Raw genomic sequence first — 72,089 nt, forward strand, 5'->3', positions numbered from 1 at the left:
ATCTGACATCAGACTCGTCGACATACTCTGAATGCCAGGGAAATCTGATGGGGTTTGGCCACCTTTTGACATTCCTCTGTGTCCTGAGGCTGGAATCAGGCCTTGTCTCTTCCCTGGTAACACCCCTTACAGCAACAGGCACAAGCTGACCTGCATATTTCTGCAGCTAAACTGCCCTTTATGTGGAAAGCTTTGTCCCATTGTGTAGGGAGATCTTTTGGCAGTTATTATTATTATTACTACTATTGATTTTTGAGAAACAGAGAAACTCTCCACACGTTTTCTGCAAGGCTGCACTTTCACCGTGTCCAATTAAGTCCTCACATTTTTTTATCATCTGATGGACTGAATCAAAACATCCTCCTGCTGATGGTTGTGTGGTTTATACTCACATGTGAGCACACATGAACACGCAGAAACATGTGATCATATTCATATTAAAGGTGAATCATGAGACACGTAAGTAGAAATTAATCCCCTTCCCAGTGGTTTTAACCAGGGGTGAAAAGGAAAGAAAATCATTGTCTCCTTGACTACATCACAGTAGTGGTAAATGTAGATGTATATTAATAAATGCTTTGTGTTAAGCTACTACATCTCCAATGATATCGTGCATCTGACTGAAGGGAATAATTAAAAGAATACCTATTTCTCCTCTTTGGAAAAGCCAGCAGTCAGTTGTTGTTGCTGAACTCTGAGTTCCCTTACAGCTCCCACGTGAGACTGTGATTAGGTGGAAAATAATTCCCCATCACTGATTTCTAATTTCCACTAAACAAAGAGAGGCAGAATGAGGGGGCATACCATCTTCCACAGTGTAGAATGCTGCCTTTCCAGGTCAGTGTAGCAGTATATTTCAGTGTAGCTTTCATGCAAAATCCCAACTTTAACTTAAAATTAATGTAACTTTTTGAGTTAAGACTCAGCTTTTCAGGCTGGTACCTGCACAAGTAGCCCCAAGGCCAGAAACACTAAGAGACAGGGATGTTGGAGTCAGTAAGAGTTACGTGCATTGAACTTCTCTGGAAATCAAATAGCTTGTGCCTCTCTATCCTACAAAAGCACACACACATGCCTGATGCATGAGCAGTTCTTGTGGATGTCAGTGGGGCAGCTTCCATGTGTACAGTGAAATCTTTGCAGGATTGAGTCAGCTATTTTGTGATGTGCTTGTCTTGATCTTAACTTGAAACCAGTGAGGCTTGAGAATATTGTCTTGTTTCATGTAAGAGAAGAGGTGAAGAAATATTGAAGTTAGTGTCTGTACTGAAGAAAGGCCTGAGTAATCTCGGGACAAGGTAAAATAGTTAAAGCACACGTCACCTTAAAGCAACCAAATATCACAGCCTAACCATGAGCCATAATTGTCTAGTTCTGCATCTTAGAACTTAGAAGTGGCTGCAATTTCATGAGAAAACCAGCTGAAACTGGAGATGGTGGCACCTTAGGGAATGCTTCCGTGACAAGGAGGTGATATTTTCTAGACTGAAGCACCATTTCACTTGCTTGTTATTCTCAGATGCCCACAGATGAGCAGTCTGAGTCAGTAAGACACAGCAGTACTCCAGGAAAGTTTGTCTCTTCAAAGGAACTGAGAAGTGATTGCAAATCATTGTGATTGTGCGAGTATCTCTGAACTTGTTCTCACAACTTCATCAGTGCAAAGTGGAAGATTACATGAAGGCTGCAATGAAAATGAATTGTGATGTCACTTGACACACACACTAAGAGAAAATGACACTATGGCATCAGCTCAAACTCAGCTCAGTTTACCAGGGATCTCTGATAGCATCAGGCTCTCCTTCCCAGATGAAAGAGGTATGCTTGTCCAAACTTGGAATTGCAATTCCACAGAAAAGTCAGGAATTACAAACGCTTCATTCCAAAATTTCCTACAAAACAACATTTTGTAAAATGTTGTTTGGTCTGGCTTTTAAATGTTCAATGGTCATTTTTAAATCTCTTTTGACCTGTAAAACGTTCCTAAACAGCCAAGATCAAAAATTAGAAATGATGTATCGATAAAAATATAATATATAACCATGTTTCTGAATAAATACACTCTGAAAATACATTTTACAGTTATGACAAGAAAGAACATATCATATGAAAATGTGTCATTTTGTGTATTCTTTCAAAGTGAAATAATTATGAAATGTTCTATTTTGATTTTTTTTTTTTTAATAGGAAAAAGTATCTGTTGAAGCTCCACAGTAAAACAGATCAAAACTCCAAAGCAACAGACAGTATAAAATGTGTTAGTAATTTCCATCACACCTGTTACTCATTCACAAACCCCTTCTAGACCAGAGACTTTGAATGGCCTCAATGGAGCATCTGCCTTATTGAGTGCAGCAGTGGACTCACGTCACTGCTAAAATGACATGGCAAGGACGGGACTGGGGCAGTTTTATGGGGGAAGTTCTTATGTCTCAGTCTGATTTTTAACTCCAAACAAACAGGAAATTCAGCAACCTCTGTATCTTAGTGTATATATATATATATACATGCACTGAAGTTTGTTTTGATGGCTGTAGTACCACATGCTGGAGAATCTCAGCTATCAGCATCAGGAGTTTCCTGCATGGAGGACTTGTGCAAAGCGAATTTTCATGAGCTTTTAGTTTGAACGCAGTGTTCCTTAAATTCCAGCTATGAAGGCAGAGAGCAAGAAAGAATACACCCTATGGAAAAATTACTTTTCCTCACAAAGTGAAAGCTTGGCTTTGGTGACCACAGGAATGGTTTGTTCAAAGGCAACCTAGTGAAAAATGGATGAAATTCTGAGTTCCCTGTAGCCAAGTCTCTTTGGCTCAAGGACATCCTTAAGCCTTAAGTAGTAATTACAGAAAAGAGCTTGCAGTGATTGTTTCGATATCACTGCAACAGAAAGTATATATCACAACATGTTTTATGAAATGCTCCCTGGGTAACGCTTGGAAGTTAACTTTGCAATATAAAGGTAAAAGTTCCCCTCCTGTTTGAAGGGTTTTATGAAAAGAAAAAAAAAATGGATCGCCCACTGACAATTTCAAAGACCAATTTTAACAATATCGCGCTTTTGTTTGTTTGTAGTAAGGTTCTTGTCTAAACTTGAAGATTCAGGGTTGTTTTGCCCTGGAGTAGTTTTGTTGGCACTGTTCATAATCTTTTAAATTCCAAGCTAGATTTTGGAGGACAGTCAACGTATTACTTCATACGAAAGCTATTATTTCATATGAATAATTAGCACTCCATTCTGCAGGATGGTGAACGTGAGGCTTAGTGCTGAGCTGCTGCTCCTAGGAATGCTGACTGTGGTTTTCATAATTTGCAATCCAAAGCGGAATAAACTGTGGAATAAACTTGGGCTGCCTGCGACGTTGTGCCCAGGTGTATGGGCTGCTCATTGAATAAGCCCTCTGAGGAAGAAAGCCAATGGAAGCCTTTTTGTGCTCATGGATGTCCTTCCTCCCCAGCACCAGCTACATCTGCAGAAAGAGGAGCTTGCAACAGTGAAAATGGCTGCTGTGTAATTCCTTGCCATGTGGAGCATCGCTGCTTGTGAAGTGGCCAGTCTGCAGACACTTGCCCAACATCCTCCTGTCCATAGCAGTGTCACTGCAATTTTCATCCAATCCCAAAGAAATCAGATCCTAAAATGTTAAAAGGCTGATGAGGAAGATCAGGAAATAGCAGATATTTTTTTACTTTGCCATGCTTTTCAGGTTGTCAATCCGCAGATCTCTGTTCTGGTCACACTTACAGGAGCTTCTTGTAATCCTGACTAAAAATTTTTCACCTGTTTTCTGAATCAATCTGTCATAAGGATGTAGGGATATCAGTGCTGTAAGGTTGCTATTATCTATATGATACAACCTAGATATCCTTATAGATGATTAATTCTGGTGTAAACCATTTACCGCAACACCCACATAGCTTGTATGTGAGATACTGATAGTGTTGGACTCTCCTAGAGCACAGGAGGATATTGCATAAAGAATCCAGTACACAAACCTAAAATGTTGAAAAAGATAGTGCACTGTTGGTTATGGAGTTGTTAGCAGTCATAGCAACCTGGAGAAAAATTAAGCCATATTTGGCACTGCGTCTCTGACATTAAGAAAATGTGATTATTTCTAATGGCAGGCTATGAAAACAGTTTTAATTCCAGGACTTTTCAGCACGTTCACAGGAGTTTGAAATATCTCAGAAATGACATTTTCCCCACGAATTGTGGAGTTCACTTATGAGAGTCTGAAGTTCAGGCCAGAGGTATTTCCACATGACCTCAAAAGTCAGTGAATAGACTTGTGAGAGGACAGGTGAAATGAACAGTTCAGTGTTGATCTGAGCTATTTTTACCCAACATCAAAAGTTTTCACAAATGTTCATAATTAGTCTCTCTAATTTTTAAATTTTTTTAAGCTTTTTTCCTCTGACTTGAATATTCTGGTAAAAGTGTGGAGTCTCAACAGCTTCTACCTGTTCAGGAAAACAGAACAGGAATTTATTTGCACCTAGTGAATGCTAAACCTTTGTATGAGCACTGTGGCCATATCACGTTTCTTCCTGAACAGGCATGTTTTGAGAGAAAGTAAAAGAGAGACACTTCATTGAAGAATTTCCAAATTAAATACTCCTCCCTTTGTGCCACTGGAATTGAATGCTAGGCATATAGTTTTAATGCCAGTAAGGACTATTTAGGATCATCTTGCCTGACAAAAGCCATAGATTTTTATCAAACTGGTTTCTTCCTTGAGCCTCTCACTGTTTGTAGGGCACACAGGTTCAGCTTCAAGGCTTCGGCTGAGAAGAAACCCAGGGTAACCTTGAGCAAGTGATTTGATGGGAGATCTGGACTGTGAGGAGTGCATGCCTTTGCTCCTGAATGCAGTTAGCATAGTTGCCAGGTGTTGGATCTTGCTCTACCCTTTTCCATTAGTTTAAAAAGCCCTCTGCTCTCAGAGGTATTTACAGACCGTGTTCAGATCCTTTTTTACCTTTCTGGGGATGAACTAAACAGACTGAAGTCCAGGAGTCATAAAACTCACTCTTATAAAAAGGTTAAACTTCGGATTGTTGCTCCCCCTGAAAGGTGACTGTAAAAACACTACTGTGGCGTTTCATGATTATGGTTCTAATGGTTCCTATATGAAGAGCTTTGGTTTACCAGTTAAAATGCAGCATGACTGCCTGGCAGACCTTTCAGTTTTATCATAGTCTCTGAGGGAAGTTGAGGCTTTTGCATCCTGTCTGTCATCACAAGCAGAAAACACAGATTAAATCAGAGCAGGGATTGAAGATCAGTGTAGGGGTCCATGGTCTACTCCCTCTCCCCATAGAGGAAAAGGGATCATGCAAAAAGCAGCAGTTTTGTTCATTGAGAGGATTTCACTTTTAAACAGTCATTTTTTCACAGCAATGCTGCCCTTTATCACAAAGAAACCTTCTCCCCCCCCTTCTTGTTGCAGTTGGTGGGTGTAAGTAGAAAGAAAATTCCATACTTTAAAGATAGGAGTTACTAAAATAGTGGCTTAGACTGGCGACTGTAAGGAGGAAAACCTAAATACAGAATGAGGGAAGGAAAAATGGAAGAAGAAATTAAGAAAAGCAACAAATATTTGAGGAAAGAATATCAGTGTTTCCTATAATCGTTTCTTCCTACCACTTCTTCCAGTTTACATCTTTCCTTTAGTTGTAGGCACCAGTCCAGCAACTATATGAAGCAAGTAATTAGTGCTATGTATGGAAATAGTGCTATTAACTTAAGTGACCACAGTCAAAATCAGATCTCTGTTCCTTTTTCTTTCTATAATATACGTGTAGAATTGTATTTCCCACGATGGAATATTTCTTTTGCAATTTGTTAATTGCCTTTTTTATTATGAAGAGAATTTGTACTCAGAGAGCTACAAAAGGCCATAGGGCTCAAACAGCACTTAGAAACGCAGACGGATCTGCAACGGGAAATAAAGAGATGAATTAAATGGTCCTGAAATGCTTTCCAAGCCTGGGACACAAGCTATGGCTGTGTCTTTTAACAAGTCAACTTCTCCCTAAAGACAGCCACACTATCAAATAGGGAAACCTCAGGCTGCACCCAGAGCTGAGGAGATTCAGGCTCCTGTGTTAGAGGGGCACCTGCAAGACTCAGAGGTGCAGGAGCAAACACCTCCAGTTGTCTTTTAACGGGTGGGGAGCTGGATGCAAAGTCTGTGAAACTTTTTGTAATTCCTGGATTTGCAGGCTAACAGGTGCAAGACGGCTCCTACTGGTCTCTAAAAAACTAACTAAAGACAATAATGTCTTCCAAAAGACATTAACCTTCTTCCTGAAATCCTGGGAATGATATTTAATTCTTGAAGATATATGTATGCTTATATATTTATTATAAACAAGCCTGCATTATAGAGTTAGAGTCCATTTTAAAATGCAAATCATCTCTAAAAAAGAGATTTAATACAGACCTTATGCAATATTTATCAATTAAAACTAGTCTCAGGGATTCATAGTTGCATAATGATTTATAAATAAAAAATAATGCTGGAGGATATGTTTCATTTAAACTATTTTATTTTCTTTAGATTCAGTTATATCTAATATTTTGGTAGTTAAATTGAAACCCTGCTACATAATTTACATATGAGAACATAAGCTTACATCTGATTTCATTTCATCTTCTTTAGGACAGATATAAACTATATTCTGTAGATTCATAGGGACATTGTATATGTGGATTTGTTATAATTAACCTGACAGGGCACAAGCAATGCAAGTAGGGATAGTCATTAGCAATCCTCCACCATGGCTTAAGTCTTCCTGTAAAGAAGTCAAGAATGGTATGGATTCTTTAAGGAGACCAAAGAGATACATTTTCAGGGTTATATCTCTCAGGGGTCTCTCTCCCTGCTCCAGCCAGTATATTTCCACCATTGACGTTTATACACACTATTTTCTGAAGGCCATGAATATTTGTTGTAAGTGTTGTCCAGACCTGACTCTACCTAGACCGTGATGTCCAACACAATTCCACTGTCAGGCTGCATTGTTTCAAAGGAAAACAGCAGTTCTTCTTCTGTTGCTGGTGTCTGAAATGTTGGGTGGATATAGCCAGTTTAAACTGAAATAAAGCCTTCATAGGATTTACCAGACTCACCTTCCTGTACATATGAATTGAAAAGTTACTATTTAATAGTAACTTCTTTTTGTTTTTTTTTTTACCAGAAAGAAAAGATGTGGAAGTCAATATTGATATACTGTATTTACAAAATAGTTGAAACTTCCTGAGCCTTCAGAGGATTGCATTTTCTTAAAAGCATCTACAGATTCAGAATTTTGTCGTGGTATTGTTGTGTAGGTCAGTTTGCCCTGTTTCCCTGTATCTTTCTCTTGCTTCTTATCTCAGTCTTACACTGAAAAACTCTTCAGACAGAGACCAACTTTAGCTTCTCACACTGTGCCCAGAATAGGGTAGTCTTGCTCCATGAATAATCATAGCAAAGGGCCATCGTGATAATCTTTTTAGGTTTCCTGTAGTAACAGAAGTCTGAAGTCTTTGAAGAGATTCTTGTTTGAATTACAATTAATCTTTAGGGGAAAAAAAAATTCAAATTGTGATTGAAGTATTTGCAATGGTAGAGAATCCATCATAATCCTCTGCAACTGATAAATGTTAATTATCAGCACTTCTATCAATCATTACCATTTCCTTAAAACAACCACCATAAAACCTATCTGTATGATTACTGAGCATTGCAGATGAAATAGATCTGTTCAGTTCAGGAATCTTCCAGGATGAAAGTATCATGATGCTATGCCCCTCTATCTGAAAGAATATCATATTTCTCCAGAAAATCAGCTCCAGACACATCAAAATGTTTTGGAGGAGATTGCTTTCCTTCTCTAAACAGTTAACAAACATTAGGGCTGAACAAATAGTGAAATATGTAACATTATGGATTTCACATTTCCCTTCTGCAAAATGTCCACGAGCAGCCCATACATTATTTAACACGGCTCTTCAGAATTGCTCTGTGAAACTGTACATTTGTTTGTGTGTGGGAGAAAGAGAGCTTATTATTTTTTCCTTACCAACCAAGTTCCCTGTAAATATTTCGGTCTTCAGAAACGTTAACTGTGATGGACTGTGTCAGTATTTTGGTGTTCTTTCTGGACTTAACAGGTGCTGTCAGCAGGTGGAATATATTTGGGCTTCAGCTCTGCCGTGCAGACGCACAGTTAGAAAATTCTAAAAACTGAAACAAACCAAACCAAATCTCCCCTTCTTGAGCCAGTCAGGTCTTACATTAGACCCCATTATTACAAATCTTGGGTTTAGTGGTGATATCTGTGGACAAACGACGAAATGGATGCACTTTGCTGGAGTCAGGCCAGTCCTGGGCACCTGCATCCCCCTGTGTGTCCCACCGGCAGTCTGAGAGTACCCTGCCAAGAACTACCTTGGTGAGAAGTGGGTGACAGGTTCATGTTTCACTCTCTTATCCCCCATGAATACCTGCACACCCCATGACTTCACAGCCTTCAGAAACAGGTAAAACCTCAGGCAGGCAGCAGAGGACGGTAATCTCGGTAGATATCCTGGTCCACCCACCATCTCCAGTTAGCTGGGAAGGGAATGCTCCTCAGGAACAAGAATGTGGACTGGGTGCCTGCCAGGCACAGCAGCATCTCAGATTTGGGGGCATTAAACAAAGATTGCTCTTTGCTAACAATCCGCTGTGAAATTAGAAACCTACTTTTTCTGATTGATTGTTTGTTTGTTTTTTTTAAGTACCTGAGACTGAAACGCAGCTAACAGGCATTCTTGGTATGGCTTGTATTATGAAACAAGAAATTATTTTAATTGCTCTAGCAATTCCCTTCCCATGGCTGTAAACAAAGTGATTTCCTTCAGCAGCAGTCTGACTCATGTCATACTCGACAAAAGAGCTGCTTGCTCCAATCAGGGCTGGTGAAAGACTGTGTGGGGGCTGCAGCCTCTCCCCTCACCTGGATGCAGAGCACAGGCTGCGTTTGCAGCCAAACAGGGGATGCTGCTGGGGCAGGGGATGACCTCCTGGCCCTTTGCTTCAACCTGTCCTCACCTAGCTCAGTTTATACAGACTCTGCCTCTCTCCTTTGCAACTGCTTTTATTTACAAGCCATTTTAATGTTGCCTGTTTGGAAATAACGTTAGTATAGAGAAAGGGAAGCGCACAGAGTTGGGAAAGCTCCAAGAGCCCTGCTCTGTGTGAATTATTTCTAGATTGGATTATTTTTGTGAGGTTTGAAGCTTTTTTCCTTGAATAGCCTCACCTTGAATATTGTGTACAGCTTTTGTCACCACAGTCTAACAAAGATATTAAGCTGTTAGAGTGTTCAAAGGAGGGTAACGAAGATGGAAAAGGGCCTTGAGGAGAAGCCGTGTGAGGAGCAGCTGAGGGCACTTGTTGTGTTCAGCTGGAGAAGAGGAGGCTGAGGGGACACCTCACTGCAGTTACAACTTCCTCCTGAGGGGGAGAGGAGGGGCAGGCACTGATCGCTTCTCTGTGGTGACCAGTGACAGGACCCCAGGGAATGGCCTGAAGCTGTGTCAGGGGAGGTTTAGGATGGATATTAGGAAAAATGTTCTTCACCCAGAGGGTGGTTGGGTGCTGGAACAGGCTCCCCAGGGCAGTGGTCACAGCACCAAGGCTGACAGAGTTCAAGAAGCATTTAGACAACACTCTCAGGCACCTGGTGTGACTCTTGGGGATGGTCCTGTGCAGGGCCAGAAGTTGGACTTGAGGATCCTTGTAGGTCCCTTCAACTCAGTGTATTCTGTGATGCTGTAATCTCCCGTAAAGGCATTAAAGTCAAGACAGAAAAACAGTTGAGTCCAAAGGAGTGGGAAAGGGATATAGTTGCACTGGGAAATCTTGTGGATTTTCTCTTAAGATGTGCTGATCTGTAGATTAATGCACTCAATGCAAGACACAACTATTATGAAAATGCAGCTCTGGCAAAGCACAGCCTGCAGAACCTCCCCCGCTGATATTGGCTTTGAGCTCACAACTTCAAAATTATTGATTTAAACATTTTATTATTGATTGCATAATTAAAGTATGAGTGAAGGAAGGAACATGCAGCCAGTTATGGTATTCAGCTTCACTTTATATGACTCAGAGACACATTATTTATTTGTGTGTTGCTGTTGGATGAGATTGAAATGTGTCTTTAGGCATGCTTTTGGCCCTTGGAAAGTAAAATGCCTTGGATTAATATCCAGTCTTAAACCAGTAGCACAATTAGATGAACACTGCACTTAGGCTTTCATATTCTGGATGCTTAATTATAATGCTGTAGTTAACTAAATGCCTGTAACTTTATCCATAAGCCTACAAAGTCTGTATTATTAATGAACCAGTCCTTTGCTGAGCCTTTTAAAACTCCTCTGCATACTCAATGCTCAGGTGAAAAATAGAGGCACGAAAAGAGATTTTCCCAGACATTTCAGGGTGTAAAAAGGACATCACAACTATTTTTTTTTTTAAATAATGATAATTGTCTGCAGGCCACACTTTGAATAATATGCAGCTTAAATTGTGTAAAAGCAAATTGATTTTATTTAAGAGATACAGGTTTCTACATTCCTAGAGAAGTATCTATTTTTCCTCATGTAGCTCTCATGGTGTTAGTGGAACTGCAGAAATGTATAGGTGTCTCAGTCAGAATTTGCTCAAAGACCTAAAAAGTCCTTTGATAGTGATACATATGCATTTTAATTAAGTGAAGAAAACCTGAAACATGCCTTCAAACTGATTTGTATAGTAGATGATACAGCAAAACTAAGCAAGGTACTTGTCAAAAGTCTGTAGCATCTTTGAATCTGATGGTAACAAAAGCAAAATCTTCCTGAGGTGAAAGAAAAGAGATACAAAGACTGTTTGGGAGAGAATATAATGCAGATTTAGTGAATTTGATTTTCTATTCAAATAAGATGTGAACATGAATGATAACTTTTTTTTTTGTGAGTCAAATTTAATTGTCAATGCCAAACAAGTCAGAGCTACATGAACTAAAAATTCTTAAAAGATACCTCAAGTAACTTGCAGTATTTACCTTATTGCAATCATAACAGCATTTTCAGTTGAGATATAATGCTGTTTTACTGTGGTGGCTGCACTTATTCAGCCTGAGATAAAGTGGAAGAGATGTTATTTATAGTAACTCCTTCCATTAAACTCGTGGTTTGTCCTCTGTACCACAGATGAGCATCCAGCAGTCTACATAGTTCAGATTACTCTAACTGTTCAGACACCAGTCTGGGCTTCATCCCATAATCAATAATCATCCATTCTTCATTTTTATTGCTACCTAAGCATAACTACTAAATAGATATGGTGAGAGATGTATACCACTATCACCACTAAAACATCTTTGTTCAACATCCTGTCCGTGACACAGCAACACTGTCTTTTTTTTCTTTCTTATCCTTTAAAAATGTTTTTGAAAAGATTTTCTATATTGATGAAGTGGATTTGCCCTTAAAAGCCTGAACATTCTATTGGGAAACCTCATGTAGCTAGTTTACAGAATGTTTTTTCACTTGCTTGTTTTCTAATTGCAATCACAGCCAAAAACTTGGTAGATCTATACACATAGAGCCTCTGGAGGATATGATCTGAACTCAAGATTGAATCAGATTGCAGATTTTGCAAAGGTTTTTTTGTTTTGATTTCACAAAACCCTGAAGCCCTAGAATTTACAGTCTGTTACAAAGAGAGAATAAGAATCTCTTGGTATCGGTATTGCTGGTACCAGGGTTAATTATTAATCAATTACATTTGGTTCAAATTATTAGCTTTTGTTTTCTGCTTTTCAATTGTTTGCATACCTGTGCCAGCTGGGGTTATACGCCTGGTCATACAGACTGCATAGGATTAAGTTTCTACATTCAGATTGCTTGATGCTTTTAAAACAGGAAAATTATAAGCAAAGCACTTTGGGCTTTGAATTTTATGATACACAGTTCTTTGAACTAAAATTTGTAATACTCCAGGGGTTCTGTTAATACTTAAAAACCAATTTGTACTTCTGAATAGCTGGAGTAGTAAATAACACAATCCTGTAATAATCCTTAATCCAAACTACAAGGAATTTTATTTTTTTTTAATATGACAACCTTTCATGGAAAACCAAATGGAATTTTGATAGCGTTGGTAATTTCTAGTTAGTGACCAATAATTGGAACCTCTAATTAGTCAAGCTTTCTTTTTTCTATATTTTCTGAATTCTGGATGTTTATTATGGGTTCACTGCTTATTAAAGAGTTGTGCAGGAATGTTTTCTTGCCTCTAATATATGCAGTCTTTCACCCTTCAAATTCTGTTCAGAATTCTGAAGGCTATTTGCTTCTCAAAGTTGAATACATGTAGAAGCATAAACTTGATTATGAATAAGGCTGAGGGCAAAACTTGACCTCAAATTTTGATTTTGTTCAGAACCAAAACCCAGATGAGAACACTAGATTTTCTAGCACTCTGTCAAAAATGAACAGCATTGAGAAATATAAGTTACTCAGGTGCATTTAGAAGTTCACAGTGCAGTCAAGGAAGATAATGTAGTTTTCAGGTCTGTAGGTTTAAACACAGACAATTTAAAGGAATGTTGATTAAACTTGATCATCTTCTAAGGAAATATGCTCAGTAGCTTCTCCAAAATGGAGACTGAGCAGGATTATCAGATTTTCTAGTAGATACCTATCTAGAGACCAAGAAATAAAGTTCTTTTCTCAGCTGACAATTTAGGCAAATAGGACATATTTGCAGAAGGGAAGAGTTGAAAGTCTTGTGCTTTGGTTGAACTGGAAATGGTCACCTGTTCACAACAGGTCTGGGTTGCAGCAGTTCCCATGTTATTAAAAACCATAATCACAGCTGGTTGCATTGAAGATGTCCCAAGCATCAAAGAGTTTATGTCTCCAAACATCATGCCATAATTATATCTTGATATAAATTTGGAATTTTAAAAGCTTGGAATTGAAAGTAATTGATAAACTGAAATAATTAAAACATGCTAGTGAAATCAGGATTCAAAAACTTTGTCTGGTACTGTACAGTTTGGGTAACAAGGATTACTATTCCATACTAATTTTCAGAATGTGGTCTGAATAATGCCTGAATTTCCACAGGAAACTCCTGAGTGAAGAACTATATTTTCTGGATTTGATCAAACGAAAATCACATGTATAAGCCTCATATTTTGACTGGGTGTATTAAGCATTCTGTTTTCAGGCAATCATGCACATCAGAGCACTTACAGATCACTTCAGATATGATGGGAAAAACATCAGCTCTTGGGTAACCAAAAACTGTCCCAGGCAGGTATCTCTTCCTTCCAGGCTCACTGTATCATATTTCTGTTTAAAAGACAACATCCTTCCTGGAATGCTCCCCCTTAGGGGCAACAGCAAGGGAAAAAAATCAGGGACCTTGCCCGTGGGGCAGTGGTATGTCTTTGATTCATTGCTCCTAAGGACAGTGCTGAGACATCCTCAAGAATTTGATGGCTTTGGAACCCGCGTTCCATCTTGCCAGTGGTTTTGTTACGCTAAAACCACTGAAAACTGAAGAGGTTTTTCCTCTTTGTTTCTTTTTCCTTTTTTTTCCTTTTCCTGGCAGTGAAAATGCTGATTTAATGTTTTTCATTTGGTTGGGAAGAACAAGAATTAGTCCTCCTCTCTATAGCCTTATGTTCACCTACACTGTACCAGCATGAAGTTGGCAAATGAAGTTGGTATTAAAAGCTGAATCCTTTTCTTTTCCTGTATTTGGATCATCTGTGGATTATATCCCTGCAGCTGCACCGACCCCCAAAAGTCCATAAAGCTGCATTTAGTGTTTCCACATGTAGTCTAATTACAGGAGCACATTAAAAACAAATATATTAAAAAGAAGGTTTCAATAGCAGGCCCAATGCTCTTCTCTGTAAGTTTGGAGTGTAACCATATTCTTCTGTTATTCTAGCTATTCTGATACAACTTAAATTTCTTTTAATCTGAGTATAAAGTTTATCTTAAAAAACTTCACTTATTTATGAGCAATGCTGTAAAACAAGTAGTATTTACCCTGGAATGCCTTTAAACTTGTTGAAACTGTAAAATCCTATTCAAACTGTCTCTTCTTTTCTTCAGTCCATTCAAAAACCAGGGTCTAAGACTTCCAAACACTGACAGAAGTGTTTGTTAGCTTCATAGAAAACATCCAAACAGTTCATGGAATTTATGCCTTGAGGAAGCATTTGTTTTTCTTGTTTGGTCAATTAAACACTGCTTTTCTTAAAAGAGAGTGTATTGTAGCATCAGGCATGATAATAAACAGAAACACCAAAGGGTTGCTGCAAAAAGTTTGGGTTTATTTCGGTGTTCCTGCTATGCATTTGGAGAACTCAGGCACTCAGGGGAGGGGAAATGCAAACTGAGAAGCCTTCTGCTGAATTTTGCTTGAGATTATTCACACTGAAGAGCTCCAAGCAGATAAAAAGCAGCTTTCTTATGAAGCCCATGGTGCTCTAATGGCAAGGAGTGGGAAAAAAAATTAAGCTACGTGATTATTTTTTCAATGTAAGTAAAAGGGAATTTTAAGTACAAATCCTATAAAGGAGTTATCTTGGTGCTGTCAAAAACATTGGGAAAGCTTTTCTGCTGAAAAGGAATAGATGTAAAGAGCATACAAATGCCTGAGCTGGATGGAGACTTAGAAAGTGCTGATTCAACACAAACTGATAAATTTGACAGAACACAATGATTTCACCAACATCTTTATGAAATATTTTTATTTATTTCAACACAATTAAGATGCATGATGTTCACTTTCTGGTTTATTTTTATGCTTAGAGTTTAGATTTATATTTTTCTGTAACATTATAATAGAAAGGTCAAAATTATGTGAACCTGCAGTGAAGCACTGTCGTAAGTCTGAAGGGAATCACTGACCTTAAATTATTTCAATCTCACACAAAATCAAAGATTTTCAGATTTTGGACTTTCCCATGAGGTGAGTCTCAGGTGGGAAGTCATCTCCATGCTGGACATTTTTTAAACACTCACTTAACGCCCTGTCCAGGAGCAGGACAGTTTGAGCATGTACTTCAGTGTTGTGGCAATATGAAGACTCAGAAAGGTGTGTAAAAGGAGTTCTGAAAGGAGCTCAGCTCCTGAGGAAGGTGGAATAGACTCATCCCAAGCTGCTGTGGGCACCTGCAGTGCAGCTGCCCGGGATTCCTGTGGTCAAGGAGAGGGCAGTTCACTTGGCTGAAACCTCTGTGACAGAATGAGATAAATTGTACCTGGGAGATTACCAGTCATTTTCTAAATTTCACACACACACATACAAAAAAGTCCATCCAGGAGGGAAATCTGGAAAGTAGTGCATAATCTACTTACAAAAGGTTTTAGAAAATTACAGACTTATAATCGCAGATGGTGTGTTTCCTTTCATTGGTACCATTTACAGATGCTGCCTCCACAGACACATAAAGTTGATCCAGTGCTTGCTCTTTTCAAGAGGTCTGGTTGCAAAAATGCATTTAAGAAGAACTGTCCTGTTCCTCTGTCTTTATGTGAATGGCATTTAAATGTGTCACCAATGATTTAAAATTAACATAAGGTGTAATCTTCAAAGTTTCAGTATAAGTGCTCTTGAGGTTCCTGCTTTGACTTTGTACCTACCTTCTTGTCCTGAACTGATTCTGTTAAGGATGACACTGGAATAGAACCACATCTGTGTGTGCTCCCTCCCTCTCTCCATCGGGTTGGTAAGCACATATAGGAATCCTGGACTGCAGTCCCTAGCAGCCTTGTAGCACACCCTGAGTAAGTAGGACATGTTAACTGTGATTCTCTGACAAAGTCCTTATTAGGCTAAACCAGCAGATTTTACTCTCCTTCTTTCTCCAGGTTGCTGTGGGAGTGTAACTGATGCACTTCATTAGGGTTTGAAATGGTGTGAGTAATCCTATTGTTTCTGTCGTTCTGTGTAAAGTGTGTATAATCACCCTGCTTCCTCATGATGGTTATGAGTAACCCCTTTTTATGACAGGCTTTTTCCATATTCCCTATTTTTTGCTCTTTAACTTGTGATTCTACTTCTGTAGCTTTGGATTGATTTGGGTGAGGGGGGAGGCCGTGAGGTGGGAAGAAGGAGGGATGCAAAGAGAGAATGAAAGCACTTTTCGTTTCCTCACCTGTAACACTTATGGTTCAATTTGATTGCGGGCTAGAGATCAGATGATAGGAGGAAATCACACAGACAAAATTCCTAAAGCTCAGACCACGCTGCAGCAGAGAGGGATGGCTCAGTGCTGTTGCAATGACAGTGTTTGGGTTTTCCTTCTGCTGGGGGCCTGGGTTCCACATGCCCCAGAGGAGCTCCGGCAAGACAGTTTGCATCTCCTTTTGTGGGCAAGTCGGACAAGGCTGCACTTTGCAGACTAAGAGGGTGCATGGAGCTGGTGCATGGGCTTTGCAGACCAAATCTCTGGCAGGGCACCCGTGGGAGTGCAAGGAGAGGGAAGGGAGACCCCCACACCTACTGGTCACTCCTGAAGGGAAGTGAGAAACTGTCCTCTGGCTGCTGCTCCCAAGTCTGGGGGTGGCATGGGAGGCAACCTGAACCACTGTCCTGCAACCTCCTTTTCCCTTTCACGCTTCAGAGCCAGGGAGAGGTCAGGCTGGCAGGGATGTTCCTCAGAGATCCCTCTGAACGCTCCAGCAGCACCACCCGGCTCGCAGGGTGTGACGGCTGAGGGGGGTCCAGGCAGATGTGGCAATGGAGGTGCCTTGTCCTGTTCCCTGTGGGTGGAAGTGGTAGCTTGGTAAAGGTATCACCATCCTAGGGGCCTTATCCATGCTGACTCTGCCAGAGCTGCTCCTGCTGGTGGAGTCAAACTACTGAGGTGGGAAACCTGGGGCCAAGAAATCAAGTTTAGGTAACATATAGAGTTACTTTTAAAATGAGTTTGCTACTCAGATGAATCATAGTGAAGTAAGTTAACCTTTTAAAAGGGTATACAAATCCAGTCACCAGCTGAGCATTATTGCTTTGTCTTGGCTAATTCCAGTGTAAGTCATGATTGTCTGAGTCCTTTCCTTGTCCTCAGCTACTGGAAAAAGCTGCTCTGTTCAGCCCAGCATCTTCTGTCACTCACCACACAGATGTTTTTCTTTTGAAGTTCTTTTGAGAACTCCATGAGGAAGGATCTGAAAACCAAAGAGTTGGACTAGTTTTAGGCACAAGTATAATATTACTCTTTACTCATGTCCAGCAGTCACCTAAAAGCACTGAATTCATAACTTGGGTTAGTTATTTCAGACGATATATTTGTATTTCTCTTGCTGTGTATGCCCTGCTCTTGCTGCTACTCAGTATTCAGAAATGCCAGCACATCCAGCACTTTGTAGTGCTTTTCCCAGTGTGTTCCAGTGTTCAGCTCCCTCAGACAGAGAAACAGTCATATTGGGTTCTACAGCCACATGTATTTTGCAATATTCCTCTACCACTTGTTTTCAGCATTGCTGCCTCTCTCTGCTGCAACATTTTGCTGCAGGAGATGGACAGTGTTGTTCAGAACATTTCCCAAATGTTCAATAAGAATTTTTGTTTCCGCAGTCTAAGGTTTGTTGCACTTCCTGGGCATGAGAGAGTTCACAGTTTCTTGGAAGAGCAGGAGAAGCAGTCTAAGGAAGAAAGGTTAAACCTTAGTCACTGGATTGATGGATTGCTTTGCTTTACTTCCTTCATAATATATGGACATAAAACAAAATCTTACATCTCACACTTTGACATTTCTGGCAAACATAAAATACAGACCAACGGAAAAACAACAGCAACACATACCAGGAATCAGTCCCACAAAACCAACTTTACTTTGCTGCCGCAAAACCCTAATCCCCATATTGTTAAAATATTTGCCTGTCTTCTTTCTTCCATACAAGCCAAGCCCATTTGATAGATGGTACATTCCTTTTTAGAGTCTACTGTCTTTGTGGTAACATTTTTATTTGCAGCATGAACGGGTAGGAAGCCCACTAGTGACTTTCCATCGCTACTTATTTTATGCAAGATTTGCTCAGTTGCTACAGCAATGGGTATCTGGGCATATTTTCTTCTGCAGTATCCAACATGGAAGGGTCTTGATCCTGGTTAGCCATACTCAGCATTAGCAACATATCAATGCTTAGCTGTCCTTAAATGATTGTTGCTGCCACTGGCTGAATAACAGAATAAATGGCAGGGAAGGTGTACCCTGGGCAAGTATTGATTGCTGTTTCAAGATATTGCCAAAAATGAGATCCACAGAAACTACACTAAAACATTACAGTGCAGGTTGGTGAGAGACCATGTTCTGAATTGTTTTCAACTTTGTTGAGAACATTATTGATCTTCTATATCCAAAGGGGCTTGGTTTCCTAAGTGTTTTCATTACAGCTTCTGGCTCTTCTGGCTCATCTACAAGCACACTAAACCAGGAATACTTTGTTTGGGGAGCTAAGTGGTCTCTGGTCTGTCTTGCCCTTGAATTGAATCCACCTTCTAAGAGACTTCCTCAGCCCTGATGTCGTCAGCAGAGCACAGAGTTGTGTTGGAACACGAGAGAAATATTAGATCATGGAAATTAACTAAGTGGAAGGACTTAATCTAATTCCTTCATTCTTAGGTTGTTGCTTAGAGTCATAACAAATTAGGAGGACTATCTAGAGCAGTGAGAAAAAAGAAAACCACCTTACTCAGAACAAAACCCTAGAAAAAAATAGCAGTTCCAGGCTCATGATGCCTTTACCTTATGTTCTGGTGTGTCCCTATGCTTTTAATATACACCATGTATTTTCCAGAATATGCTCTCCACTGTCTTACATGGAGCTGTGGGTTACTGATGTTAATGGGATGTGGTAAAAAACAGTTATAAAATTTCTGGTAAATAGGACATTGATGGATATGGTTATAGGCTGATGAGATGATCCAGAAGTGGTGCTGATAGTCTGTGATATTACATATCATAGGAGTGGGGCCGGTTCAAAACAGCTGTAAAAAAATAGAGCTTTCATTTTAATTGTTAGTGAGAGATGATACAAGGCATTCATTGCAAACTGAAGCTGCTTGTAAACATGTTGGCCATGTAACAGTTCTGATAGCCTGGCAGTGGCTGCAGCATTAGAGCATCCCTGAACCTGAGGACTGACTGGGGCAGTTTCCCAGCTGCCCTCAGACAGATGGAGGAATGGATGGATGCCAGACTTCTCTCTGTTTTCTCTACAGGTTTTATGTGACCCAGCAGAGCATTACTGAAACAGCAGGTCCTGTACCACTCATGTAGTAAAAGCTAATGGGTTTGTTGCTGAAATTTTTAGGTTTTCTGTGTGCAGTTGTAAGCATCCCATTTATCTAACAGCTGTGCTATTGTTGTTTATGACCGCTGACTTGAATGAGTTACCAGGAGCTGTTCAGAAGGGGCTCTTTGCTGCCTGTGGCTGTTTTTATCTATGTTCTTGTGTCCCTCAAAAAGAGCTGGGCTTTAAAAAGGTGTGACTCAGCACAGTTGTGTCATGTCATTTATTCTTATTTCTTGTGGAGAGCCTTGGGCATTACCTCAGCACAATTATGAAACAGGGCCCTATTGTGGTTAGCCCTGTACACAAATAAGCTCAAGGGTAGTCCTGTTATAAATTGAACAATGAGAAATACCAGCTAGAGACACTAAAATGAGTACAGAAAAACAAGATAATGGTGTGGCCATCAGAGCTGGGTTAGTCTGCAATTGCCTCAGCTGAAAACACAGGACTTCTAGCTTGTAAAAAGGTCCTTAAAAAAAAAAGCAAACACAAACTTTACACCATATTTGTGAGTCAAACAGAAGCAAAAGTTGTGAAGCAATTGAAAGAAAATGGTTGCATAGTGATTGAAACGGGGTACTAGCAAACCTGGACTTGCATCTCATGATCCTTGCTGCTGATGAACCAGTGTGTTTCTGTGGCTGGTGGTTGTGCTCCCAGCCCTGTCCTTCTCTGACATCACACTTCTGGAATCTGCTTCATGGCAGGACTGAGAGTGTGCTGGGCCTCAGACCAGCTGTCTCAAACATGTCCACTGGTCTGGAAAGGATTCCCCAAATCCAGTCCTGCTCCTGTGGGAAAGCACATGGACAGCAAAAGAGATCCCATTAAAATAAAGGTTTCAGAAATTTCCAACCTCTCTGGTACAGAACTTGAGCTCAGTTAGATCAAGAACTCCAGGATCCTCAGTTTGGCTCCATGGACGACTGCCTCCAAGCAGCATTCTTGAAAACACTGGAAACACACCTGTGAGCACAGGAGTCTCTGGATGTGTACCAAGGTCTAGTCAGAGTCCATGTGAACTTGTCTCCAGTCTCCCAGTGTTCACTGAATATACACTATCTGGGGGTCTGGTTCATCTCTCACTGTTGATGTTTTCATCTAAGAAAAGTCTGATGAGTCGTGGTGGGTTGACCCTTTCGGGATTCTGGGTGCCCACCAAAGCCCACTCTATCACTTCCCTCCTCAGCTGGACAGAGGAAAGAAAATAAAACATAGGGCTCATGGGTTGAGATAAGGACAGGGAGAGATCACTCACCCATCACCGTCACGGACAGAGCAGACTTGATGTGGGGAAATTGGCTTAATTTATTACCAATCAAAGCAGAGTAACATGATGAGAAATAAAAAACAAATCTCAAAACACCTTCCCCTCTCCCTTCTTCTTGTCTCAACTTCGTTTCCTATTTCTCTACCTCCTCCCCCTTACTGGCACAAGGGGACAGGGAACTGGGGCTGCGGTCGGTTCATCATTTGTCTCTGCTGCTCCTCCCTCCTCAGTGAGAGGACTCCTCACACCCTTCTTCTGTTCAGTTGTGGGGTCCCTCCCACAGCAGACAGTCCTCCATGAACTTCTCCAATATAAGTCTTTCCCATAGGCTGCAATTCCTCACCAGCTGCTCCAGTGTGGGTCCCTTCCACGGGGTGCAGTCCTTCAGGAACAGGTTGCTCCAGCGTGCGTCCCCCATGGGGTCACAGGTTCTGTAAGCAAACCTGCTCCAGCCTGGATTCACAGATGGTTTGGATTGGAAGAGACCTTAGAGATCACCCATACCAACCCCCTTAACATGGAGAGGGACATCTTCCACCGGACCATCTCTAATCACAACATGTGTCTGACCCCTGCCACGTATCTGGTATGGCTTGAGTCTGCAAAATGCACTTGATTTTAGGGAAGCTTTGATCCTCCTTTGTGTATTTTCATGAGAGCTCCACTAAGACTTAAGTGCCATCATGGTGGCTGAGGGGGAATTTCATTGTTGGGTTGAGAAGATGGGTTGATGTGACCATCAGCAGCTGGGTGTTGTAGGGATCAGGAGAACCCTTTTCAAGATCCTGCCATTCACTTAATGATTTATGACTTGCTATATAGATGGTGGAATTTGTTCTTTTTCTCTTTAGTTGGAAGAAAATAATTAAAGGTCTGAGCATTAATGTCAGCTGACAGGTTTCCATTAACTACCATGGTCTTTGAGTCCACTCATATTTGAAGTGTTTGGTTATCTCTCTGCAAGAAGGTGGTAGATATGTAGGAGTGATTATATTATCCCTCATAGCACTCTTCTTCTTTGTTGACCTCCAGCAAGGTAAAAGTTTTTGATGCTCAAGTAAACCCTGAGGGGAAAAAAAAATCATTAAAAAATATCCATTTCTGCCTTGCTGCAGATGTAAGGGTACTAATTTTCTCTAATTTTATTTTTTGTAGCAATTAGTATTTACACTGTGAGATCACTGGAAGTTGAGGAGATGTAGGAATTTGGAAAGCAAAGTATAATGATTTTTCAATCTCTGAATCGAAATATATAGGAGCGTAGTTTGCAAATAAATACCACCTAGTACAGATGCTATATAGGTAGAAGATGATATTTCAATTGAACTGAGAAAATTTACATCCTTTCTTAGAGCCAAAGAAAATAAAAGGAATGGAAAAAACAGAGCACTGGGACCAACCATGTGATGAACCAACCTTGCAAGTCCTTTAGAAAATCATGGAGCTCTTTTTTGTATTCCTCTTACTCCTGTATAAAATGCCAAAGACAATTCTTGCTCTCCTAGTGTGAGGATCTGCCCAGCCTGGAGGCAAGGCTAGAGGGAGATGAGGAAGCTTTGCTTTCACGTGCCTGCAGCCCTGCAGCTTGGCCAGGGGCACACACAGCCATTTGAGAACATCTGGTTCAATGGGCCTGTGGTGCCCTTCCCCACCTCCAGCATCCACATTGGTTTGTACCAATTCTGTCACTCTGCTTTGGCCATTATTATTTATTATGGCATGATTATCCAAGGCACCACACTTTCTCCAATCCTTCCTGTTCCCTACTCTATGCTCCATTAGACTGAGTACAACCTGGTGCTCACAAACCTACTTTCTGGAGCTGTATTTTAGTTTGTTCCTCCCATGATCCAGCTGCAAAAGCTGTAGAAGCTGACTATTTCTCTTCATCAGGATGAGTTCACACATTTGTTTGGGAATTGATTCAGTGACATGTAGGAGTTAATTCCCCAAAGTCCCATAATCAGGTATATGCACCAGCACACCAGTTCCTCATGAGCAATTTGGAGTGACACAGAACTTTTCTGTGGTACATTCAGCTGGGGATGTTGCAAAGTGAAGGTATAATTTATCAGCTCCTTCTGAAGTGCCACTTCCCCCTCCCCCCCCAAAGATATGAATAAAAGTTTTGCTACTAGTCAACAAGATATGAACTAATTCCTGTCCTGCTGAGACAACTTCTGAACTACAGCAGGTCGGTGGTTTCCTGGCCACATGAGGGCTGCAGCAGTCAACCCCCACTGATCCATGCAGGATCTCCAAGGATGTTGTGACCTCTTATTTTCCAAGTAGCAAGGTGAATCAGGCATGTAACAAATATTGTATGGTCACCTGTGCAGCCTCAGGATCAGTATTTAACATGGGTGGGAAAAGGACGTAAAGAGATAATGTGTGTGTGTGTGTGTTTTGGGAGGGGAGGTAATTTTTAAGTCAAGAAATATTGTGTTTGGAAATAACTGTTTGATTCACATGGTTTTCTAGAGCTGGAGGAAGAATGTATATTGTTTGGGTCAAGGAAAGTCTGTAATTTTGGGGAGCTATTCTGAAAATAAATAAATAAATGACATGATTAGTACATTCTCTAACTGCCTATCCATGAGACTAAAGCTTTTTTTATTTTCCTTCTTGGCCATGCATAAGTTTTCATGCTGAATGGCTGCTTTTGGGAGCCTAATGATGCCAAGGATATAGGCTGGCTATCATTTTCTCTCTAGTTCATACATCTGGAGTAGTCCAGTCAAGGAGTGTATGGTGAAAACAATAACATTTTAAAATTAGACTAATCACTGAGAACAAATAATTCATGTTATGACAAAAATAGTTTCAGGTAATTTAGCAAGTGGCATCTGTGTTGTAGCCATCTGCAACTGGATCTTGCCTGTTTCTTAGTTGGGGAATTTTCTTTCAATTGATACTGTCATGGAAATAGCTGAGACTCAACTCCAGATACTGTTTTCTGCTTATTTTAATGCTGGCTGATTCTCCTGGATTCCCTGATCTCCTTATTAATTATACATCGAAAAGATAACAAAACATTATGAAGCACTGCCATGTCTGTGGAATCCAGCATATTGGATTTTTTTTTGCCTGGAGTGCCAAGCAAGATTAATTGTTCTGATAATAACAGGATTAATCCATTCATCATATGCAGTAAAAAGGCACTGTTAACACTCGGACCAAGTTATTCTTGGTCTTGAGAGTTGCAAATAACAGAACTGGAATTTAGAGGGTATTTCTTCCTTTAAAAAGCCCCATTCCCCTGTTACCTTCTCCTGCTCCTTGGGCCAGATTCTTGCTGCAGGGCTGGCTGTTGCCATGGGGGCAGGAGGCAGCCCTGTGGAGGGCTGTGTAGGTACGAATGTTTGGCAGAACCCTTGAATGTTAGGTAGACAGTATAATTTGCCATTTAACACCAAAAAAAAAAAAAAAAAAAAAAAGAGAGAGAAAGGAAGTGATTTTGTTTTTCTCTGCTTGCCTTAGTTCCTGCTTTCCTATGGTGAGATTGCCAAGAACGGTTGCACGGCTTTCAAAAGCTAATTTGAGGTCAGACAGTGAGTCAAAATCGATTCTTGAGTTTTGTCAAGTGTGAGCTGCAGCCGAAGGTTCTGATTTGGGAAGGGGGTGAGGAGCAGCCACACTGGCACAGTGCCCTCATGGGCTGTTCCAGCTGCCAGCATCTTCTGTACCGGCCTCCACGCTTCTGCACTTCCTCTGAACTGATAAAACTCAGGAACAGGATCCTTTCAGCTTAAACTCTTCGTGTTCAAACATTTCTTCTCTTTTGATACAGGGAAAGGAAAAGAAAGATCTCTGGAATGTGCCCCCATTAAAAGGAGGCTGCACAACTGGAGCCCGTCTCAACTCATGCATTTGCAACTGAAACACCTTGACTTTCCAGAAGTCTCTAAATGGACTGCTTTCAGTTGGAACAGTACACAGACATTATAAAACCTGCAATTACTTTTACTGTAGGGCCATAAAATATAGATCTGTTAAAGTCTGGGTGTAGAACACATGGACATCCTACAGTTCCGACCAGCATAGATGAAAGTCTATTATGGATGATGAAAACAAGGTACTAGGAAATCCATTAGAGCTATTTGTTCCCACTTGCAGTGATAGTCCCTGTAACCACATTAAATCAAAGCATCTCTGGGACTTCATTACAAATTTCTTTTATGGATACCATAGGCTGATATAAATAAGTGTAACAAAATCAGAAGAAATTACATTGCACTGTATGATTTAGGGATCTGTGATCAATTGTTTAGCATTTATATCAGAGATGCACTTAATGTTTTCATTGGGCTGATGCTCTGTAGTGTTAGGGACTGGGTACATATTGGGTTGACAGCAATCACTGGTCCAGAGTGCTTTCACCATTTAAACTGGGTTAAGGACATGAGAGTGTAAAATGAGAGAGGAAAAATGATTAAACTCCTCTCTAGATACCACCGCTCTGGGATTGAAACTATACTCATATCCAGTAAGAGAATGAAAAGACATGTGTGCTTTTGAACTCTAGGAAAGAGTAAAAAGAGAGACCAACAGAAACCTGTGGTCACTATGTGTAACAGCTCCTTACCTGTGCTCTGCAAAGCCTCTCCTTTTCTAATACGCCACCAAAAAAAAAAAAAAAAAGAAAGAAGACTGGTTGGTGTCTCTTCTGGAAATAACGAGGTTGATCAAGAATGATTTGCAAAGAGAAGCAAGAAAAGTATGTTTTTGTGGTAAAAGCAGAACAATTCTTTCCACAAGGGCATGTAGGGATAGGACAAGGGATAATGGCTTCTGAAACAGGATAGATTTAGATTAGGTATTAGGAAGCAATTCTTTACTGTGAGGGTTGTGAAGAACTGGAACAGGTTGCCCAGAGAAGCTGTTGATGCCCCATCCCTGGAAGTGTTTAATGACAGGGCTTGGAAAAACCTGGTCTAGTGGAAGGTTTCCCTGTCCATGGCAGGAGGCTTGGAACAAGATGACTTTTAAGGTTCATTCTAACCCAATTCTATGATTCTATGATTCTATGATTAAGATGGTGGTTGTACTTTAAACAGGAGTCTGAAGGAAATATTAGCCTTGTTCTCCCTGATCCACCAGGAGGTTTGTATTCGAGTTTGCAGGCTCCATAAGTTCAAAGCATTAAAAAGGAGATATGACTCAAACATGCCAATAAAGTTCAGAGAAAGTAAGGTGAACTCAAAAGAATGATTTCCCCCCCCACACACACAGAGCTCTGTTTGCAGTATGTAATTCTCGTGAGCTGGTTGGCAGTCCTGCAATAACCAGGCACAACAGCACGAGTTAGGAATGTATCATCAATCTTAGTTTGCAACTTCTTTGCTTTTATTGGTTTATATAACCTCATCATACTTAAATACTGGTATGCATCTTTGTGAAAAAAAAAAAAACCCACCTTGAAATAAACTATAGTAAATCCATCAGTTTCTAGCATAAATATATAATTTGCCTCTTAGAAATCTAAGATTCATACAACCCCAAATTATAAGAACCGTGACTTGTTGACATGATTGAGCAGATATGCCTGTGTTATAAGTCACTAGTTTCAAAATAATTTTAAACAATAAATCTGAAACTCAGACTTGTACAGTGCTACATTTGCAGGGACTGCCTGTGTGGGTGCAGTTCAGATAACGAGGGCAGAGGCTCTAACTACCTTAAGGATGTGAAAATCCAGTTTTTACTCAAGGTGGCTTTGCAATCTCAGCATGTTTACTCAACATTATCACCTCCATGCATTTGTCCCTGTGTCAGGGAAACATGTTCCTGTCCTGAAGGATGATCCTGCTGTAATGAAGACAGATTTCCAGGAGTTTTCTTTCAGTGTGCATGTGGGGGAGAATGGATTGATGCTCTGGTCTCCTGTAGGCCTTGAATGGTAGAGAATTCTTTGTCCGCCCCTAAGGCTAAAGCCCTGGAAGTCTGGGCAGCTGGAGTTGATGCCATTCCAGGATGCCTGCCTGTGCAGGAGCAAAATCTCAGTACAAGCATGAGTGCTTGTTCCCAACCCAGGTCCTGTCAGCCATGTGGGCTGGTTGGCCCCAAGACAACCTGCGGCAACTGATCCTCTACCTCTCTTCAGGTCTGAAAGTCTGGATTTGTTGTATCATCTTCATTCTTTAAAAGGAGGAGTGGAGATGGGTATCCTAACCAAACAGAGCCTTTGGGGAAGTTGCTACTACTAATTTGATCTTTAACCTATCATGGAAAGGGGCTAAATACAGTATGTCTACATTACTGGTATCTATATATACATTATTATATCAGAAAGCAGGGGACCCTACAAGTGGGTGTTACAGCATCATGCCAGTATTGCCCCCTTTTCTCTTCCACTTCACTGTGGAATGTTACCAGAAAGGTGGATTTATCAATTTTGTACCAAAAAGCTACTTATTAAATAAACACACAGCCTGTTTTCTCCCTCTAGCCCATTATCATGGTCTCTCCAAACAGCTTGACTGAATGCCATATAGCAAAGCCAAAAGGCAGAAAAGATTCCTATCCTCACAGTAGTGGCATGATACAAATAATGTCCTTGTCTCCAGTATCCCTGACAAAAAAACTTTTGAGGTTTAGTTGAAACTCCTGAAAACATTATTGAACATCCTTCTGAGCACATCAAAGTTATACCTTTTATGTGTATATGTGTATCTGTGTATGTATGTACATATAAATATTAAAAAAATGTTAAAAAGTCCCATTCGACTTCCATTCCTGGCAAGTGGATTACTTCCATCAGGTTTAATAGGAGAGTAAAATCAAGTCCCAGCTCAGGAAAGGGCTTCAGTCTGGGTTTTGAGGAGGTGACATGTCCCAGAGACTGCAATTAGGCATGTCAGCAAAAGTTTTGCTGACTAAGGACTTCCAGAGCTCAGCTGGTGTGGAGGGCAGCATCCAAGCTGGACGCTATAGGATGTTGACCTCTCTTGAGAACCCTGTGCAGCAGCCAACCATCTGCAAAACATGCAGAGTAATCATAATAATTCCCTTGGCAGCCTCTTTCAGAGAGGAAAGGGGAAAAAATGGTAGAAAATAAAAAAGAAATTCATTTCAGTTAACATTGAAATACTCCTGTGATTATTGCCTTCATGTTTTTTAGTTTGGGGCTATATATTAGAACATTTCTACTCTCAACACCAAATGTTGTAACAAGGTCCTCAGGGCTAAGACAAAAAAGAAAACCTGTTATACTAGTTTTGTATTCTCCCCAACTGACAAAGGTAGATCTTGATTCATAAGAGGAAATGTGTTTTAGGGGTAGTTAGCATTATTTATTAGATGCCACAAATAGTTTTCACATCTAATTGTAGAGATGGCCAACTTCCCGGCCCCAATGAGCAATGTACCAAAATCTTCATATCCTTGACAGTCTGTTATTCCAGAATTCATAAGAAGAGGAAGGGAAAGAAGGTTATGGGTTATGGCTTGGAGGGGTTTTTTGTTTAGTTGATTGTGGGTTTTTTTGTTTGGTTTGGGTTTTTTTGTTTGTTTTGGGGTTGTTTTTTTCCAAAGCGCTGATATATACAATACACAGTTATTGCTGTACCTGATGCTCTGAACTCATTCCTTCCTCTGGAAGCGCTGGCAGTGGCAAGCGTTGCTTTGCTGAATAGCTGCCTCTGGTTAATAACTGCAGCATTATCAGACCAAAATTGTTTCCCCTGGAAGGCCTGTTTACACAGGAGAAGTCAGAAGGTGCTGGTGTCCCCATATGGAGGTGAGCCTGTGAGAGTCCATGAAGCTGACTTCAAAATAAAGGTACACTTCAGCAGGTTCAGTTCTGAAGTACGTTGCATGCACAAATGGAGGAACAGAAAGTAAGATGAGAATATTTTTCATATGCCACTTGTAATAACCCTTTAAATACTTTGTGAGCCCTCTAGTGGCGCTCTCCATGCCCTGGAAACCTCCAGGAGCCAGCTGGAGCCAGGTAGCCCTTTAGCCCATTGTGCTAGTACCAGCACTGCTCTTCAGGGTTCAGCGTGCACATCTCCTTCTTTCATATTGCCTTTTAAACCACTGAGGTGAGGGCTTTATTTCTGCTTCCCATGACAAAACATTCTTCTAAACATAAGGGGGAACACACTGAAGCATAGTTCAGTTCACTTTAGTTCCCCTGTGCAAGTTTAGTTTGCCTGCAAGAGATGCCTGGTCCTTAGCGGGTGTCCCAGAGTTCCCTGTGTCCCACCCTGCAGCTGCCACCACAATCCCACGGCGTTATTCCAGCCCGTAGGTGCACACACTGTGCTTGTGCAGAGACAACATTATAATGAGCCCCTGTGGTGCTGTCTCCATGGGGTGGAAGCCATGCCTGCCTTGTGTGTAGAGCTGCTGCTGGCTGGCACATGAGCCCAGCCCCTTTGAGGGCTCTGCTCTCACAAATTTGTGTGGTTCCTACATCCCAGGCAGCTGTGATGGGGAATTAGGACAACATCATTCCACCCTGGGTGCTACACGTCCGGTTTTCAGCATGCCATGCTCTTTAGGGCTAAGCAGCACAAGTAAGGATACAGTGCTGCAAGCAAGGCTTCAGCAGAGGGGAATAATTTGGCTGGAAAAATCCTAAACTCATTTCTAAAAGAGCTCAGCTACAGGATTTCTGCGCAATGAAAAGCATCACTCTGCTTTTATTCTAAACACAGTTTGGAGTGCTCCTTTATTTTTTAGAATTGACTCATAAAGACTACAGGAGGGCACCAATTAGCGAAATAAACCCCTAATCCTCAGTGCAGTGCCTGCTATAGGACTGCTGTTTAACAGCCTTCTTGCTAATCAATTCTCTTCAGTCGGCTAAATGCCATAGATGCTATGTAAATAAATGCAAGTTTAAGAGTGTTCTTCTGCGAGCGGTAAAAGCTCTGTTCCTTCTACTCCACCATAAAACCAGCAGGCATGTTAGCAGATATCTACTCCACCTTGTACAAATGACTTTCCTTGTACATTTGATTGCTGCAGCTTGGGAAAAACAGAAGCAGGGAACAGCAATAAACTGCCTGTTTCTTCTTGGGCAACATTTTAAACATCAGTTTAAGCCATACCTCTATGGCAACCAAGGCATAGAAAAAAAGATGTATATTTTAGAGGCAAAATAATGTCCACAGTTTGGGCTGCTATTTTACTTCTGTTATAAATTTTAAGCCAGGCTGTCATACTTCAGCTTTCTTGATAAAATGGCTGCTCCTCATCACCTTCTTCATCCATAACATTCATCCCAAGGAGATATTTTTTCCTTAAAAGTTCAGATATTAGTAAAACATATAATAAGTGTAGTTTGAAATGAGGCAGTGTGCAAAATCCTATCAAAAGCAAATGAAACCAACTCTATCAAGTGTGATGGTAAAAGCCATATTGTCTTTAATGGGACGAGAATTTCACCCCTAGTATTGGTGTGTCAGTGAGCAATACCTTTTACCTAACATTTTTTTTTTTTTCCTAAGCAGGGTCAAAGAAATCTGGGCAATTGTGTGTATTTGTCATTTCTCTTCTGTGCTGTCCTGAGGCAAGAGCAGTGATGCTCAGAAAGGGATAATCAAACAGTTAATATTTCCAATACTTCATCCCAGTATCCTTCAACACAGACATCAGTGTGAGAAAATGAAGACATGAGGAAACAAAATTACTTGCCCTGAATTATCCATCAGAACTTAAAATAAAGCACAGATTTTTGGCATTGAGCAGACATTTAAAACAAAGTAAATAAGATGATGCTGTGTCCTGCAAGTTTCACTGAGTTGCTTACCTAACATTCTTGTCAGTCTTTATACTTATGTTGAATGACAAATCTTGAATAAACAAAACATTTTATTTGAGTGTCTAGCATTCAAGAATTTTCAAAAGCTCCAAGGTTCCAATATCTTGCCTGTGTAGGGAAATGTATCCTTTCCTCTTTCTTTTCTTTCAGTGTAGATTTTTTTAATAATTTCTTATAATGTTGTGATATGTACCATTGGCAACTTCAAACACTCACTCTTTTTGCAGATAAATGATCTTAATTATACAAATTCCTTCTGCACAGAGGGAATTTATTGATATAGCAAGATCTTATACATTAATAGTAACTAATTTCCACATACATTATTTATCAATATTGTAGCATATAGGACAGGTGATGAGCTTTTCACTGATTAAAATGATGAGTCAATTGAGGTAAACTGTACTGACAGACCACATGCACAATATGCATGATTGCTGAAACCTGAGAATTTCATAAAGCAGAAACAAACCTGCCACATTTCTTGCTCTCCAAATGTTAACAGTTGTGGAGCTCATTTCCTATTTCCTCTGATGGACACAGACACACGAAATTTTCAGCATCTTTATTAAGTGTATTTATTATGTCTAGAGAACCGAACCCGTTGACATACTGCACATGAAAGCAATCCTGAAATCATTAGTTTAATTAATAGGCAGTTAAATGATTTCAGAATATGTTTATAACAGGCAAGAATGCTTAAGGAGGAATCTTCATGAATTCAGTAACAGAAAAAGGCAGTAGTTGACCCCCTAAATTCAGCCCAGTGCAAACTAGAGGACAAAGGGCTGGTTATGCAAAAAATGAGAATGAAAAAGAATGATGATAGCAAAATACAACAGTTTCTTTGGAGAATATTTGAGAAGGTTTGTTTCTCTAACTTTATTTCAGCTTTATTTTTAGTACGAGAGGCTTGGAAATTTTATTTTTGGTTTTCTTACATTATCCAAACCCTATTCATTTAGGAAAACCTTTGGGGGATTTCCCTCTACCTCGCATTAGACTGAAAATATACATGTTTAGTATAAAGTAGATTTAAAATACGTAGCACAATTTCCTGCCAAAGATCTGTGTCTGCTGTTACTAGGCCTAGTGGTTTGTTCCAATAAACAGCTCCTGAACACTTCCAGGGGTGGTGACTCCACCACCTCCCTGTAAAACTTATTCCAATGCCTATAACCACTCTTTCAGTGACATTTTTTTTAATATCTAATCTGAATCTCCCCTGGTGTAACTTAGGGCCACTCTCTCTTATCTTTTCACTTGAGACACAGCAGAAGAGACCAACTCCCACCTCACTACAACCTCCTTTTAGGTAGTTGTAGATGTCTCTGGGCTCCTTTCATGGTTACAACTGAGATAGGGGCATCCTCATCACCTGCCCAGGGAAGAGTATTTCCCTCCACTAATCAGTAAATCAACCCTGGTGGACGAGCCTCCAGGAGCTAAAATTTGCCTCTACAAATCTTGCCCCCTGATAAACCCCCTTCCATCCAAACCACTGGTGTCACAGAACTGGAGGGGGTGTCTTCATACTAAAAGCAGGTCTGCCAAGTCAGTGTCCACCTTCCAGTGAAAAGAAAGGTCCTGCTCCCTCTCCCCTGCCCCTTAATCCCAGCTGCAGGTACCCTCCTTCCTCCTCATGCTGGCTTTGGAAGTCTCATGGCCTTAGGGCGAGCCATCTCACTTGACAGGTTGACATATTTGTCAGTAAACTGTTCTTATATTTGCATATCTATTTGTATGCAGTGTTAGATTTTCACTGGGTCGATTCTCTGAATTGATATGCTCCAGGGCTATCTGATCACCAGAGCCAGCCCAAGGGGAATGGGGCAGGAGCATGTGGCAGGACTCAGTGAGATGTGAAACCATAACCAGGAGATGAAGCTCAGTGGTAGCTTAATGTCCTGCCTGCTCCCATCACACACTCCTGTTCCGTCCTTGCACCAGCTCCAGGAGCTGCAGGAGCTGGCTCTGCAGAAAGCCTGATGTTTCCTTGCAGTCCTTGATTCCAGCTGCACTGATAGAAATGCACTTCACTGCTTGCTGTGTAGGCAGGCAAGGGCCACCCACCCCGGTGGGAGGGAGCAGGCAGGGCAGGAACATGGGACCACAGCAGATAGGTGGGACACAGATGGCTAGAGATACTTTGGAAGAGGAAATCATGAGCTCCAGCTGTGAGATCGCATCCTTGAGAGCCCCTCTGAAAGTGTTCACCGTGTCCCTCTTCCCACGTCGCTCGGTACATCTTTCTCCTCTTAAGGAACAAACGTCTCCTTATGGCAAGGACTGTGGATTGATTTTAAAACACATGAAGCCAGCTGAAAACAAAATGTATGTGACAGCTATCACGAAACTGCAGCTTTATCAGTGATGGTTGTCTGGATGTCTAAGTAGTGCTGTGAAAATGTCCGACATGCTGCGGTGGCAGTCGTCAAACCCTGACGTGACAGGAGGTATCCTTTCTGTCCATGCACACATCCCAGAAGCCAGAACTGTCTTTCTGCATCTGGCTTATAAAAACTTACTTCTCGTGCTACACATATCAATTCAGTCTTGTTTCCTTCTCTGTGATGAACAAACGTGAGCATTTGAGCTTAGCAAGCCACAGCTGCGAGATACCTCTGACAGGGAATCTGCAAACCCAAATCCCCCGGTCTGATGAATATTCTCAAAACTAAGCACATTCAGGCTTCTGTACCCTGGATATCACATGGGCTTTCACAAGATGTGAGGGACTGGCAAACCAGAACAGTGAGCTTAATTATGAAACAAAAAGAAACTATGAGAGCAACTATGCAGTAGCTAAGGCTACCTACAAAAACAGAGATTAACTCTGCCTTCTTGAGATATGAAGCACTAGCTGTTACAGACCTGGTTTATCACTGTCTTATACCAATTTTATGCTGGTATAAAAACAGGATGATGGAGCTGTGCTGAATAGCCCTAAGTATGCATCTCTTCTGTTCTGTCATATACTCTCACAGGCATAAAACAAGCTAATAATTGAGAAAATCAAAGAAAAACCTACTAAAAATGAAATGGTAGAAATGTCAGGTGCGGGGGAAGAGAATCATTATGTTCCTTGATCAATGCACTTTTACTGCAATGATCCAGCCTGAGGGCAACAAAAATTTATTGAAAATCTTAATTTTCAGCAAGATAAAGGCCTTTTGCAAAGCAGCATTAAAATGTCTTTGATAAGTAATTAAACAAGGCTGAAAGTTTCTTAAACACTCCAGAGTTAAACACGCACCTTACATATTTGACCATCTCCATCTTATCACATTATTTAATGATTGCAGCTCTTTGAACCCTGTTCTGTTATTATTGAGCTTGTTGTGCAGTACTTTATTGGTTTAGGAGACACTTTGATTCACAGTGACTTACTCACAGCACAATATTCAAGAGAATTAAGCGTGTGACCCGCTCTGTAACAGCAGCACATTGCAAAATCTATCTTCTCCACGATGCACGGGTTCACGCCATGAGAATTCATATTTCTTCTTTAAAATTGTACGAGTCTTTCCCAAGTGTAAAAGGCATTAGGAAGTGCACTTGAAAACACGCTGGAGTTCAGGAAATGCCAAGGAACCTCATTTCTGAGCGTGTTTATTTGCATAGAAATGGCAATATGCAGAGTGACTGCTGGGCTAGAACAATGCAGGAAAAGAGCCTCCAGAAAGGGGGCCAGCATGGCTGGAGTGAGCATATTGTGAGGAAAGTACACCTTGCATGGTAGCAGGACTTTCAAATAATGACTTCATTTCATTGCATCTGTGATCGGTTAATCTTAACTATTTAAAATATTCCTCATGAGATTGCTTCAAAGAAATATTTGGCTTGCATTAAGTCAGTAATAATCAGTGGCAATCTTACTTTTACAGTAAATGTACATGAAGTTTATGAGCAACTACACAGCGGGACATAAAGATATCTATTTGTAATTTCCAATTTTTATGAGTTTTCTCCAGGAAAAAAACCCAAAACACAAAAACCAACTTTTGTGCAGCCTATTTACCCAAGTAGATACCTATATACATTCATTTACTGTAAGCAAAAGCAGACTTATGTCATCCGTAATGTTTACTTTGATTAACTATAGATTGTTTGCCCTTTGATTGCTGCTAATGTTCTGTGGAACCATTTGTTTTCCTGCAGAGTTAATGTATTAAGGGACAAGGTATTGCCTTTTTTATTCATTTATTTATTTTTTAAATTTAAAAATCATTTTTGTTTAAAAGGGAAAAAAAATCCCAAACAAACAGATTTCCCAGTCTCTCACCTGTTCACTGTAGGAGTGTGCATGAACACAGACACCTGGAATATGGAGTTTATTAAGGAATAAGGGAGAATATTTTTGTGAAGAGCATTCTGATAAATTATTGGCAACAAACCACTTGTCCCTCAGGACACACAGCACTTGTGTTTCTATTGGTAAAACCTGGAGGGAACCTGTTTTAAGTTTACCTACTATTTATCCTGAAAGGTTTTAATAAAGACTGAACTGTAAAAGGGTTCCCAAGTAATGACTTGTGGATGGTGAATGTATCCCAATCCAAGGAAAATAACAATTCTGCTGCATATTTCAGAATCTTTGGGATTAAGAAGGTGGCCAGTGGAATTTATGAAAAGCAGTGTAAATAAATACATCAAGATGTGATCATTTGGAAGTTGTTTCTCATAATTACTCTTTCCTCTCCTTTTTACCTTATTTATTACTTCCTGTTGCACAGCCCAGACTATTTTCTTTTCCAAAAGCTGGGCAATCTGTGAGCTGGTGCAGAGACACGGGTTGGGACGGGCTGGTCCCACCTCGATGCACTCAAAGGGTTTCAGCCTTCCTGGAGAACCCTCCAAACATGCCTTCTCTGGAAAAATCAAAAAATGAGGGCTCGGGATTTCGCTGTTGATGTTAAGAGAGATGCTGTACCTGTTGCAGGTGAGGGCTTCATCACCCTACAGTGCTGCCCAGGTGATGATCTTCCTTCCTTTGCTTTCCGTGGAGGAGCTTTTTGACAACAGACTTTTTTCCACCTGAGAAATGGAAGCAGCTCTGCCGTTGATCTTTCCCACCAGAGGTTTCCGATGGCAGCTGTGCTGCAGCAGCACTGCAGAGCTTGAGGAGTCCACTGCTCTCACACCACAGAGACAGAGAAAGGCACGTGGGCTTGAAGAGCCTTTCGAGAGAGACTCTTGAACCTGAACTTGGTTGCCTCTGTGCCTGTTGTGAATGAAAGCAAAGAGCCCATCGGTTCTGACAAAACTTACATTGCAGGAAAGGGAGTTTAAATCCTGAGCATGTTTTGCTTCAAGGCTGTGTAGACATCTCCATTTGGTCACTGCTCTGTCTTTTTATTCCAGCACTGTTGTAGGAATGTAAACCAGGATCAAGAAGGAACAAAATGGCTTCTGTTCCTAAATAGATGCTTAAGTTATGGCCATCAAATGTAAGTTTTAATTATCATTCAGATAATTGAGTACTAACATTTTTTGTCTTTTGTTTCAGGCTGTAATTATCTCATTTTACACCTTTATGGTCACAGCTTGTTTTCATGGGCAGATTTTGTGCAGTCCCCCACAGTGAGTTAAAAAAACATCTGAAATTACTAGCATCATAATTAGGACTGGAACTAGGAACAGCTCTCCCTAATAATTACCCATATGATTAGTAACTGTAATTTATGTTGGCCTTTATCACCATGACTTTTACAAAAAGCAAACAAACAAAAACAGGTCAACATCCCCATACTTCCTTTTTGCCAAACCTGTCCCCTCTCCTACTGGTTTCTATGAGCTGTGGCCACACAGTGGGAAAGCTGTGACCTGAGCAAAAGTATTTAAACAATTTAAAAATTGTGATTATTTTTTTTCCCCAAAAAATAAGTTTTTATATTTGGAGGAGTTGCAAGCTTGCTTTTTTAGAGCTAATTGTAAACCCCAGATGTTTCACGTTTAAATCACTTTCCATGAGCCATGAGGTCTGGTGATGCACTCAGGCAGGTCCTAAGGTTTACAGGCTTGGGACCATCTGTTAGAACATCCATATGTTGTCACTCTGTCTTTTCAGTGCTGATTCAGACATTAAAAAATTCTCACTTTTATGATTTTACAATGTGTTTTACATTAATATTAAGATACAAAAAAAATCCAGAAAGTTAATACATATATATGAGCATATCATTAATACCAATGTTGAATGACTAAGTAAGATAAGAGTTCTTTTTCTCCTCTCTTGCATTTTCATGGAATAAGAAACTGGTAATATGCCTGAAAACCCTCCTTTATAATGTTGCCTCACAATCACTGACTAGAGAGATCAGAACATTTCCTGAAATAATGTGGTTTGCACAAAGTGACAGTAGAGATCAAATGGGAGAATTGCACCATGTCCTTGTTGAGATATGTGAGTCTTTTGACCACTAAATTTTCTCTTTTGTAATTTTGAATATTTCCTCCAAAAGAACATAATCAAGATACTTCCATATATTTTATTGTGCATACATCTGTATTTATATACATACCCATATCTACAGCAAGTGCAAAGATTTTGGTTGTTTCAGATGCAACCTCAAAAGCAAAATTACTTCAGAAAATTCACCCGTAGTAAAATGTTGTAATTTTAATTTGAAGTATAAAAAAGTGTGAATAAAGATTAGATTTAGAAAAACAAAAATTACTATGGAAAAATGTGCTGCAACAATAAGCAAGTGTTTTTTTATCACAGTGTGGTTGGATAGTCACCTACAGGCAGTGTGGTAGGTGTCCTTGAACACCACCGAGTTCTGCATGCCAGTGGCTCTATACTTTTCTCATAGTTTTTAACTGAAATGTATAGGGAGGTAAATTAAATAAAATAAAGGGAATATCAGAGTATCAGTTGTAATAGGCCGTTGTAAGCTGTAGAGCCACAACGTGTTGTCTGGCTTACAGTGTATCCGAAGTTCATCTGGAAGTTGAAAGGGGCCGCAGGAAGACATCTAATACACCTGAGTGATAACAATGTAAATCAGGTTTTGTGGTAATTAAGGCATGTGTGGTGAAAACAGAGGCAGATGCGTGTTTAGATAAGTGAGTTATGTGAGATATGGTAGGTGCTGAAACTTCAAGAATTGATTGCCAAATTTGTTGTTATTCCCATTCAGGGCAGATATCTTAGGGTATGAGGAGAGTCATCCAGCAGCATTTCTCTCAACATGTACCAGTGTAATGATTAGTAAAACATCTGAAAACATGCTGTGCAGCCCTCTGTAGGACTGACTGCTGACATGGCCCAATAATTTTGTCTTGTATTTTCTCTTTTACCTCCTGGTCTCCTAAAATGATATTCTTCCACTTTTTTTTGTCCCAACCCCCTGATTTTGAAGACTGAAATGAAACATATGACACGGTCTTCATTTCTCTGGGTCATTAGGAATATTCACTTGCTGAGAGTTAATCACACATCAAAGAGGCATTTTGAATGGTCATTTTAACCCTGTGACACTCTGGCATATACCGAAGAAAACAGTATTGGCAAGAATAGGTGTTATTCACAATGTTATCTTCCCAGCTTTGTTTATGGCAAGAACCTATGCTTTCAATTTATCATAGTTCACTTCTGAAGCCTGGTGTTGTCATGTAAAGCCAAGCAGAGCAGATGTTGTTATGACGATGATTATTAACATTATTATTGATGTTGTTTGTAAATGAAAGCGTGTTCAGGAGAGCACTTACATGCCTGCTTTAGTCCCGTGGAGCTGAAAGGACCACTGAGCTCCCTGTGCTTGTTTAAAGGCTGTTTTAAATAGGGATGAACCTGAACATACGTTTAAGTGCTTCACTGAACTGGAGCCTACGAGAAGTATAGAAAGTCTCATTTTCTTCACGGGGCAAACCTTTGTTCATTCCAGTCAGACCATGCAGGCATAAATCACGCTGAGCAGCCGAAGAGGTATCTCCCTGCATAAATTCCCGGATTGCTCAAACTTAACACCTAATTACAGAGCTGTGAACCCAGATACACTGAAGGCGGTTTGAAAGGCTGCCTGAAACATCATGGGTTGAGATGCCTTTGTCGGGAGCATTGTGCTGTGATGTGTAACGTGGGTAGATTCCTGTGGGATGTTGACAGTTTGTGGGAAATGCACGTAGGAGGAACTGGGTTATGAAGACCAGGGGGTTTAAATTTTTTTTTCTTTCTTTCTCTCTCTCATTGTACTGTATGTGGGCTTGGAGATTTTTTGGGGGTTTGGTTTGGTTTGTTCACTTTTTAAGGTGTGGAGAAGGAAGAGCTCTTGGTTTTGGACAAATCTGGCCGCTACGTGCAGCATGTTGTGAGTCACTTGTTCCTGAAGGTTCGATACTACACTGGTCTTATCCTCCCAAAAGAATGCTGGTTGATGCTCCTGAAAGCTCTTTTGTTCCTTTTTTTTTTTTCTCATGGTGTTTATATTGAATGATAATCACTTGAAAAGCTATGGATTTATGTAATAAATTAATTAGCTCTGCAATGTTTCCTCCGCTCTCTGCTTGCCAGTCTGTCTCTGCTGGGACTTGTTCAGTTTTTTTCCAAACAGTTACAAATAGCTCTCGGTATTATTATTATTTGCTTTTAAATAATCTGTCAGGAAAATATTTTTTTCCCCTTTCACACCAGAAGAGGATTTTTTCCTCTCTGTTATTCTGGCCTGAGGCACAGGGCAGGCATGTTTTGGGTCTGCACTGGCAGTGGGTTTTCCACATGCAAACATGCAGAATTTAAACTTCACTGGCTTAAAGCAGCGCAAGGAAAAGTCCAGAAGCTTTGCCATTGTAAAAGGATGAATTTTACCTTCATGAACAGCTTGTCACTAGTATCAACAGGGCATGAGATATCATATCCAAAGTAGTAATGCCACTAGTTATAGAAAAACAAATTTCATGGCACTCTCCCTCCCATACTTTCCTCTCCTGAATGTATGCTGGAATTGGCATATTATATCAGACCAGGATCTGTTTAATCTAAAGATGATGTATACACAACTTCTTGAAAAATGTTTCTTGAGCTTAATGAATTTGCATATTCTAATTTTCTTTATAAGTGTTTAGTCCATTTTAATGCTGCTATAACAAAGAGTACAGAGAATAATTTTGTATTTGTGTTGTGAGAAAAAATGCAGTCTTTTATCATTCCTTATGGATTTTAATCATGTAATGTTTCCACTTTTTGAATGAGAGAAACATTGAATAGGAGCACAGGATATTTCATTTGTATTAGAGTCATCATATTGCAACCTCTAATATATTCTCTCTTATTTCATCTTTAAATTAAATGGACCTAATCCTTTTTATCTTTTCACATAGAAAATTCTTCATTCCTCTACTTATTTTAATTATTTTTTATCTGAATCCCCTCTGCTACTGTATTATCTCCTCCAAATGCACTGACCAAAGCTGAACACAGTGTGCCAGTTGGCAGTGTATTATTCATTTACCTATCACATTATACTGTTTATAATGTTTTCCTCCCTGTGTCTTTCGCCTCATAATACATAATTTGTCTTTTTTTCTCCCACAGATTACATACTCTGCAGAAGCTTTCCTGCAGAGTTGTCATCAGGAGTGATCCAACCCTTTTCCAGACTGTCACAGTTTATAAGTCAATAAAATATCTGTGACTTTCCAAACTCTTCTTACTGATTGTCATTGCTTTCCATTTATCAGCATGTACTGGGCTGACATTCTCCTGTAAGGGTTGTCACCATGTTTTTCCTCAATTTTAGCCAATACTTTACTGTGTTCAGTTTTTGGCCCCTCACTACAAGAAAGACATTGATGTGCTGGAGTGAGTCCAGAGAAGGGCAACGGAGCTGGGGAAGGGTCTGGAGCACAAGCCTGGTGAGAAGCAGTGAGGAAGCTGGGGGTGTTTGACTTGGAGAAAAGGAGGCTCAAGGGCCACCTTATCACTCTCTACAACAACCACTGAAGGGGGGTTGTAGCCAGGTGGAGATTGGTTTCTTCTTCCAAATAGAAAGGGATCTACCAAGAGGAAACAGTCTCAAGTTGCACCAGGGGAGGATGAGACTGGATATTAGGAAAAAATTCTTCACAGAAAGGGTTTTCAAGCATTGAAACAGGCTATCCCGAAGAAGTGGTGGAGTCACAAACCCCGGAGGTGTTTAAAAGAACAATAATTGGTCTTCTATATAATAAATTATTATATATTAAAGTGTAAATGTGGTAGCCAGGGACATGCTTTAGTGGTGGTCTTGGCAGTGCTGGGTTAACAATTGAACCAGATGATCTTAGATGTCTTTTCCAACTCAAATGGCTCCAGGATTCTGTGTGTTGTGCCTGTGTGTTGTTCTGTAGATGCTCCCACATAACTGCATAGCTTTTTCCTGGGTTCATTCCCATCAACAGCCCTGCTAGAAGACATGGGACACCCCACCTCAGTTCCTGCCGGGCCATTTGGGTTGTTTGTTCTTACTCTTCATTTCACACCTCTGTGCTGCGCTCCTGCTGTTAGTGCAGAGCTGTTACTGGAGCTCATGCAGGCACATCTGAGCTGCCTTTGAACTTGCTAGCTCAGGTGAAGCTGGCAGCAGAAGGCAGTGTGGGAGGCTGAGAGCCCTCCTGGCTTGCACAGCCTCCGTTAGGTAGCTGTGATGATCTCCGTGCTGATACACCCACCCTCCTGCAGTGCGGGAACTACACCAGCAAAAAAAAAAAGACTCACGTAAAGCTCCTCAACCTCCAGCTGCACCTCTGAGTGCAACTTGTTCGTGGTCTTCATATCTCAGCTGTGAGGTGTGTTTCTCCACAGGTGTTGAACAGCCACTCCAGAAGGAATGAAAAAGACTAAAACACGTTATCAGAGGCTTTTGGTTAGCTCTAGTGCATAATATCCACTGAGGTAACTCCAATGATTCCAGGTTCTTTTAGGCCTCCACGTAGCAAAACTCACAATCAGTTGCTTAATATTAAGCTACTGCCAGTGGGATTTTTCCTGTGCTCAAATGCAAATGCATGCTCCTATGTTGGACTCAGTGACGTCTCTCTGTTTAAGTACCTGGCTGAAGAAATCAGCTATTTCATGGGATGCAATCTTTACACTTTAATTTCTAAAAAGTTCCTTTCTATAGCACGCAGAACAGCTACAGGTTCTGTGACTGCGTGGTACAAAGGCTACTTACTGATAGCTGGAAATGTTGGCTGCGCTACCTTTATAAACTCGGGCCAAAACCATTCATATTAAGCAATAATTTAAGCAACATTAGGAGGAATGGAGAGAGCACATGGCCAGTTAGTCACCAGAGGTACATACGTATGCAGAAAGTAAATCCCCAACCTGTTATAGTAATGCACTTGGTTACTGGAAATGCAATACGAGCTCACTTTCATGAGCAAGGATGAAAGAACTTGTTTAACCTTTGTACAGCATTTTCCACCCACACACACAAAAGTGACATCAGATGCTTCGTATAGGTAAAAAACAAGTCAGCATTTGGGAGACTCCTGAACGAGAGACAGAGATAAGCCCTTACCTCTAAGTTTGTGCATTTAACTTGTTTTGCGTTCATGGTGGGCCACTTGCAACTTCTCGCTACTTATTTCTGCATCTTTATGACTCTGACACAGAAATAAAACCCTTCAGACCTGTGCTTAAAGCACTGGGCACAAAGCACTTACTGGAAGGTATTTTTTGTTTGTGCAAGCAGTATAAAGTAAGGCTTTTGCGTTTAAATTGGGGAATATTTTAGTTTCTGATGTGCTGCAGATCGAACCACTGGCACTGAAGAGGGATTTTCACCAGGTCAGTCATTAGCTGGCCTTTGAGTAAGAGCATAAAAGCCTTGGAATGGGGATTTAAATGAGCCTCACTGAGACAGCTAAGCAAGACACAGGCTGGAAGCATCTGGCTCTGTGCAACACCTGGGTGGATTTCAGTCTATTCCAGCGTCCTGCAGGATTTCTGAAGTTCAGGGTTTCTAATCTTTCCAGAAGAACTCCGTGCTAACATTTTGTCTTACTTTTGGAACAGGTTGAGGCTTAGTTCCAATGTGTCCCAGCATGCAACAAGAAAGCATTTGGCTTTAATTGACATTTTTGACCCAAATGAACACTCTGATTCCTCTTTCCTCCCTCCTGCCTCCCTCCCCCCCCCCAAAAATTGTTTGATAATAAACTTTGAAGTCCTGGGAGATGTAGCATGTGTTTGTGAGGGGAGAAGGTGGGGGTGGCGGAGGTGGTGGAAGGAGCTCAGTTTGTCAACACAACAGCCAGGAAGCAAGTTATTTATAAGGTTTGTGGTGGAGAGGGGGCCAGCCCACGTGTTTTTAAAAAAGATCTTAACTAATCTCATGGTACAGCTAATTCTGCTATTTGTAAATATGTTTCCCTTGCAGTTTTGGTGGACAGAGGGAGAGCTAAAAGAAGACCATGGTACAGGGCATGGCAGGTCTATCTCAGCACCTCTACACCTGGGTGCTGCCCCATGCAGATGCCCATCTTTCTCTGGACTTCAGTGATGCTCCTAAAAAGGACTGTGCTATCCCTAGAGAAAGTAAGAACGGAGGTACAGTGGAACTGATGCTTTCTCAGAATTCAAAAACCCTTTATTTAAATCATGCCTCTGACAAATGTTCAGCCTAAATTTTGAAGAGTTCTTAAACCACAGAATGTACCATTTTCAGCTGGGTTTCATGACTCTAGCAAAGAGGAAGTTGACTGCGAGAGGCACATGACCATGAGACTATACTTGGCTGGACTGACATCAAAAGAAGTGAATTTTTGACACATAAAGATTTTAAAATTCACTGGTTAAGTACAGTCACATTTGGATTTATTTTCCTTTTCTGTGTAGAGTGTATAGTGAGCCATTCTTGTGGACTGAACAGCACTCTCAGTCCCATGACGCATGCATGACATGGACTTGACACTGCTGCTACATTCCTCCAGTTCAACAGCCATGCGAAGACTGTATCATCCTCAGCTAAAAAAAGTCAAAAAAATAACTTTATCTCAGGACAGATAGTCTGCAATTTAATGCTTGGTTCTTCAACTCAAATCACATTTGTGTGCATTTATATGTATATGTACATATATATGCATAGATACAAACATATATATATATACACACAACTGTATTGAATTATTAAATACAGTTATACTTTAATTTCATTTTCTTATAGTAAAAAAACACCAAACCACCCAAGTCCATCTCCTTTTTTTTGCCTTAAAGAGCAGTAAAAGACATAAACACATCACACAAGCGATCAAATCTCAGGGGATATGCATGTATTTGTACTTCATCTTTATATTTGGAAAAGTAGATTTAAAAAGATACATTTTCAATAACAATAATAATAATAATAGCTAAAACTCCATGCTGAGGTCTACCTTGTTAAAGAAAAAGCAAGAAAAGAGAAGTTGCCCTAGGAATTGCTGTAGAAACCTCCCTGAGTTACATCCATTTACTGGTTAGAAAACTAAAACCACTTAAGGGCATGCCCTGCCCTTTGTCCCACTGGGATCCTGCAGAGCTCTGGCAGAGCAGCAGTGGGAGCTCCAGCTGGGGACATGCCATCACCCCGGTGCAGAAACTTCACAGGTAGCCTGGAGTGAAATTTCTGGGTGAAATTCTGGCCCTATTGACATTGGCAGGTGTTTTGCAACTGTCTGCAATGGAGATAGAATTTAATCCTCTTTGTCCAGAAGAGAAGCTAGGAACCAAAATTAATACCCAGGTACAAAACTGCAAGAGTTTTACATTTTTCGGTGTCAGGGAACCTGTTCTTGGCCTGGAGGATCACGGGATGAACCAGGAAAAGAGGTAATAGAACAAAAACCAGTGATCATTTCACTGACTCCCTGCTGTTCCAGAGAGATAGAAAATTGAGATCAGTGATAATTTATATGTACCTTGCTGGCAAGATTTACCAGATTTTCCCACACTTGAGATTGAGAGAATGCATTTGACAACCTTTACTCTCATTAACACAAAACAAAAGATATGCAAGAGCAAACTTGAAAAGCTACATTTCAGAAAGAAGTTTAAAAAGAAACAAATGCTTGGAAAAGAACTTTCAGGAGACAAACACTTTGGTACCCTAAAATGCAGGACACTCTGTGGTCTTTCAGTCCTGCATACAATGATGGAAATTGCTACACTCCCAGCATCATCATGAAGTGTGTTAATTCACAGCCAGCAGAACATGACAATGGTAGGACACTAAAAGGAGCACTTACTTAAAAGTTACAGTTTCTACCCAGTCTGTGAAGTCTTACAAATAGGGAAAGATTAAATGGAATTCCTATTAAATTTACATATATATATAAAATAGATATTCTAGCAAGCAACTCTGTTTCACTTCTCAGGCCAGTTAGAACAGAAACGTATTTAGGGATGCATAGAGAAATTATATTTCCATTTTAGTAATAATAATAATAATGGACTGTACAAACTTCCATTTCAGCCTTTAGCTTTATTTTTAATCTAATATTTATATTTCTGGATGGAAAACATGCATCAGCAAAAGCTTTCCTGGCCCTATAAAATACAAAAATTGTCTCTAGTAATTTGCAAAGATGTCTGAGCCCATCATTCCTCTCTGGACAGTTTGTTGGTTGTAACATAATGCTGTTCTTCCCAGAGGAACATAAATATTGTTTTCTCTGGAAAGTATATGAGGCTTCTTGACTTTAATACTCTCCAACATTTTTATCAGGATAATCTCTACACTATGTCCTTGTGTTACCTAAAATAAATGAAAGCAAGCAACATCTGAGTCTCCCCACTATGATTTCTGGCTGGTATTTTTCCCAGGAATAAATTCAGGCAATCAAATCCCAGTACCTCCACTCCAGTTCAGTCGTGATAATACAATTTTGTGCTTTCAGCGTTGGATTGTAGCTTCTTGGGATTTTACCTGTGTTTTGAACCATGACCAACAAATGATAAATTGATCTCATCTGCAGATACTATCAGTATAACATGTTATAATAGCTATGGTTAATTATTTAAATTGAGTACAAGAAATTCAAATAAGACATTTTTCTGTAAATTTATTTTTAAATGATACATAATTATCTTAAATTGGGAAAAGTGTTTAAACTGGCAAGCAAACTAATTGAGACAAATATCTCAAAACCATGATCTCTTGTCTAGGAGAGGAAATGCTATAGTAAGACTGGCAGTGGATGAAACTATAAGATTTGTAGAAATTAATTATACAGACAGTCTATAATACCTTTACCAGCACATTAGTCAATCATTTCAAGTTAGTATGTTCTTTCTAGACTGAGTATGGATCCAAACCAGAAATCTGTGTTTCACGTGTTTCAAAAATGTTTGGGTTTAAAATTCTCTTTCTCTATGCATTTTATGGACTTTGAGTAGGACTGTTTCAAAAATTCCATCCAGAGCAGTTTCCAGCACCAGTGATCCATATATGAAGCTGTGTGCTAGCATTGATCAGGCTGTGTTGCAAGTATTGTGAAACTGCAATATTTGTTTTGAAAAGGCACAGATCCTGAAGCTCGAAAGTCTCAGCCACTTTTTTTGATTAACAAATGATTTCTAGCACTGAAGCACTAATTTTTTTTTTCCTGCACAAAACACAGGCTCGATGTAAAAATTATAATTAGACTCAATTTTTTATTTTCTCATTTGGATATTTGTAGGGCAGAGGTGGTATTTAATCATGAAAGAAAGAGTTTTTCATTCTCAACCTACCAAGCTGTGGTGCTGCCCAGCTGCCCTGCAGGAATCTCTCACGTCTCCCATGTAACAGGCAACAGCAAATGAGCCCATGAGGTGGCTCTTCCTGCTCAGATGACCAGCTGGGTAACAGTTAATCCTGACATTTTAAACAGAACTGACAATTCAACAATGGTTGCTACAGCTGTGAGAGAGTTCATTATGCCAAGGGACTGCTCCTACAATGCACAATGGAAGTGGATCTGGGGAGGGTTTGAATAAAAAGGAGCTGAGCTGTTTGGAGGGACAACGTGGAAGATCAGATGGAGTTGGGAGCGTGAAGGCTGCCTTGTAAATATGAACTTACAAAAAGAGATTGTGGATGGAACTGAATTTCACCAGGGAGGTGAACTCCCCATGCACAGTCACTAAGTGTGCTAAGCTTCCCTGTCAGACTTGGATTTTGCCAAACTGACAACAGTGTGAGGAAGTTTCAGGCAGAGCTGTGGTACAGAGAAGCAGCTCAGGAGGCCAAATAAGCAACAAATCAACAGAGTATTGGACACCTAGAAAGAGCAAATGTCATAATTTCTTTTCTTCATTTAATGGATTCTGGAAGACAAACTCTCTGTTCAAGATAATCTGACAAAGTAGATTTCAGCCATGCTGTATTGGCATCCTCAGAAAGTCCTTGCCTAGATGTAGGTTGATTATTAATATTGAAGAAAGGTGGGCAGACAGTAATAGTCTACAGGACAGAGGCTAAAAAATTTATTGCAAACTATATAAAAATATATATTAGGCCACTGGGTGAGCTGTGCAGCACCCTGGTGTTGTATGACACTGCCTAACAAGAGATGTATGCAAAGCAACTTGCACATAGAGTCCTTAGAAGGCAAAGAGCACATTAAACCACATCAAGACCTCTGTGAGTTACTTCTAAAATGTTAACAAGCAACTTGCTTAAAGAGCGGTGGCAATGATAAGAGAAACAGAGATAGAGAATGTAATTGGCTAAAAATAATTTTACTGCCAGAATGGTCTTTTGAACTGCTTACTGTAGCTGCCCAGCAAGTTATTTGCAATTTCAGGTTGTGTTTAGCAAAGTTTGATTTGAAACAAAACAAAAAAGAAAACAAAACCAGCTATAATCCTGTGTATCTGCTAAAATAGTACTAGCTGACAAGAGGAAAATATGACTTGGCCAGTAGTATTAACAGCTTTTGATCTTTTGGAAAATTTAGAATGGATGAAAAAAGAGGGAGTGTATGAAAGGTGTCTGATATTGTGTTACTGAAGGGGGTAGGAGGCGAGTGGGTTGTGGTGGTTGTTGTTTTTACATTGTATTAATAAATTTTTTTCAAGATTGACTCATGTGTTGGTGATCTCCTTTCTGAGAAAAAAGGAAGAAGCCAGTCCCACCTGCAGCCTGTCAGCTCCCATCCTGGCTGTTGGGATAAGTGGGACACAGGGTTTTAGTCCCAGGTGAGACACTGAAGATGAGACTCTTGGAGGCATCACAGTGGCCTGGCTTCAAAACAGGTGTCAGTAAGGTGCAGCACCTCACTGTGCCACAGCTGTGCTTGGAACAGGCACTTCCTAAAATGCACGGACCTCCCCGAGCTGAAACGGACCCTCAGGTGCTGGCAGGGATGTGCTGCTGGTGTGTGGCCCTTCAGAGCACCACTAACCCTGGAACTGTTTCACCCCTCTGGCACAGGGGTTGCTCTCCCCAAGCAGGAAGAAAGAATCATGGAATGATTTGTGTTGGAAGGGACCTTAAAGATCACGGGCAGGGATCAGATGGCCAGGGTGCCCTGTGGGTCCTGAGAAATCATCTCGGTGATAATTTTCTGAGAAATAATCTGAGAAATAATTTTGGATCAGCCAGGACTATGCTTTAATTAGACACAGTAGTATTGTTTGGAAAATCTGGCAATGGATTGGCCACGGATGATATTAAGAGGAACTGGATAATTATGAGACAGGCGCTCACATACGGCTTTTTTTCATTGTTCTCTATGCAATCCAGTGCCTTCAGAGAATAGCTGTGTTGTTTGTTTATTATTGTTATTAGCTTTTATTAGATTCAATGAAACCTACCTCGGAGTCCCTCTGTTTTTCAGTTTCTCATTTGACAGGATTATTCGTACTGAGGAAAATTTCAATATATTGTAGAAATTATTATAAAGTAAATTAATATAGGATAAATAATTAAAATTCCTTATGCAATATTTAAATAAATAATGACCAATTGTTGGAAACATGTTAAATGTGGATACTTTTGCAGCTGGCTGAGGGGATAACAAGCAATTTTAGAAGCTATGAAATGTTTACATTTGTGGTATCTACAGGAAAATTGAGGAATTCTTTTTATACAAACTAAGCAACACCTTGACTAAGACACAGTTTTGAGGTAAAAATCTGTAGTAGTTCTAGCAAGTGGTTGACACTGCATCTACGTACCATGGTAGCTAAAATGATCTCTTTTTATAAATGTAAAATATCTGTAGAGCTGAATGATATTTGTTTGCTGTGCAATTAAATCATTGATGTTGACATTTCAATTATCATCATGAGCCTTCAGCCTGAACACCCCACTGAGATGGATGGAATCAGCTCACAACAACACAGAGCCCTTCCCTTCCTTCAGGCTGTCTGAAGAGCTGGGCATAATTTCCTGTGCTAGACTCCTGTTCAGCTAATGTCTGGAGGGTTGCTTCATCACCAAATAGGTTGTTAGCGATGGTTTAGTTCCCAGCACAGTCCCACCTTTCCCCACTGCAAACCAACTTCAGGTGCTGCGGGTCATGATGACCGCTTGCATTCACTGCATTTCTTCAAATGAGATCCATGTCCCCCTGTTGTCAACTTCTTCCCCACTCTCACAAGAAACTATCTCCTCTGTGCCAGTCCTGTACCTGCTACTCCCAGATCTTTGTTTGCACATCTTGTTGCACATCTGCCACACCAGAGCCCTGTGAGAAGGCTGTTTGCTGGCTCCAATACAGGACCTGGTGCGTCTGCTGAGTGCAGCAAGGGTGCAGCAGACACACAGCCAGGATTTTTCATCTCCTGAAAGGGGCTTACCTGGATCCTGCAGGACAGTCCGTGGCTCACAATGTGGCCCTAAGCCACCACCTCTCCCCTGTTTCAAGCTGTGCTGTGATATATTTCCGTGATCATGTCCCATTGTTGAGCAAAGGCACCGGTGATAGGCATGATACTGAAGGTGGGGGAAGACCAGCCAACTGAGAAAGGGGAAGGTGGCACATTCAAAGCAGAGCTGGCAGTTTTGTAAAGCTGACATCAGCAATGTAAATGTCCGGACATATTACCCAATACATCTCAAAGGTTTCATCAGGAGAAGGCAAGAAACGCTGGTTTCAAGAATGGAAAATTTAGAGCAGTTCTGTCCTGTGTGGTGAGATAGTTCAGTCTAGAAAGCAGATTTTTGTAGGGTACCTCACATCTGTGCATCATATCTGAAGGCAGTCCTTGGCTCTCATGCAGTCCAAGTGCTCTTCTCAGTTATGAAGGGGTCGTTCACACAAGAGTCAGAGGGTGGACGGACACACTGAAATCTGCCTGAGCCTGCAACCAGACCTGTGCAGGGGGCTCAGTGGGGCTGCAAACCCTCTTCATTCAGGGTGTCTCACACTTTTCCCCTTCTTTCTCTGTAGCTTTTAATTTTTTTGCAGTTCCTCCTCTGCAGGAATGGGATATCAATAGGCTGCCTGGACTTAGTGCGCATTTTAACAGTGCTGCACTGGGCCGTTTGGGAGATTTTACCACATTATCATTGCAGCCAGCTCTCTGTTATGTAAGATGAGTAATCCAGACCATCTATAGCAGGGCGAAGAGATGCCCAGCATGCACCCCCGGGTTCTAGGTAGCCTCCTTGCTCCAACTCAAAGTTGACTACGGATGAACAGTGTGAGTGTCTCCATACTGTGCTTCCAACACCTGCATGACCCCAGGCCCTGATTCTAGAAAAGGGAGAATTGATTGTAGCTCAGAATTTCACTACAAGCATTGCACTGGGAGGCGTGCCAGTGTGGAGTATCAAATTAAAAGTGACAATAACGGGTTTTTTTTTTCTTTCTCTCTTTACCTTACGAGCATTTTTCTCATGTTTCAGTCTGGCAAAACTGATGCAGAGATAGTTCAGGTGACTTATACAATGTCACTCATCTAGTGAGTATCAGTCAAAATATAGACTAAGTTGTCTGAATCCCTTTATAAGCAGCTTTTGTCTCATATTTTAGCCTGACTTAGCATCATCTCACACCCCAAGGACTTCTAAGTGTATAATCTTCAGCAATGCATGACAGTGACTGCGTGACATTTGCCAGAGTCCTGAAAACTTAATGCAGAAATCTAGTGGTGAGTCTGATGTGCTTTTATGTGCACATCAAATCAAACCTCACCTCAGTGTACAGTCACATTCCAGTGTCAGCTCTATCCCCATTGTGACTCTGTTGGCTTTAATGGAGCAGCACCAGAAACTAGGTTTGGCTATGAAATGTTAAAGTAAGTTCCAGAAAAAGGCTTTTCAGCCCACGTGCAACTATTTTCCACAGGGGCAAGAGTACATTATTCAGTCAGTGAATGAAAGAGGAACACCAACAATTTGAGTGTAATATTGAAGAAAGGTTTTTTTTCATCTGCTCTCTTCATGTGTTGAAGCAAAGTGAACCAGCTGTGTTTAAAAATATGGCCAAGCACATTTGATGAGTAATTAAGTAACATATAAAATGACTCAAGGAAAAAAAAAAAGGACATTTTCAGCATTGCTGGAAACTATGCTTTTAGACCAGAATTCACACTAAATCCAGGTGGTGGGACTTTTTGGGTTGACGTTTTAAAAAAATTTGAATCCAACTCAGATTTATCAGAACATGGCAGAAAAAATCCTGTCCACAGCAGTTTTCCCAGTGGTGGATGTCACAATGGCAGAAATTTCACAAGGGCAACTGGCACCAGCAGATTTCCACCTTTCAATTGGTTTGGGGCCAAAATAGTAATTGATTTTTCACTTTCTGCTGGAGATTGTAAACAGTTACAGTGTCTTTTTTTTTTCTGCAAGTTTTTTTCACTAGTATGACAGTAATTAGCTACAACAAAACTACTTCTGATCAATTTTTAATTTCTTCATCTTATCACTAAATGTAGTCATGTCTATACTTTGCACATTTAATCATATTTGAACTCAGATAAATAAATGTCAAAGATGAAACAGAGGATTTTTTGTGTACCATTATGAGTAGTAAAACCGAAGCAAATTGGTAAATAAGTATTCAATTCCTCTATTTAAACACCTATAGAAAATAAACAAAAATATATTTGACAGTGTATATGTCCAGTGGGAACATTTCCTTGAGTTTTACTTGATAGTGGCTAAACATTAAGTTGAGCCTTTAACTTGAATTTAATGTATTAAAGCAATAACAATCAAAGCACAAGCATTTCCTGGGAATTAATGGCTGACTGGGAGAGTTGATGGGCCAACGTGAAGCTGAGGGCCATTAACCCTGGCTAGTCATTAATTTCCCTGAAAATTCCCTGTGCTGAAGTTGTTAGTGCTTTTTATAATATTTTTATCTATTAATTGTAAATATAAACATTTTCCCTCCTGTCCAAGCAATTTCTAAAAAGAATCCATAGGATGGAGCTACCAGCAGCCAGTGCTTCCAGACGTCCCTTCCAACCTCAACCACTCTGTGACTCCGGGAAAACTGAGAGTTTTGACCACAGAAAAGTTTATTTCTCTGGGATCCTCAGGAAATCCTTATGAGTAAATGTCCAATTTCCAACATTTTCTAAAGGATCTGCATGGCAACAGACTCATGATATCGGATCCTAATCTATAACATCAATTATAAAACCAAAAAGGGCAGTTGTGAGCCTTTATTTTGATGATATTATGTTCCTATATCAATCTACCTATCTTATCAGGTCCTCTTTGTGCATTATTAGTTGTTGTTAATAAAGTTCATTGCAGTAATATCTCAGGGCCCATGGGGAATGGCATCCTTTTGTGTCAAGGGAACAGAATGGACCTCTAGACATTCCCATGGCATTCACAATCTTACTTTTCCTTCACTGCTTGAAACAATAAATAGATGATCCATAGCAATGCTAAGGAACAGAAATGGGGATGGCATTCTTTCTCTGGCTTTCATTTTTTGCCCTTGATGGTATTGATTTAACCTCTATGAAAATTAATCTCAGGAGAGGAACAGAGCCTGAAGATTTTACTTTTAAGACTTCCAATTTCCAAGAGCAATTGCAAGTTCTTGATCTTCCTGTTTTGGTTTTTTTCAGAGGTTTTTTTGTTGTGCTTTGTTCAGGGGTTTTTTTGTAGGGGCTTTTTGGAGTTTGGGGGTTTTTTTGGTCTTTTTTTGATGGGCTTTTTTTTTTTTTTTAATTTTCTTATTTGATGGTTACTGGTTAGTGCCTTCTAACTTGGCCAACCTGTTTTCAGAAGTTGTTCATTCATCTTATAATTGGCAATAAAAGTTTCCATCTCATACTGTAGCTTGCTTAGAAATCAGTCATTTCTAACAACAAATGAAAACTCAGCATGTGGAAGTGCTGAAAAAGGATGTGGAATCACATGCAGGGAATTTAATTCATCCTGATATTTCTGTGCACCTGTGAAGTAATTGGGACATGTGAGTCCATGATTAAATGTAGGTGGTAAAGTAATTTCAACCCTGTATTATACCTAGTGTTGAAATTTCTCATTTTACATGAGGAATAACCTCTATATTAACATATTTAAGATACAACCCTTCAGCACAGAGAAGTAAAGAAAAAAACCCCATGATTAGAAAAGAGTCACTCTTAAATCTGAAGCCCAACTTCTGTTTAGGTAGCATTATTACATAATTTTCCATAGCTCTGCTGATTTTCATCATGGATGCAGCTCTCACAAGCAAGCAAGGAAATGGAACACAACCCTGGCTCGACCTGACCAGAAGCAAAATGGGAGATGCCACCTCTCTTTCTTTGCCCTCTCCTGACTGTGAACAGGATAAAGGAAGTCTAAAGAGGATCCTAAACCAAAAGCAGTTCATTCAGCACACTCTGGGGAAACTGCGACCCAAGTCACAAACTGAACTTTGTGGCCAGTCCTTCCCTCTTGAATGGGCTTTAGATTTAGATTAAAATCTAAAACCCAGCATATGAGAGTTTAATTCATAGAGAGAGGAAAGTCAATTCAGATATCTACTGCGTTGCCTCAAACAATCGCAAACTATCCAGTATGACACTATAGAAAGCTGTATCAGTTCCTTTTCTTTTTGGCAAAACACCATATATTTGACAAAAGTGTTTCCACTAACAGAAACAATTGCCAGTGAGGAGGCTGTATTTTATCATTTGAAGTGTCACCCCAGATGTAAGAGTTGTATTAGACTGTCTTGGCTCAGTGTTTGATATTTATTCTCATCATTTAGGAGCATCAGACACTCATATCTTGTAAGGTGTCTATTGAATAAGTGTTTCGTCCTCACACAGCAAGTGATACCACTGCATGGAGTTAACTCAGTTTCACAACCTGCGAGTTCAGAGCGTTATGACAAAAAGATCTGGGAGTTTATTTAGATCAAACTGACCCATAACTAAGTTTGGCACCTGCTTATATAAAATCTGTGATTTCTCTAGAGCTCTCTCTCCAAGATGTTCTACAGTTCTTCCTTAGGCAGTTAATCACTGCTGTTATAAAACACTCACTTTATAAGTATATATATTGCATGGATAGTTGGAGACAGAGTCCTTAGAAACAATTTCTAAGAAAATATTCTGAAGAGATCCAAACTACTGGAAGACGAGTAGTCCACATGTTGCAGCGTTATGAGCTGTAATGACTACAGAGAACAGAAAGAGGGGCCCTGCAACTTTTCCTCCAGAGGAGCTGTGGAGTGGCTAAAGAAGTGTAACCAGGCAGAAAGAGATGTTCACAGAGAACTGCAGTGACTCATAGCATGGCAGTTATTTGGTTAACCAATTAAGATATTATATTGACTTACACAGCAGATTTTAGAAATGCATGTCAGTTTTATTATCACTGCTTTTAATAACCGGTGGTGTCTCTAACTAGGTCTGGTCCAGAGAAACGGTTGCATTAGAAAACAGATTATTAAATTGCTTCGACTGTTGATGTGGACAAAAATAGATAAATTTCCAAGGGAGTCATGTGGTCATGGACATCTAATTTGTAGAACCATATTAGCTATAATCAGTTTAAGAGTAGATAAAAAAAATGCAATGATTTCCCTGTTGGAACTGAGCTCTTCTACTTCAGATGAAAAATACAGTCTGTTTTTTTTTTTTTTTAAATGCATTGGAATCTACATGTAAACTGTATTTCTTTTTGGCTTCCTCTTGAAGGGGTTTCAGCAAACCCATGTATTTTTCTGTGGAAAAAAAAAAATTAAAAAGTGACTTGAACTCCACTGAAATCCACTCAGAGAAGAGCATGGTAAGGACTTGACCAGACCTATGGTGGAGACCACTCTAAGATTGATTTTACTCCATCTGTTTAGTTTACAAGCAGCACTGATCAGACTTCAAAGGAAATATTTTAAAGCACAGTAGATGAAGTAGAAGTGTTTTACTAAGTGATTGTGTTTCCATGGAACTGACACCCTAGCTTTACTTTGCTCAAGCTGGATGGTTGCTACATGATCATACTCATTGAGAAGAGACCAGAAATAGCTGGTAATGAAGAAACTGATATGAAGGAAAATCTCTTTTTCTTCACCTGATAATTGGAGAGTTTGTATCTTTCCAAACTCATTGTTTTCAGAGATACATCAAATTGAAACTGCCTAGTGCCTTAAAATGTTGTCCGGGTTATTTTAGCATTTTATGACTGAACATAACTCTATGATACTCTCTTCCAAAGAAGGAGAAAAAGGCTTTTGGTGGTCCTATTAATAGAAGGATGATAATTTAACCTTGGAGGAAAGATGTAATGTGAGGATATTGGTTGTTGTTATAGGCAACTGTTACTCATCCTCCACAATTTCAGATAAAGCAGATTCTTCGAGGGAGAGCTTGTTGTAGGGGAGCTGATCAGCTGCTACCTCCTGGGTTTCCTAGTCTGGCTGCAGACACAGGTTGTGTAGTGCCATTTGCTTAGATGTAACATGCAGGATTATAACATTTTCTTACCCTTGCAGGGTCTGGCCACACTTTTTTGACTTCCATCAGGAACAGTTCCTTCCCACTGCTAGCTCATTTCCTTTGCTCTTCTGAATTCCATGTCGGGGAACTTAATCTCTTCTCCAGTTCTGCAGTTCTCTGGAGAAAATTTCAGTGCTAACAGACCAATGAACGTCTCTAAGCAGATGTTAATACTAAAGTAGTAGTTTTAACTAGAACAGCATTGTTACTCTTGACTGCCATAGCTCTGCCCATTTTCCTTTTGCCTCTGATGTCCATGTGGGAATGTTGTGAAGCTTTGACAGAGGTTGAAGATATTCAAGTACCCTCACTGCACTGTGTTGATGTTCACTGTACATAGTAAATTAAGGCAAGAGGACCCCTGAAATTAGGATAGCTTTCCAGCTGCTTGCACTACATTTTGCAGTGGATAGTTCCTAAGGGCTGTCTAACAAAGATTTCTCATCAGCACAATATTCTTGCATGTTAGATGTTTTATAGGACAGTCTTTGCATCTACTGTGGGCAATAAATAAAATAATTTTCCCATAAGAAGATAGTTTCCTGATAAATATGCCTATGAATGTTTTAACTCCTTACTACTACTCAGAAACATCATGTGCTCTCCTAACTCTCTTTGTTCATGTGTGTTCATCTGTGAACATCAAAGAGCCCACACTGTTATTCTTCCTCAACCAGCTGTTGGCTTCATTATGGTTTCTGTAGAATAGACTGAAGTCATTCTTTTGATTATAAATGGATCAAAATTTGCTTCATCACCTCATTGACTCTTTGAAGGGATTTTGCATGTGGAGAAAAAACCAGACTTTTCCTAGAAGTAGTTTTGAGAAACTACCTTGGCATAAAGTGAAAGATCTCTGTGCCTACCGTTCAGATTTCCCTGGACAATAAACAGGGATATGGTCCAGGCTGGACAGTGGAGAAAGCCACATTTAAGGTGATGATCTGCATGTTCTCAGAGATGCAAGAACATTTGGGTAGCAACTGAAACAAAGAGCTGGAATAGAAAAATGCTGGAATAGAAGAACTTTTACCTGATCTGATCTCAGATGGACAAGGTGGGATATGGTGTGGTAGATTAGACCCACAAATACATGATGGTGTTTAATAAGTTCTAGTGGAAGGAAAGTGAGGGATGATTTACCATCACATAAAGTAAATCGATGGTGCACTGAGGTATATCAGTAGGAGTACTGAGTCACAGCTCATCATCTGGAAAACGGGAAATTTTCAGTACAACCCAGTAGTTTCTGTATATATTTTGGGAGCAAGGGGACAGTGACAAGTAACACCTTTTGGATTACATTATAAGACAAGTGGGTTTTATCTTCTGGATGTTTCCATCCTGTAAGTTTTCCTGTCAGATTTGGGAGAACAATATTTTACTTGGCTTTCAGTTTGTCTCTGAATCATTGGTACAATGGAATTTATTCTTCCCAAACCTGAATTGCTGAAGAAAAAAAGGCTGAGCCGTTTGGGAGGTGGGTGGGAAAGAGGAGAGGAGGGGAAAGAAAGTCTGTGCATGACTGATTTAATCTTCTGCATCTCACACACTCAAGGCAAATACGATAGTGTCTGATTAATAATCATTGTGAAGTGACCAAATGCTGGTTTTCTTGGTTTGAAAATAAGAATTAAGAGAGTATTTCTCCTGTGATGGGCTAGATTGAATAGCAGTGTTGTGTAAGACCTGAAAGGAGCAATGACATTTTGGTAAAGGGAAGGGGCTGTGCAGTGGACATGCTTCAAGAACTTTCTGCTAGAATTCAATACATTTTTAAGAGTTATAGGAAAGACACCTGTAGACAAAGCAATGCATTTATGGAGGGTTTAGTGGAAAATGATTTTTTCTAGTCTAGACTTGAGGCATGTCAGTGGTTTCTGCTGCTGATATACTCTTTGAAGAGACACAGTCAGACAAACCAGTCCTTGAAGCCATTGGCAGACCTTGCTGTAGGTAACTACGGAATTTCAGTGTGATATTTACTGGTTGGTAACTCTTAATATCTGCTAGTTACACTACCAGAATTTAGTTGAGGAGGTAACACTGGAAAATCTAACATTTTTTTAACGTATCTCATGCACTATAAGCTCAAAGAGAAAGAGCATAAACATTCAGTCTAGAGAAAAAATATTCTTTATTACTTATCAGCTGTAAAAGCTTGTTCTGTGTGTTTTAAAAGTGCTGTTACAAGCAGAGTTACAGCACACAAATTTTCAATGTTCACAGTGTCTCCTGAATCATTGCACCAGTGTGCCACTAGGTTGTTAGCTTTCGAAGGGAAAGACCAGAACCATTTTCTTGGTTGGAGTAGAGTCAAAAAGCTTTTTCTAAATGCCTGTATCAATTTTTACCCTCATCTCTATGTGTTCCTCTATAATTTCTTTTGGGTAAGCTTTATTTGAATTTGACATTTTTACATTATGAATAGCTGCAGATGTGCTTATATAAAGTTGCTGTTTATTAATTTTGTGAAATTGAATTGTTCAAGCTTCTTTCAGATAAGTACCTGTCTATGTTGCTATTAAAAAATGTGTGTTATACTTTCTACTTCTACAGATTTCTGGTTTACTACTCATTAAATATTCAGGTAGTCTGGTGTCTCACTTATGAGACGTAAGAAGAGGAACTGAAAATAGCCTTAATTCTGCGGAAGGCTAAACAAAGACAAGCCATTTTATTTTTGTAGCTTACATCTTGATATGACTAGACTACGCCGTGATATCATAGTTTGTAACATGACAGTGTGGATTTCTTGCTTGCCTTGAAAAGGCTGGGTCCAAAAATACAGAATTAGAACAAAACATTTGGGAAAGGTAAAGATTGTCTTTAACAAAGTGGGATCTATTGCTGTGAAAAGAATGAATGCAATATGTTTTTATTATACAAATTTGAAAATGGTATTGGTGTGATGCTGCATCAATTCCCCCAACTCCTCTCAACCCTCTTTTAACTTGGCTGAACTACTGGGTTGTGCTAGTGCATACTTTTAATGTCAGTATCACCTATTTGAACAAAAAGAGATAAACTCAATAATTTAAACAGAAACTCAATAATTTAAATACAGGTTTCCAAGATGTAAATACATCAAGCTAAAGACAGACAATGAGAGAAGTGTTCATAAGGAATGGACTGTTCTTCCATCAGTGCAAGAGCCAGGAAAGCATGTACACAACCTCAAGTTTAGCTGCAGCTTTAGTTACAACGCAGACATTTCCCTAACACTTTTAGGTATTTACCTGCTGCTTTCTTCAAAATTTTTTAAGCATCGCAAACCAAATTTTTAAGAGCCGACCGCCTCCAGCTTAGGACACCTCTCACCGTCATCTGTCAGAGACCCATCAACAACTGGGCTTCCAGCACGTTCCTGAGCATGTAAATTATTTGTAGCGGCCAAGACTCCTCGGTCGCTTGGGCGTCAGCGCAGGGGAGGCACTCGGAGCTCCTCGAGCGCCTGGCGGCCGCCTCCCCGCCGGAGGGGCGGCGAACATCCCCGACAGAGCACAGGTGGGACGCGGCCGCGGTGCAGCAGCGCGGCCCGCGGGGGCACCGCCGCCAGCTCCTTCCCCCGCACAGCCCGAGCCCGAACCCGAGCCCGAACACGAACCCGCGGGCGGTTCTGCGGGAGCCGCAGAGCCCCGCGCCGGCGGAGGCCGCTGCGGTGAGCGGGGCCGGGGCGTGGGCGGTGCGGGGGCGGGCGGCTGCGGGGGGCCGGGGCGCGGACAGGTGGGCTCCGCGGGGGCGGGCCGGCCGTGGGCAGGCGGCTCTGGCGCGGATGCCGGGCGGCGCTGCCTCCCCCCCCCGCACAGCGCTGTCCCCCCGCACGGCGCCGGCGGGAGCCCCGGCCCCGCGATAAAAAGGGAAGGACGGGGGACACCGGAGGTGCGCGCTGCGGGTCTCGCCCGGGCGCCGTGCCGGCAGAACGTGCCTGGAAGGGATGGATGGAGGCAGGAAAAGCCGGCGAAGGAGCGAGGAGGCTGTGCCGAGCGATGAGCCGCCTCCCCTCCCTCTCTTTCTCCCTCCCTCCCTCGCTCGCTCCCGCCCGCCCTCCCGCAGGAATCCCGGGCGGGCGGGCGGCGCGGCGGCACCCGGGACGCGCGGCGGCGGGAGGAAGGAAGGAAGGAAGGGAGGGAGGGAGCGGGAGAGCGGCGCTGGCGAGGAGGAGCCGCCGCCTCATCCTGCGGCACCGGCCCGGCGAGCGCAGGTGGGTGAGGTGGGTGGGCAGCGCCCGCCGCGGGTGCGGCGGTGACCCCCCGCCCCCGGCGCCGTCCCGGCGGGAGGCATCGTCTCCTGGCGTGCCTGTGGTTGGGATTGGGGGGGTGTCGAGGCGAGCGGCTCCGTGGGGCGGTGGGCGTGAGTGCGAGGGGGCTCAGGGATGTGCCGGGGTTCCGTGGGGCGGCTGCCGGGGGAGGCGGCGAAGGGTGCCCGTGGATGGAGGTAGCGGGGCGGCTCCCGGCGCACCTGAGCCGGGCTGGGATGGTGGCGGGGTCTCGGGGGGCTCCCGCGGCCATGGGAGCTTTCCCGTCCGGGAGTGGCCGGCAGAGGCGGCGGCGTGGGAAGGCGAGAGGTTTACCTGCATGTGTGTGCTGCGGGACCTGGGCAGCCTCGCCGGCGCTTGGGAATTTTATTTATCTGTCTTTTTTTTTTTTTTTTTTGTTAAGACCAACTTGTTCTTGGGAGATCGCCTTTGATTTCGGTTTCCGTTCCAGCCTGAGATTTTCTGGTCGAGGCTGGGATTGCCGTAGGGGAGCGCAGGGGTGCGGGTGCCCGGAGCCGCCCGTGCGGCCGCCGCGGCGCGGGGAGATGAGTTTGTTCCTGCCCGCTGGTGACTTGGGAGCGTTTTTCCAGGGACACACATAGTGATAACATTCGGGCGCCTTTTCCTGGGGTGGCACGAGCAATTCTTAACTAGAAGAAAGGAGAAGGCGTGTGCGTGCAAAAGCCGGTTTTTCCCCCAGAGCTTGTACTCCGAAACTTCGCCGTTCGGTGAAACCCCTTTTTCGGAACACCAGGAAGCTTTGGGTTTTCCAGGAAGGCTCGAATTTTCTGTTTTCTCATGTTTTCAGAGAAGGATTAACGTGAGGGCTCTGGGTACTGCGTGCTTAGGTGTTATTTTGATGTGAATGGTTAGTATGTCAGAGTCGGTGGCATAGTGCTCAAAGTGCAGTAAGCCTGGAATAAATCGAGTGGTTTTCATTGTATAAAAAAGTTCATCACTCCTAGTTGGAGATATCTTCCAAATACAAGCAATTTTTTGATTGTATGCATTTCTTTATAATCTATATAAGGTAACTAAGCTAAGCATGAAAATTATTTCTGTAAAACTATGTTCATATTTCAGATGGAAGACCAAATCAGGTTTTTTGTATTTACCAAGTAATTAAGTGGACATGTTTTCGCATTGCCACTTCAGAAGTCACCTTGCTCTGTCAAGCTTATGATCTGTCCACTAAGCAACAAGGATAACCTAAAAATCTGTTAAGCCCATAGCTGTCTTTGAGAGTTTTAAATGCCTTCTTGGTTTAAATTGAGTTGAGATTGCTTGTTTGGTTGTTTTTTTATTTCTTTCTTCCTCAAACGTATTAGAGAGAAAAATATAAATAACTCGGTTTGAGTATCTTAATGCACCTTTTACAAAGGGGGTGCTTTAGAACGTTTGTATAGAAAAACAAGTGAGCTGAAACATTGTGCTAAGGGGATTTGCAGCATAAAATATGGCTAATTTCTCTTGTATGACTACAGGTGGCAGTGTAGAAGCCAAGAACAAAAATTGGCAGAAATTGTATTCTGTGTGCGAGAATATGAAGAGTGTACTCATGACTAAGCACAGAAACCTGGAAAACCACAGGTATGTGAAGTGATTCATACAACTGCCTATGATGCTCCCAGTATTTACTGTATCCTGATATTCGTGGCTCAATAGGTATTTTTGGACCAATTATCACTTAATGTATTCACACTAAGAGCCTAATCAGAATGTCATGGAAAAATCTATATTTGATTACTAAAAGAAGCAAAAATACTTTGAAGGCAGTATGTGAGGAGAGGTGGGATTTTCCTACTTTGTTATGTTGTAACTATAAGGAATTGGAGCACTAAATTGCAGGAGGGTTCTCCCCCTCTAAATAAATAGTCTTTGTATTGATAAACCTGAAAGCACTTATAGGCCTAAATATCCTTGAAAAGGAGAAACTTTAGATGGAATAGAAAGGTTTGTATGTCTGGATGTTTTGGATGTCTTACCACTAGTGGTTTTTTTATGAGCACTGAAGAATTGAAAGCATGAGGAGAACTACAAAACTAAGATGTTCTTTCAAATAACTGTCCAGTGATGATTTGTATGTCTTTTCAAGGGTTAAATCTTGTAAAATTAAAAAAAAAAAGTGACAACAGTGTTTTCAATTACGAAATAAAAATAAGCAGTGTGTAATAGGAGCTCTTGTTTAGTTCTCATATTTCAAAGCAAAGGGAAATAGTGGATTATCTTAATAATTATTTGGTCATTAATTAGCAACATGAGAGTAAGGCAGACCTTTTCTTGTATGTTTACATTGGTGTGCACAGCCTGTAGACGTTAGTCCTGGATCTGGATTCCAGGATTCCTGGGAACCTGTGGAGGGTGAGGCTAACTCAGATCTGGAGCTTGAGGATTTTTTAGAACTGATGAGTGGGAAGTTACCGTGGTAAGAAGCGTCAAAGTGGAATTAACGCTGTGATCATGAATATATTTATACTCTTGCATTTGGCGGTTCCTATTCTAGTCTAAGAGGGCTTTTTGTCTCAACCCTTAAATTGCTCCTGAGAGGATGTGGTTATATAGCAAATGCCTGCAGGTGACCAGGTCACCTCGTGTCAGCTGCCCTGCAGTGACTGGCCTTGGGCACAGTTTTAGTTATGCACAGGTGCAAACTAAGTTGTAGAGAGACTGATTTTGCTGTTAGAATGGGCCAAAGACTGTATGTGCCATAGGCATAACCAACCAGCTCTCACTGATAAACTGTTAAATTATAGTAGCTTGGCATCTTGAGATTATGGAATCCAAATAAAAATGATTAATTATTTCTACCCAGTGCTTAAAAAACCAATCAGGAATCCGTAGTTCAGGTGCAGTTTTGTGGGCACTCAAGCCCTGAAACTGTAAGCTCTCTGTAGAGAAGCTGTATCTCTGTTGGGGAACAATAAGACCCTGGTCTCTGATTGGGGTTTTTGGTTGTCATCAGAATGCTTTCAAAATAAGGTGCACCTTGAATAGAATACTCTGAAAAGCTTTCATAATTCTTCAATTAAAAAAAAGTGGCTAGATGGTCTTCAGGCTGTTGTACAGCAGCAACCTATTCTAAACATGTTTTCTTGGCTGTCATGTTTTTCTTGTCACCTGTTTCTTCTGAGTAGGCATCAGCACCATTTTCCACATAGAATAGCAGTTCTTTTATTGTTATATGTTATTGAGCAACAGGGTTAAGCATCCCTCAAAAACTTACATTAATATCTCTAATAAAGTCAGCTGAACTGTTTATGTAGTGCAGATCAGCATATGCTTATGGCTTTGTTGAACATTATCTTGTGCTAACACATTTAGAACAGAAAATGAAAATGTCGTTTGTCATTGGTACAAACTTTTAATGGGGTCTTCCATTTCATCAAGTGTTCAAAATATTAAATAAAAAAAATGGTAACTAAGCAGTGTGATGCTCGAGAGTTCAATTTACAGACACTTCTCTGTGCTAATTATGAAGTATTGACAAAAATGAATGAAGCTACTTGTTAAAGCGCCTTTTTCACTGTATAGCAGTTGTGTTCACAAGATGATCCATAACATTCAGCAATTTGTGATGAATTTCTCTGCCATTACAAGAGATTACTGAGTATCTAATGTATTTGCACTACACTGGGTTACTTTAAATTAGATTTGATGGTGGAAAGGGAACTAGAACCACTTTGTATCAACTGAAAAATCAAGCCTTTTTTATTAATCAGTTAATATTGAATTTCTCTTTACTGTATAGTGCAATTTATCCCTTACAATCAAATGCAAATGTTTAATAATCTTGCTTGTAAATACAGCAGTCACAGTGTGTGTGGGGGGAACCTCTCAAGACTTCTTTTGTGTTGAAAGTTGTGTACATCATAACTAATAAAAGGTAGCAGACTTGATGTAACCAAGTAGAATTCACAGGTAGGAAATCTAAATTCGGAGTCTGAAAGTGTGAGGTCCCATTTTGAATCAGCAGGTCTTGGTTATATAGAATCCTCTTTGATTTGGTGAAGGATGTATTTGTAAGTACAGCTCCCATCAACAGTGCAACAGAGGATGCATCTTAGAAAACTGTTTTGTGCTTCTGTTTTGAACTAAAAGTTGTGTCTGGTTGTGTTCTGTTCTCTTAAGAAAACAGTGTTTAAGGGCTTGCACAATCACTCGTTTCATGCTGTCGTAAAGTGGCTGCAATATGTTAGATGATAAAGTATGATTGCCTGGTGGTTATGGGAAAGGTCTGTTAATGATACCAGGGTGTTACACAAGAAAAACTAAACTTTCTCACTCCTTTGTACTTGTATAGGATTGTCTTGAAAGTGGTTTGTGGGAACCTGGAGAATGTACTAGACCCATGGATTAAAGATGCTGAATGGAAGGCGGAGAAATTATTAAAATTTCACAAAATAAATAAATAAATACTTTAAGTTGTCAGAGGCACCAACCAGTCCAGTATTAAAGACAGATTTTTAGAAAACCACTAGAATGGTTTTAGATTTTTAGAAAATCACTAGAAAACCATTGTCTATCAGGAGGATGAGGATAGTCTGAATCAAAGTCTATGGAGGGGGAGACAAAGTGAAAATGTCAGGTGGAATACACTGACAGTAACCCTAAAACACGAGGAATGTGTCTGAGACCATTTAGCTTAGAGGCTTTGGCTTCTCAGGCCTAGAGGTTGATATCAGGTCTCTAGTTAGAAAAGAACAGCATTTACTCACACTCAGCAGTATTAATGCAGCTGTTAAACCAGAGGGTAGTTATGACATTGCAAGATGCTCATTGTAGGTTAATCCAACTGAACTCTTGGGAAAGTCACAACATGTGAAGTGTAAGTGTAAGGAAATTATCCTTAATTAGCAAATGTGTAAAGTAAACCTCCAGGCAGGTATTCCCACTGCTATCTCTAGGGAGGCTCCCACTGGGCTTCCATGAGAAGTAGGTTCTGATGTCGGAGCACATCAAACCTGTGAAGGAGAAATGACCCTGAAATTAGATCCTGTAGATGAAACCTTGCTCTCAGGTGATGGCCAAGTATCCTTTTGCTCTTTGATTCTAGATGATAGAGGGACATCTCCTGCCGTGGTGGAGATGCTAAGTGGAGTGCAACTAACTGGATTTATGGTGCTGGAAGGCAACATATAGTAACCTTCCAACTACATGCCAAGGTGGCTTACAACAAAAGGAATGTAGACTATCTTTCAGTGCTGGTGGCAAAGGCTACCAAAATAGTGCTGGAAGCAATATCTGAGTTACTAGATAGAAGGTTAAGAATAAAGACCTATGCAGCATCAGTCTGAAGTGCAATTCCAGTAACCTGCATGAGGACAGGCAGAAAGGGCACGTGGGTCAAGATGACACATTTTCTGGGGTTGAAGTACATGGGACAGAAGTTAATGAAGGTCATGTAGAAAACAGTGAAGAACTGCCTCAAAAAATTAGGTCCTGTTTAGACAGGAGCACAGAAGAATAGACAGTCAGACTAAAACAGGAGAGTTTTTATGTAAATGTCAGAAGACTGGAAAATAAAGTGGAGGGACTGAAAGCTTAATTCTGATGAGTTATTGACAGTATAGGTCTACCATAGAGAAGGTAGCTAGCAGGATGCTGATTAGGGATTCTGTGGAGAACCTGGTAAGAGAAACAGAGTAAAATGCTTGCAGCTGTTGTGGAGAGACTCAGAACAAATGCATATCCCCTAAAAACTGGTTCTTTGACCCTTCAAAAAGTTTTAAAGAATAATTAGCACAGTTGAGCAGGCTGCAAGGAACAGAAAAATATTCTCCAAAAACATGTCCAAAAATTAAAAAAAAAGGGAAAAAATCATGCAAATTAAACATAAATTATGCAGTAAAACAAAGCCCGATCTGTGATTTGTAAAAGGCAGAGAAGCTTGTCATAAATACTCTTTCAAAAACATCAGAAGTGGGAAGGCCACTGGTCCCATAGGTAACCAGGATCCAAAAGAACTCAAAGAAGATTGCATCTGTAGCTAAAAGCATGTGGGATACTCATGTCTGTGGTAGCAGTGAAGTTGAAGATGCCAGAGGTGATGCCAGTTTTTTTTTAAAAAGGCTTCCAAGAAAGCCTCTGGGAAAGAACAGCATGAGTATGACTGGCATTCATACCAGCCAGTTTTCTGGTAAATACAGAAAGAAAACTAAAGCATTCATGGACAATTTGATATACCAGGAAAAAGTCAGAACAGTCTCACAGGTCTGGTAGAGTTCTTTGAAGACACTGCTGAGGTGGTGAGTAACTGTGATCTAGCTGATGCAGTACACTTGGGTTTCAGAGTCTTCTGAGAACTACTCACCAAAGGTGCTGAGCAAAATGAAACTGCTCTGACATAGGAGGAAATTTTTCTCCTAGACTGATAGTTGGCCAAAAGATGAATAAATGACCTGTTTTCACAGAAGGGACGGACGTCACCAGTAGAGTTGCTCATGGATCTGTGCTAAGTTTAACACCAGTCAGCGTATGCATTAGTGATCTGGAAGAGAGAGTGCACAATGATTTTAAGTTAATGAGGGTAGCATAAGTGAAAGCTAATTATGAAGAGCCAAAGAGGGATCTTGTGATGCTTACTAACTGGGGATGAAGCTTGCTGCTGATACTATGAAGTAATGCATGTGGGGGAGAATAATCCTGCTATTATTGAGCCTGTGAACTATTAGCACTGAAGGAAGCAATGCTGTAGAGAGTTTATTGTGGTGAATCCAAGTATTGATCAAGTGTTTAGGACTGGTCAAACAATTAAAAAAAAATGGGGAAGAATGGCTCACAGAACAGAAATCTGCTATGCCAATGCATAAACTGCCTGTGCTTTTGTCTTGACCTCTGGGTACAGTTCTGATCCCCGTATTTATAGAAGGGTGAGGGAAAAAAAGAGATAACAGAACTAGAAATGGGTGGCAGTGATAATAAAGAGCAATTAAATAGATTGAGAATCTTCAGCCTGGCTAAAGATGAAAATTATAAAAGTCTACATAGTAGTGTAATGGAAAAAATGAACAGGGAATGCTCATTAAGTGTCTCTTGTAGTACAAGACCCAGAGGGGATCAAATAAAATTATCAAGTGACAGATTCAGAACAAGTAAAAGGTTGTATTTTTTTCATAATGCACAGTTTAGCTGTGAGCCACTGTATATACTGAAGGATTATCTGGGTGTGAATATCCAGTGCAAAAACATCAACTCCTGCTTAGAAGAACACAAAGCCCGGTCCCTGGAGACTGTGGAGGGATCCTGAAGTGCACCCCTGCAAGCTTTTCTTGTCCTAGTGCTCTTCCCCAGACTTCTGCTCTCAGTCTTTGCTAAAGACACAGTATGGGGATAGATATACCTCTGGTCTGACTGAATATGGCTATTAGTATGTAAAATGAAGAGAAATTGCAGTCCCCTAAAGAAAATGCTGACCATATGCCACTCCAGATGCGTAACAAATACCGGTGAAGAACACATGTTGAGAAGGACAGGTTTTTGTTGTTTTCTTGGGCCTAATAACTTCCCAAAGAAAAAAATATTCAGTTTTGCTTCGAAGACTATATCAGTTCTTATTATACCATGTTTTAGTGCTATGGTTTAGTTGATACGGTGATGATTGGTCAAAGGTTGGACTCTATGCAAGGGAGTTAAGATTCTTTTTTCTGAAGTGTCAGTATTCAGCTTTAATTCTGTTCTTGCTCAAGGTAACTTGGGCAGTTGTTATCCCTTGCAGTTTATCTTCAGGTGGACTAAATTAACTGGAAAATAAACTACCAAAATAAACTGGAAAAGTTGAGGACAGACTTACTCGCATAATGAAGTGCTTACCTGTATAATAAAATGAAAAATACAGTGTTGAGTCATGAACATGGAAGATGAAATCTCTTTTCCTGTAAATACGGTGAGATTACACTTAGGTTCATTCCTTATCCACATGTACAGTGACTAATGTTATATTAGACTTGAACTGAATAAGGACTTGGAGAAAATAGGTTATTAAGAACAGAGGATGACTTGACTGTTAGACATGAAAATGTCATTTAAATATTAAAAGTATGCAGAAGTTATGAAACAAGGATTAGGCAGTCCTCCAACCCAGTAACAAATGAAATGAAAGAAGAGTCTCCCAGTGGTAAATCTTATGAACTTGTGTGAACACAGCCAACTCTGAAGGAACAGAATCAGGACAAACACAGTGCTGTACCCTACGAGGAGTTACAGGAATGGATGTGGCAGTGTACACAAAGGTTAACTCTAACCCAGGAATATTAGTTTCCTTGGGTTCCTGGGGTCAGTACAATAAATAAACTTCCCCAGGGCGTGATAAGGAGCACCCCAAGATGGTTTCTGCTCTGAATTACCCTCTAGATGAGGTTTTCTCTGTCCACACTGGCTACAGAATGATGAGGGAGACAAAGCAGACTGGCCTCCCTAAGTCAAAGCTGGCTTTTGAATGTACCCATTCTATATACTGCTGTCAGATCTGATTTTTCTAGAGGTTTTAGTAGGTTACTTTTTTTCCCAGTGGTACTAAGATAAAAATACATAGGAGACAATACTAGCTAAACCCATTAGCAAAAGTTTCATGAAGAGATGCCTGTCTCATAGTTCTTAAAGTTCAGATTGTCCCAGAGAGTTTTCTATAGTTGCCTGGCAAAGGTGAGTGCTGTATTTTAAAAGTAAGACTAAAATACTTTTCTGTTTAAGCAAAAAAAAAAAAAAGGTAAAATATTTTTCTGAAATAAAAAGATGAATCACACAAAAAGAGATCATATGGAGCTTTTTACATAACAAAAGTTGGGCAACAGACCCTGTTTGAAAGAAGGGGTTAATTATGTACCCCACCAAACACCCCCCAAGACCCTTTTCTTTCTCAAGAATGGGAGAAGAATCAGTCCTGTCATTAGCTCAGTTATTTTGATGATTTCCTTGAATGCTCTTCAGTTTTCCTATTTGTTCAACAACAGCAAAACAGACTTCTAAGAGCAATTTCTTAATTTTATTTTTCTATAATGGAATATTATACCAAAAGAAAAAAAAAGTGTAGGAAAAGTCTTGTTTTTCTCTTTCTCGTGTAATTAATGTAGTAAAGTAGTTGAAGGTGAACCACTGTCAGTCTGACATCAAAAAATATTTAGGTCAGCACAGATGACAGTAAGTTTTGATTTTTCTATAGAAGTAGTTTTTTATCAAGCACTATGGAACTGAGCTTCACTTGGAGGGTTAGACTTTCACATCTATTTAAAACCATATTTTAAAACGTAGTACATGGTCTTAAATAGATAAGAGGATGCACCAACCATAGCATCCTTCTCAAGCAATGTCTATTCCAGTGTTATCTCAGAAACTGTACACTGCTGTATATTTTTTTAATTGAATGAAATTGGTTCTTTGGAAACTATTTCAGTTATACTTTCCTAATGCAAAATCATCCAAGGAGGTTTTATATTTCAGTATTATGAAGGTCCTACATATGTACCTTTTCTTTCCCTTTTTAATATCAACTGGACTTGGTGTATTTTTGTTCTTGCTTTGGGGAGGGTGGCAGGCTCTGTAGTTATTCTCTAATGCTTTACAAATAGTTGATTGTACTTGTTAAGTTTTAATCTGTATGGTTCTTAGTGTTCCTGATGATTGAGGTGGTTGTGCACTCTATAATGAAAATAATAATAATTCTGTAGTCAAAATGAAAGTCACATGCTGTACTTGACTCAGATTATATGAAGCCTGTGTTGCTCACAAAGAAAGTTGTGAATTCTTATGAAACCTTTGATAAAATGGGAGCCAGAGCCCCAAGCAAACCAGAAAACTGCTTATCAGGTCTCTGTTGAGCCCAGTGGCGAGGGACAGACGCACTTCTGACATCACCTCCTACAGCCCTGCATCCTGCTGGCTCCTGAGAATGCAAAGAAATTGTAAGTCCTGTAATTTTGGAGACTGAAACTCTTGCTAATTTGCTTTTTCTCCTTTTAGATATGCCTTCTTTTATGGTTTTATTTTTGTGTCATCTTTTTCTTTGCTTCTCAGCAATTTTACCTTTACTCATCAAATCATCACACAAATTTTATAGTATTTTAGGGGTTTTTTTATTAAATTTTCATTTATCTCAGTGTCCCTGAACCTTGTAAACATCGTCTTCCTGGTTCCTTTACTTCATACACAAATAATATCTAATTGGAATGAATATTAAATACATACATATAATCAAGTATTATAGAGAGAGGGATAACAGTTTTATCCCCATTGACCCAAACTGGTTAATTTTATGAAGTTTAAAGAAGTGTTTGCTTTAAACTGGGCTACTCTAACTGGTAGTGTGCTGTGTCAGTTTTCTTAGGGCAAATGCCTTGTGAGGTTATTCAGTTTAACAGTTTTTCACCTCATCGGATAAAGATTTATATGATCCATTACAGAGACCAAGCCAGTACTGGCAACTTCTTAAACCATGTTATCTCAAATGCTTGCCAGTGTTGGCATTTGCCTGCTAAACTTTGAATCTCTAAAGATTTTGTCAGCTGTGGTGAAGATGCTTTTGAATAGGGGGTTTCTCTTGAATGGCTCGTGATTTCTAAGACGGTAGCATAAGTAGCTCATAAACTCTGTTGTTTAATGCCTGGTTTAATGTAAAATGTTTTGTAAGGTGGTGGTTGGAAAAATCCAAAGACCAAGACATGAGAATCTTGTGATTCTTCTTCATCAGCTTGATGTTTCTTAACTTTTAACTCCCAAAGAAAAGAATGCTTGGAGGGGACCTTGTTGTCTACAACCACCTGAAAGGAGGTTGTAGGCTGGTGGGAGTACCTGTCTATTTTCCCAAGGAACAAGCACTAGGACAGGAAGAAGTGGTCTCAAGTTGCACCAGGGGATGTTTAGATTTGATATTAGGAAAAAAAATGTCATGGAAAAGGTGGTCAGGTGTTGGAACGGGCTACCCAGGGAACTGATGGAGTCACTGTCCCTGGAGGTATTTAAAAGATGTGTAGATGTGGCACTTGGGGACATGGTTCAGTGGTGAACTTGGCAGTGTTAGGTTAACATTGGACTTCATGATTTTAAAGGTCTTTTCCAGCCTGAATGATTCTATGATTCTATGAATTTATTGCAAAATGTCTTGTGATTGTTTTATTTCACAAAGTCTGTGAAAAGAAACACTTCCCCCCATCCTCTGTAGAAAATTTCCACCTAAAAAAGAATTGCTTTGCATTTGTGGTGCTGGGGCCTGGGTGAGAATGGTAGTAGTGCTTGTAATGAGTTTTGAAACCTTCAGAAGGTAGCAGTCATTCCAAGAAGCCTGATATAGGTCCTTTGATTCAGCAAAACTTAGAAAGCTCATAAGAATTTGAAGCCAGATGGATTACTTACTTACTTAAATTTATGATTTATGGCTGATTCAACAATTACTTTGAGTTTTATTTCATTTTAGTGATTCAAGTTAGAAGATTAAAAGAAAGCTTTGTCCCACTGAAATTTCCTTTTGTTTTACTTTTCGTTAATTATATAATGTCTTGAAACATGGAGAAGAGCTGATCAAACATATGGATCACACAAAGCTGGGAAAATGGAAAATTCTAACATAACAAGAATTAAATCAAACTTAGCTGCAAGGCTTTTGGGGAGTGATATGGTGTAAAGAATGAAGATTTAGAAAGAAAAATAAGTATAAAAAGCACAGACATTAAGTACCTTGGAGAGCAGTGGCGCTCAGGTAAGAATTTTGTATCTAGCAGTAGAGGTTAAGTTGTTCAGTGGGAAAGAATGTTTGCCTAGATTTTATGTCCTTCAAGTTCTTTGCAGTCAGAGGTTATAACAAAAAACTATCAAAAGCTTCAGGGAATAAAAAGAAAACAAAAAGTTAGGCCAGGCGAAAGACATAATGGCTGAATAACTAAATAGGTATTATTTAAGAAGTGTTTATCAATAATTTTGTCAAATGTGTCATTTCACGATTCTACTTTTGCGTCTTAATTTTGACTGCTGCCTATGAGCTGAGGGTGTTTTTCCTATTATTTTTCAGTGGTCGTGCTCTGCCAAAATATGTCCATCTAATTGTCCTCATTTGCACTGGGGAATATTTTTTTGAGAAAATTTTATGGATCTGCAACCCTCAAATTTGGTATTTTGTGCAGAAGTGCATCAGAACTGATAAAAAGTTTTATCTCTTAGACCAAATGTTTCTGAAATAGCAAAGGACTTTCCTTGGCTGCCAGTTGTGTGTTTTCTTGTTTATGTGAGGAAAGAAATATTGCTGTCTTGTTAATAAAGTTCATAGATGTTTTTGTTGCCTGCTCTAGTTGTCTCAAAGGTTCTATCACCTTTTCCATCTCCAGCCTGTTTTAGTCTAAGACCCTTAAGAAGAAGCTTCTCTTTTCTTTTTTTACAAGCTGATTGCAGTTACCATTTAGTCACCTTGGTTTTCCACCAGCTCTGCTGATAAAGACATGTGGCCTGCATGGCACCTTGAAAACCTAGCACATTTTTCTTCTTCCAAGGCAGTCACTTTACTGTGATTTTTTTTTTTTAATTTTTTTTTACACTGAATGTTAATCTCTCTCAAGCTGTTTTTACTGAAATGCTAGTTATTATCACCCTTTTCCTCCCACT

At 40.4% G+C, this 72,089-nt stretch overlaps 1 long non-coding RNA gene across 1 annotated transcript; it reads right to left on the minus strand.

Moving 5' to 3' along the window:
* Positions 1 to 21,048: 21,048 nt before the first annotated feature.
* LOC113947393 lies at positions 21,049 to 49,264 on the minus strand. The gene is made up of 3 exons (XR_003527705.1): positions 49,145 to 49,264; positions 28,189 to 28,365; positions 21,049 to 21,685 (listed from the first exon to the last, which is right to left on the minus strand). It is a non-coding gene; the product is annotated as an uncharacterized LOC113947393 (long non-coding RNA).
* Between the last annotated feature and the right edge of the window lie 22,825 nt (positions 49,265 to 72,089).

Source organism: Corapipo altera, unplaced genomic scaffold (genome assembly GCF_003945725.1).
Source record: "Corapipo altera isolate COAL_440 unplaced genomic scaffold, ASM394572v1 0, whole genome shotgun sequence".
Classification (NCBI taxonomy): domain Eukaryota; kingdom Metazoa; phylum Chordata; class Aves; order Passeriformes; family Pipridae; genus Corapipo; species Corapipo altera.